Consider the following 72,089-nt stretch of genomic DNA (forward strand, 5'->3'; position numbering starts at 1 on the left):
GCAGAATACTATCCCACATATTTTGGGTAGTTACTCTTTTGTGAATAAAAATAAATGGCCTTAAATGCCAATAATCAGATATAAAAGGAAACGTTCCCCAAAGATCAGGAAACGCATAACTGACTAAATAATATCCCACGATTTTTGGGGATTTACATCAATAAATAAGGATCATATCCCATATCTACAACACTTGTAGATATTCAAGGTAATCATTGCGTATCTCCAAGGCTTCAGCATCTAAGGTTTCACGTCATTGTGCGAGCCACTGACACTTCCCGAGCTGACATTTCTTTCGAGATGGCATATCGAGCTCGAGATCCCTGCTCCGAAGTTGTTCCTGAAGATGAGGGGCTCACAGAGCTATCCTTCGAGATCGAGATCATTTCGAGGTCACCATATTCGAGGTCTGTACCATACTTTGCAGGCTCCGATTTACAATCGTAGAGCATACCCTAACCCTCACGAGACCATTTAATGCGAACTCAGCTTTCGAGGTCATATTTGCTACGGCTCGAAATCTGGGTATAACATTTTGCCCCCTCAAAAGTATTTGTTCGAATCCTAAGAGAAGGAAACTTTTGAACTACTCTTTTCGGGAACCATACCGTCACACTCTTAAAAACGGACACGTGCCAGATGGGTATTGCTCACTTTAGGTACTTTAGTACCTTGGGAACATGCCCACGATCGTTCGTCTGACAGCTTTTCGGCGCTATCTTATCATCGACTCCCCTCCATTCGATCTGTTGAGGATTTCAATCAACGCTCCTGATTAATTCAGTTTTCCCACCTATTTATACAAGACTCCCTCTTCGTCTTCTTCACATTTGCTCATCACAGACCAGAAAAAAGAAACACTCCCTAAACCTCTTACCACAGTTTATGCTCATTGCATGTTTTCCAGGCTGAAGAAACAAAAGAATCCTGGTTTGTACGAGTCAGTGAGTTCTTTCCTACAACCTCTTCTCCACTCGACGATTTCGCTGCACTCCCCATTACTGTGTAAGTACGCCATTTTTGTTGTTCCTTTTATACTGTGCTTGCTATGTATGTTAGTTTACGTTCTTAGCATGATGCGATAGGAGGGTTTGAACCGATAGGTTTTTAGGCTTTCTGGATTTTCACTCTGGAAGTTCGTCTCTGGTTTATATCCAGATTCAACGTTTGAATGTGGTTTCAACTTTCTGGGTTTTGAAAATTTTAGGCTATGTTTCTTGTACACCAAGTTTTCGGGTAAAAACCCTTATTCTTGACAATTACACGAAACCCGAAAAAGCCCTTTCCTGGCTAACCGCCACCTTTCTTTCCCTTGAACTTCGGGATTTTCAAAAAAATCATCCACGTTCTTTTTCTTCCCTATGGAACACGCGCTCTGACCCCTTAGTGAGGGTCTAAATTCTTAGTTTCTTGTCCTTAAATCTCCGAGCTCATTCTGTCGAGCTCGTGATCCTTGCATGCATGGCCCTCACCATTTTTTCTTTCTCGTTAGATGTCACAGAATCCGGAAAGACGGTGGGGGTCACTACGAGCAATTCCTTACGAGCCCAAATCTCCGAGCCCGGAATCGATCTTTGCCCAGAACCAGCGTCGGATTAAAGAATACGAGATCGCACGGGAGCAAGAAGACATTCGAGCCCACTATCGTCGCCAGATAGACGAGGTCATCGAAAAGAAGAGAAGGGTTCTCCGAGAAGCCATCTATCCGGAGCCGAACCCCGGACCTAGGCCAGTTCCCCTCGACCCCGCGTTAAAAGTCACGGTAGCATACCACCCGGGGGAACTCCAGTTTTCCCTAATGGCGGAGCCTTTGTCTTCGCAACCTAGGAGGGAGATGTTTGAAGCCGAATTCTACCAGAGCTCGGTTACCACCTCCGACCAGATAACTGACATCCTGGCCATTCATGGCCTTAGCTCGCTAGACACACTGAAGTGTCGAGCTCCGACAAGGCATGAACGGAGCTGCTTCGCTCCTGGGGGCCGCGATTCCAGTGTGAAATACGCGGCCTGGAGCTAGGAACACCTAAAGGCAGGAGCTTTGCTGCCCCTGAAGTCCTTTTTCAGGGACTTTATCGATTTCGTTGGGTTGGCTCCATTCCAACTCAACACCAATTCATACAGGGTGCTGTCTGCCCTGAGGTCCTTGTTTCACGAGCAGGGGTGGACAGGACCTTCACCCCAAGAGATTTTATATCTCTTTTGCTTGAAGAGTAATCCCTCCCGAGCTCGGGGAGGAGATGGTTTCTACTATCTTTCGAGCTACCCCAAAGAGACAAAAATCTTTGAAGACCTTCCGAACCATCCCCCTGACTTCAAGAGGGCTTTCTTCTGGACAGACGGTCTGTTCCCGTCTCGACATCGTTCGTTTAGGCGAATTCGTAAGTATTCTCGTTACTTTCTATTTTTGAGCTCGAATCTTTAGCCCTTGAATCCATGTTTAGTTGAAGTGTATCTTGCCTTTCAGCTAACTTTCAGCGTCCCACCCCCGACGAGACAATGAAGGAGCACAGAGAGAGCCTGCTCCGACTCCCTTATGGCAGGAGGTCTCTCTCATTTCTGCTACATGAGGACAAGCTTCGAGCTTGTGGCTTGTTGGGACAGGGCCAGTCAACCTCTGACTGGTCCAGTAAAAAATACGAACGCTGGGAGGAAGTGCCTCTGCCCACAGGCATCCTTCCTCCGAGGAGGGAAAAGAAAGCATCTCTCCCAATTCGCTCGAGAAGTCCGCGGTCGGGAAATGAGGCCAATGACGAAGCCTCGAGCTCAGACTCCGATGGAGGTAAAACCCTTCCTACTTCGCGAATGTGGTCCCCCACTTTATTAAAACACAGGCCCAATAGACTAGTCTCGTGCCCACAGGATAGATACCACTTCTACATATGGAGTTGGGTAGATGACTGTGTCCATAGGTTTGATAGTGGGCTCGGGAAATACGACACTATGTATACCACGGACGAGATGTGGAATGGGATAGCTGTGCAGTATGGGACCAATGACTATAGGGACCTTTCGAGGTTATCACCAACTTATAGGGAAGGCCCTCCCCCCGCCTCTTCTGAAGACGGGGGAATTTCATGGTCCCCAAGCTCAAGCTCGGGGGAAAGTTCCAGTTAGGTTTTTTCTTTCACCACTCTATATATAGTGTTGAAGTAACTTGTATTTCTTTTACTGACTCTGTGATGACTTGTGCAGGCAGCATGGACTCCGACCTCGACGCCCTCATCGACAATGCGGGTGCCAAGAGGAGCAAGCGCCCCAGGGCAAGGGGACTGACAACCAGTCAGCCTGGGAAAAGCTCCAAGAGATCTAGGAAGACGCCTCCTCCTCCCCCGCCGGCTTCGAGCTCTGCTGCTGCGTCGACTGGCCAGACCAACGTCCCCACGATGATACCACCTTCTCAGGCCGTCGTCTCTGTGGTGGCGCCGGCCTCGCAGACTGGTATCGCTGCCGTGGTCGAATCCCAACCTCCTGTGGCGGGTCAAATGCCTTCTGCCCAGCTCGTCAAAAGACCTTCTGCTTCCCGAGCTCAGAAGCTAACCATTTCCACCCATATGGATTCGTATGTGGTGGATAATGCCGCCGGTCCTCACGGGTCTACGCTGATCTCGGATGTAATGTCCCGGATTGGCCAGAGCTACGGCAATTTCGAGGCTCCTCAGTGGCAGTGTTTAACTGGCACTCGGGACCGCACTGTCCTGTACGAGAAGAGTATCGAGCACACTGCCGCGGTAAGTATCCTATATTCCCTTTGCTTACATTCATACCGTCCCGAGGCTAATGATGGTTTCTTCCTTTTTCTCAGGCTCTTACTTTCACTGCCCAGCTCAATTACGAGCTGAATAACGAGGTCCATTCGAGCAGGACCCTTGCTCAAGAGGAGAGGGACCTCCACCTTAGAGCGAATGATGACCTGAAGGCGGCGAACATTAAGCTCGAGGCAGTGGTTAAGGAGCATGAGGAAATGGCCAAGGAGCTTGGGAAGCTGAAAAATGAACTCGAGGAGCAAAAGAGAGATAACATCCAGCTTCGGGAGACCAATAAGAAGCTCGAGGAAGACAAGGCCGTCACCCTCGACCTCATGGAGGATATCGAAACCCGCCTTACGGCCGAGTTCAAAGAAAAGAAGGAAACGGCGGTCGACTCAGCCATGTACCAGATGTGGGCTTACAACGAAGAGCTGGACACCAGCTTTTTGGGTCCCCACGAGGCGCCGTTCCTTGAACGATGGAACGCTCGGCTCGAGAAGGAAGAGGCTGAACGGCTTGAGAAAGAGAAGGCTGAGCAGCTCGAGAAGGAAAAGGCTGCTCCGGGCACCGTTTCGGAGGAAGCTCAGGAGGATAGTCATGCTATTCGTCCAGAGGGGTCCGGTGCCACTGATGCTGAGAAGGCCAAGGAGACTCCTCTTCACTGAATCTGACCTCGGGGAGATCAGTTATCGGGGCTGCGTCCCCTTCTGTAATTATTGTAATTTATGCCCATGGGGCTGATACAATTTCTTTAACTATTCTTTTACATGCTTTACATTTCTTGGCTCGAAATATTTTGCACATTTTTATAATTGATGAACCGGTTATGTTTATTTATGCATACATAGTTTGGATTTAGGCTCGAAATTTGATGCATTCATGCATAGTTTATTCGAATTATCCGCTTCCGACCTCGTTACTTATCAAGGTCAGATATTACTTTAACCATGAACTCGAAAGTACTTATATGGTATGTAATATGAATGATTTGGTTATCTTTTTAGTCACTTTTGCTCATCCTTAGTATCTTAGCTCCGAGGTTATGAGTTCGAAACTATTTTTCTTTAAGATGTTCCAGCCTCGATCTTGACATATTTCGTGATGGGTTTAGGCTCCCATTTTTCATCGATCGATAATTTGGCTGGTTTGTTCCAAACCTGTTATGCTTGCACATCTGGTTAACTCCAAACGTTTTTGGTAGTTTGGTAATGTCCGAACTATCTAAGCCCGCGTACTTGGTTATTTCCAAATACTTAATGTTTTTTTTTTATAACTCGGTTGAGTCCGAACTATCTAAGCTCGCTCGGTTAAGTCCGATCTATCTAAGCTCGCGTATTTGGTTATATCCAAATACTTTTTTGTTTTTATTACTCGGTTAAGTCCGAACTATCTAAGCTCGCTCGGTTAAGTTCGATCTATCTAAGCTCGCGTATTTGGTTATATCCAAATACTTTTTTGTTTTTGATAACTCGGTTAAGTCCGAACTATCTAAGCTCGCGTATTTGGTTATATCCAAATACTTTTTATATTTTTTATTTTTTAAGCTGGAGGTATGTATACCAATGATGCCCCCTTAATATCCTATGAGTGTGACCATAGGTTATTAAATTAAGAGAGATTGCAAAAATAAAAATAAACTACATGCGAAACAAAGTATACATTTTATTTGATGAAATTCAAAAGCAAACTAACGTGGATAGAAAATCATGGTTACAGGCAACACTTTTCCTATACTATTGATAATAAGGTCTAAGGTGTTCGCCATTCCATGCTCGTGGTATGAGGCTCCCATCTAATCTTGCAAGTTTGTATACGCCAGGGCGGATGACTGATTCTATCTGGTATGGTCCTTCCCAGTTTGGTCCGAGTACTCCTGCTGCTGGATCTCGGGTTGCTAAGAATACTCGTCTCAAAATCAGGTCTCCCACTCCGAACTTTCGGTCTCGAACCCTCCTATTGAAATATCTCGTGGTCCATTGCTGGTAAGCAGCATTTTTCAGCTGAGCCTCTTCTCTTTTTTCTTCGATCAAGTCTAAGGTTTCTTCGAGCTGAGTATGATTGGTACTTTGGTCGTAAATCTGAGTTCGAATCGTTGGAATCTCGACCTCAATGGGCAACATTGCCTCGCAGCCGTATGCTAGAGAAAATGGGGTATGTCCAGTTGACGTCCGAGCTGTAGTTCTATATCCCCAAAGGACTTGGGGTAATTCCTCAGGCCACCGTCCCTTTGCTTCTTCCAACTTTTTCTTCAAGGAACTCTTGAGAGTTTTATTAACGGCTTCGACCTGTCCGTTCGCCTGAGGGTGAGCCACTGACGAAAAGCTCTTGATTATACCGTTCTTGTTACAAAAGTTGGTAAATAAGTCGCAGTCAAACTGAGTTCCGTTGTCAGACACAATCTTTCTTGGCACTCCATATCGGCATACGATGTTCTTTACCACGAAATCTAGGATCTTCTTTGAAGTTATGGTCGCTAGTGGTTCAGCCTCTGTCCATTTTGTGAAGTAATCAACTGCGACCACAGCATACTTTACTCCTCCTTTGCCAATTGGGAGTGAGCCTATGAGGTCGATGCCCCATACCGCAAAAGGCCATGGGGACGTCAACATGGTTAGTTCGGAAGGTGGAGCTCGGGGTATCGTGGCGAATCTCTGGCACTTGTCGCATTTTTTCACGAACTCGAAAGAATCCGTTTTAATGGTTGGCCAGAAATATCCTTGGCGTATAATTTTCTTGGATAGGCTATGCCCCCCGGTATGATCTCCGCAAAACCCTTCATGAACTTCTCTAATAATCTTCTTTGCCTCGGGGGGAGTCACGCATCTGAGCAATGGCATGGAATACCCTCTTCTGTATAGCCTTCCATCCAGGATGGTGTATCGAGGAAGTTGATACATTAGTTTCCGAGCCTGACTTCGATCTTTTGGAAGAATTCCATTTTCGAGGTATTCAACGATCGGGCTCATCCAGGTCGGTTCTGTCTCGATCATGCACACATCTTCCTTGTCTGACTCAGTAATGCTGGGTGCTGACAAATGTTCTATGGGTACAACATTCAGCTCCTCATTTTCAGTGGAAGTGGCGAGCCGAGCTAAGGCATCTGCATTTGAGTTTTGTTCTCGGGGAACCTGTTCGATTGCATAAAACTCAAAAAACTCCAATGCGTACTTTGCCTTCTCCAGATAAGCTGCCATTTTTGTGCCACGAGCCTGGTACTCTCCCAAGATTTGATTAACTACGAGCTGAGAGTCGCTGTAGCAATGTATAGCTCTGGCCTTGAGTTCCTTTGCTATTCGTAGTCCCGCCAGTAAAGCCTCGTATTCAGCTTCATTATTAGATGCTTTAAAGCCGAACCTTAATGCAGAGTGAAATTTGCTCCCTGCAGGAGTGATCAGAATAACTCCTGCCCCCGCTCCATTTTCATTTGACGACCCGTCGACGTAAAGTTTCCACAGCTCGTGGGCCGTGGTTGTTTCCTCGTCGTCGGTTGTACCGGTGCACTCCACTATAAAATCTGCCAACGCTTGTGCCTTGATGGTTGTTCTCGGATGGTAGGTGATCTCGAATTGTCCGAGCTCAACAGCCCACTTAAGGAGTCGACCAGATGCCTCTGGTTTGGACAAGACTTGCCTCAACGGTTGATCTGTCAGTACATGGATAGGATGTGCCTGAAAGTAAGGGCGGAGCTTTCGAGATGAGTGGATCAGACTGAGGGCGAGTTTCTCCATCAGTGGATACCTTGACTCTGCCCCCAGTAATCTTTTACTGATGTAGTAGACGGGTTTCTGTATTCTCTCTTCCTCTCGGACGAGCACCGCGCTTATCGCGTGTTCAGTTGTTGAGAGATATAAGAACAGTACTTCTCCCGTCTCAGGTTTCGATAGGATGGGTGGTTCGGCTAAGTGCCTTTTGAGCTCTTGAAAGGCTAGCTCGCACTCGTCTGTCCATTCGAACTTTTTACTTCCTTTCAATAAGTTGAAGAATGGGAGACCGCGGTCCGTTGACTTCGAAATGAACCTGCCCAGAGCTGCCATCCTGCCAGTCAAGCTTTGAACATCTTTATGCTTCCGAGGTGAAGGCATATCGATCAGGGCCTTTATTTTATCGGGATTAGCCTCGATTCCACGAGAGTTGACAATGAAACCCATAAATTTCCCTGAAGACACCCCAAAAGTGCACTTCTGAGGATTCAACTTCATGTTGTACTTTCTGAGCACGCCAAAGCACTCTTCGAGGTCATCAACATGGTTCTTGTTAAGTTGAGATTTTACAAGCATGTCGTCAACATAAACTTCCATGTTGTTCCCTATTTTCTCTGAGAACATCATGTTTACGAGCCGCTGGTACGTGGCTCCAGCATTCTTGAGTCCGAATGGCATGACATTGTAGTAGTAGAGCCCTTTATCCGTAATGAAGCTCGTATGCTCTTGGTCGGGGGCATGCATGGGAATCTGGTTATATCCAGAATAGGCATCCATGAACGACATCAGACCATGCCCCGCCGTGGCATCCACGAGCTGATCAATTCTCGGTAGGGGAAAACAGTCTTTCGGGCAGGCCTTGTTGAGGTCTAAGTAGTCAATGCACGTCCTCCATGTCCCATTGGGTTTCGGGACCAACACTGGATTGGCCACCCAATCAGGGTAAAAAGCGTCCCTTATAAAATTATTTGCTTTCAGCCTGTCCACCTCCTCCTTTAGTGCTTTCTTTCTGTCTTCATTCAGCTGCCTTCGCTTTTGCTGCTTCGGGGGAAAGCTTTTGTCTATATTCAATGCGTGGCTCGCTACATTAGGGCTTATTCCCACCATGTCAGAGTGGGACCACGCGAAGACATCCTGGTTTTTCTTCAGAAAGCAAATTAATTGCTATTTTGATTCGTCTAGGAGGTGTTTCCCGACCTTCACCTTTTTCGAGGGATCAGATTCATCGAGCTGAACCTCTTCGAGCTCCTCCAAAGGTTGGAGGTCAATCTTCTCTTCAATCCTTGGATCGATCTCCTCATCAATTTCTAAAACTGTCCCATCTTTATACTGTATGACAACAAGTGCTTGCGCGCTTGTTTGTTTCTTTCCCCTTAAGGAAATGCTGTAGCACTCCCTTCCTGCCAATTGATCTCCTTTCAATGTTCCGACCCCGCTTGGAGTTGGGAACTTAAGGGCTAGATGCCTTACAGATGAAACTGCCCCCAGCCCGACCAGGGCGGGTCTCCCGAGCAATACATTGTAGGCAGATGGTAACTCTACTACCACGAACTCCATCATCTTGGTCACCGAGACTGGATAATCTCCCAAGGTCACAGGGAGTTCAATGGACCCCATACAGGCGGTTCCTTCTCCAGAAAAGCCGTACAAAGTGGTTGCACAAGCCCTCAGGTCGCGAAGGGAGAGTCCCATTTTTTCTAGGGTTGCATTATAAAGAATGTTAACTGAGCTCCCATTGTCTATGAGAACTCGGCGCATTCTTTTGTTGGCAAGCTGTAGGGTGATGACGAGTGGATCATGATGAGGGAACTGGACGTGAGAGGCATCCTCCTCGGTGAAGGTTATAGGCTGAGTCTCAACCCTTTGGCTTTTTGGTGCCCTTGGTTCGGGTTCATATGGAGACCCGTCCCCTATTTTCAGCTCATTCACATATCGTTTTTGAGCATTTCTGCCCCCTCCTGCGAGATGAGGACCTCCCGAGATGGTTATTACGTCCTCTCCATCTATCGGCGGAGGCCTATCCTCATCCCGAGATCGGGAGTTATTATTCTGTGTTGCCGGAAGCGCGGCTACTCTCTGGCTGGCAGTAGCCTGTCCAGTATTCTGGTTTTTGACATACTGCCGGAAATAACCTCTCGAGATCAATCCTTCGATCTCGTCCTTCAGCTGTCGGCACTCATCAGTTGTGTGGCCGGTGTCCCTATGAAATCGACAATACTTGCTGGAGTCCCTCTTGGACTTTTGATTCCTCATAGGATCCGGACGCCTGAAGGGGACCTGGTTTTCATTAGCCAGGTATATGTTTTCCCGAGACTCGTTGAGCTCGGTATGCACTTTATATACGGAGAAATATCTTTCTCCTTTTTTCTTCTTTCCTCCATCAGCCTCGGGATTATTTCCCTCGCTTTTTTTTCTCTTGGAAGGATTCTCCGAGGTAGGCTGTGTAACTAGAGGGTCAACCGAGGTTGAGGCGGAGTTAATGTTTATCGTTGTAGTTTCGGTCTGCGAGGTCGCTTTGAGTGTTGACCTCGCTTCCTCTACATTGACAAATTTCTGCGCCCGTCTGTTAAACTCGGTTATCGACCTCACCGGTTTCCCTTGTATGTCATCCCAAAGGGCACTCCCGGGTAAAACACCAGCTCGGATGGCCATCAAGTGCCCGCTGTCATCCACGTCACGAGCTCGGGCGACCTCTAGATTAAATCTTGTCAGGTAGCTCTTTAGTGTTTCGCCTGGTTGTTGTCGGACGTTAGTCAAAGTGGATGCTTCGGGTTTGACTCCCACCATAGCCCGGAACTGCTTCTTGAAGTCTATAGACAATTGATCCCACGAATTTATAGAATGTCTCTTGTACTTCTCGAACCAACTCTTGGCAGGCCCGGCCAATGATGTCGGAAACAGCATACATCTGAGCTCGTAACCCACGTTGCTAGCTCTCATGATAGTGTTAAATGTACTCAGATGGCTGCATGGGTCGGTTTTTCCTTCAAACGCTGGGACGTGAGGAATCCGGAACCCTTGGGGGAACTGAGTGTTAGAAATATTGGGAGCAAACGGCTCGAGCTCCTCATCAGAGTCCTCATATCGACCGTTTCCTCGCTCATTCTTCAAAAGCCTAAAGGCTTTTTCGAGCTGATCGATCCTTTCTTGTACTGGGTCCTTAGGCGGTGTTTGGAATTGATAGTCATTAATCGCGATCCCAGGCTCGCGTCTCCGTGAGGGATCTCTACGCCCATTCAGATGATTCCTAAGATCCGGGTTTGTCTGATCTCCCTTTCCCCTGCTCTGATTCAGGTGATTGCGCAGGTCGGGATGGCTCTTGTGATTCCCAGTATTTTTACGACCCCGGTCGTGTTTACTGACAGACCTTGTTTCTCCGGACTCATCGCTAGTGAAACTCATCGATCGGTCATTTCGTGGTGGATCCTTTCTACGTCGCCTCGTCATTGCAGTGCGAGATCGGGACGTCTGACTTCTCTCGGATGGCGCGCCTTTCCGCCCCTGGAACGTCTCCCTGTCTCCTTGTCTCTCCCCTGTACGCCCTTGATCTTGATCTCGACCAGGTTGAGCGTTCCTGCGGGGAGGTGAAGGATATCTTATGGGAGACGGAGGAAACTGTATAGGTGACGGTGGTTGCCGTCCTTGCCTCGGCCTGGAAGGTCCAGAATTTGCCCGAGATGGGCCGGTTGCGTTTGGTGCGCTACCAGGAACTTGAGTCCGAGCCTCGATAGGAGCTCGGTTGTTCTCAATTCCTGCAGGCACTTCCACAGGTGGATTAGGCGGGACCCGAGCTCGGGTACTCCTCTGAGGCCTAGAAGGAGCAGATGGCTCTGTTGGTGCTGGAGGTTGCGCTGGCCTCCTTGTGTTAGCATTTTTTCGTGGACGCCCACGGGGCCTCCGGGGAGGAACGTGCACGTCCCTTGGAGGAGGGACTTGGTCTTCGTGCGGAGGTGGGGGCTGAGCCACCTGCGCCTCCGCGGCTATCCTAGTCAACTCCTCGTTACGTTTGTTGGCATCTGCCAGCAGTTGTTTCAGCTGCCGATTCTCCAATTCTACAATAGGGACATAACGCTCAGGGTTATAATACATGTCCTCATCCCTTGGTTGTGGAGGTGGTCCCCGGGAATCGGAGGATCCACTCCTTTCTTCAGCGTCTGGGTTCTCCATCGGTTGTTTTCCAGGACGCCTTGGGTAATTTTCTTCAGGAGTGTTCTGATTGTTTGTAGCCATGAATCTTTCTGGGATGGATGCTTGAGGCTCTCAATGAAAGCACCAAACTGTTGACGCCATTTTTCGTCAACAGATAAAAGAAGAGAGCACGTAAACAATTAAAGACAATGGCTAAAACAAACAAACGAATCAGACACACGGTTTTTACGTGGTTCAGCAGTTAAATCTGCCTAGTCCACGAGTCTCTGTTATTAATCTCAAGATTATCTCTGAACGATTCTTTAGCATGAATTCTCCAGAGTTTTCTCTCCAGAATCAGAAATTCGGTCCTTTACAATGGTGCATGACTTCTCTATTTATAGAGAAGGATGCAGAATACTATCCCACATATTTTGGGTAGTTACTCTTTTGTGAATAAAAATAAATGGCCTTAAATGCCAATAATCAGATATAAAAGGAAATGTTCCCCAAAGATCAGGAAACGCATAACTGACTAAATAATATCCCACGATTTTTGGGGATTTACATCAATAAATAAGGATCATATCCCATATCTACAACACTTGTAGATATTCAAGGTAATCATTGCGTATCTCCAAGGCTTCAGCATCTAAGGTTTCACGTCATTGTGCGAGCCACTGACACTTCCCGAGCTGACATTTCTTTCGAGATGGCATATCGAGCTCGAGATCCCTGCTCCGAAGTTGTTCCTGAAGATGAGGGGCTCACAGAGCTATCCTTCGAGATCGAGATCATTTCGAGGTCACCATATTCGAGGTCTGTACCATACTTTGCAGGCTCCGATTTACAATCGTAGAGCATACCCTAACCCTCACGAGACCATTTAATGCGAACTCAGCTTTCGAGGTCATATTTGCTACGGCTCGAAATCTGGGTATAACACTTTGCTAATGTTCTGGAAAGAACATAACACTACAATGTGTAAGTAGATCATATCGTAGATTGGCAAGTCAGTGTAAATCCTATGCACTGACTAATCTTAGGACTAACTTATTTTGAATATATAATCATATTTATATTCCACTGTGATTACGTCACTATAAATAAGATTAGCTATATGCTCGGGATTTAATAGAAGTTTATATTAAACAAATAATCATGAAAATAAAACATGTGAGCAAAGTGATTGACCAAGTCAAAAAATGATTTCTATTATTTTATTGATAATAAAATGAGATTACAAAGAATTTGGGTTTTAATTAGGGCATAAAACCCCAACAATTATATCATGCTATATTGTGTTTTCTTGCTGGGCCTTGGCTCATGGGTGGTATGTGGTGCAGGTAAAGGGAAAGAAAAGCTCACCCAGCCTTGAGTGGAGAGCTTAGGTGGTGTTGTGTACATATGCGGCCGCTTGACCACCACGACCAAGGAATTCTCAGAGGGACTAGGGGGTTTACCCTATTTTGCCGCTTAGGTCGGCGGGATTGTAAATTTGAAACAGTAATGACCATTTTGTACTGAGAACAGCTTGTAAATGTTTTGATTAGCTCTGTAGAGAAGTTTGTAATGAAAAATATCCTTTCCTTTTGTTGGTTTTTCACCTTAACCTGTTAATCACATTTAGAGCACGTTTTTAACCAAAGGACCCGGGTAACGGGTCAAATTTCCAGTTCACCGTAACTGTTCTGGGGTAACCAGGGCGTTACACTTATGGTATGTTTAAAGGACACCCCAAGTTGAAAATAGCTAGACCGAAGATCACCGTTCCAAACTTTGATTGGCGGCGCATGTCCACTGATATTGTCCCACAGTCTAGAACCAAGTAGACGTACTAAATTTAGATTTTCAATACTGTTCTCCTTTAATTTTCAATACACTCACAATAAAGATTTCTTGGTTTCAGCGGAGATTGCGGCGTATTCACCATCAAACACTTGGAGTTCATTCTTGGAGACATTCCCTTATCATATGCCATCGAGGACAACATTCAGTACTTCAAGGATAAATTATGCATTGACATTTTTTATGAGAATGTGGACCCTTGATGTTAGAACATTTATTTTGATTTCGATGGCACACAATAGTATATTTCTCCTTAGTATTGTATATAAAAAATGTCGTTTCGATTAACAAAGTCCATTAATACACAAATATAAAGAGTAACAAAGTCCATTAATACACAAATAAAAAGAGTAACAAAGTCCATCGATACACAAATAAAAAGAGTAACAAAGACCATTAGTACCCAAATAAAAAGTTTAACATTGATGCCATAAATTTCAAACACGAACTTTACAAGTTGCCCTATTATGGCCTAGACCTACACAAGTGCTGCACTTGCGTTGTACAACACATTTCTCTCCATTGGAAGGATGACGTTTCGTCTTAGGCCTACCTTGTTTCTTCTTTAGATGACCAACCGGGTTTTTCTGCGCAGGTGTTCTCACTTTTATTGTCATAATGTCATGTGGAAAATCCACTCTTCCTCGTTACCAGTAGGATATATAGATTCTGTGTAAGAGGACCTCCGTGTCTCAATTTTATAGTAATCTGAACACAACGAATAAAAGTTCACCCCTCGCTTAAGGGATCCAGATAGTGCATGAGCACATGGGATACCAATAATCTGAAACACGCCGCATGTGCATGTCTTATTCAGGAGGTCGACTTCACCATTCAACTCACCATCTAACACATGGAACTCATGCCTCCCTATTGCATAAGGAATCAAGAATCAATCTTTCTCAGCCATATCCACCAAATTTTTCTCATAGGTCGGTGCAAGAGTTGTAGTTGTCTTCTCGCTAGTTTCTCTCCTATCACAGAACTATGAATGTAGTGTGAAGCGAATAAATTCGACGAATGTAGTTATCAGAAAGATCCTAGCGTCCCGGGTCTTATTGTTGAAACTTTCAGCGTAATTGCTTGTCATTATATTATACCTAGTATCCAGGAAAACTAAAATTTAATAGTAACATACATTTAGAAGATTTCATAAATTAAAATACAATTCACAATGACATACCTATTTCCAGGAAAGTAAGCACGGGACCACTTATCAAAACTCATGCCTTCTAGGTATTGAGCAATGACTGGGTCTTTTGATTTGATTTTTTTGAAGTTAGCGTGGAACTCGGATTTCCTAAAAAGCATATGTCACATTATACATCAACACATGACAATGATCAGTCTTGAATTTAGCAACCACGTTCATACTAATGTGGTGGTAGCAAGCACCGTGATAGGCATCGGGGAAAATAGTTTCCAAGGCATGTGTAATACTTGCATGCCTGTCAGATACAAACGCCAGGTCCTTGACTTCCCCAATCACTTCCTTTAGCTTTGACATGAAATACTTCCAAGAATCATGATTCTCACTATCCACAATACCAAATGCAACTGGATATAGATGGTTATTTGCATCCAGCGCGACTGCACATAACATCTGCCCACCATATTTTGTCTTTAAAAAGGTACCGTCCACACATAACATAGGACAACATGTACGAAACCCTCTTCTACTACTCTGAGTGAGAAAAAGCAATATTTGAATCGATCTTCCTCAATGACAAAATCTGTCAATGTCCCGGGATTTTTCTGTTGAAGCATGAACAAGTACGATGGTAACTTCTGGTAGGATGCTTCTAGTGTCCCTCTAACATAAGAAAGAGCCTTCTCTCGGTATCTCCAAGCTTTTCCATATGACAACTCAATGCCATAATCATTCTTAATGTCATCTCTTATGTTGTTTGCCATGTACGCATTCGATCCAGTATGATATTTTTTCTTTATGCAATGACCAATAACCCAAGGTGCAGCTTGGCGATGGCCTTTATGTCGGAGGTCAATTGAGCAAGTGTGTTTGTTGGTGAAACGACTTATCTTGAACATATCAGATTTAGGAATTCTCTTCCCCCTCAATCTCCACCCACAATCAGGATCCTTGCAAGTGATATACCAAACTTCAGTACTTGACTTCTTCACCACAAACTCGAAGTTCTGCTTCATTGCATACAAGTGTGTCTTCGTCTTCAACTCTAACTTGTTCTCAAAACCTTTCCCAACTTCTATTACTCCACAACTCACCCCAGATAACGTGGGGATAACATAAGAGGGGCATGGGATATCTTCAGCAGTATACGCTGGAGAACTCCATCTATTTCCATCATCTTGTGTAGTTGGACGACTGCTCTCTGAGCCAGCAGTCCTCCGTCCTTGGCTTTCTTGACGACTTGGCAATGGTCGTACATTTAAATTATCTACTTGAGCCACATGTAGCATTGACAACTGATCCTCTGAGTTATCATTAGAACTATTGCACTGTAATGCCCCAAATTTCCTAATAGGGTTTAGGACCTTGATTAGGAGGTCGGGAGGGCCATAATTGATTTATTATGATATTTAATGATTATATGTATGTTCATGTGAATTATATTATTATATGATGGTGAATGCATGCATATGGGTTCATATTTTAATTGCAAGGGCATTTTGGTAATTTGGCCATTGGGGGCGTGATTGTGTAATTTTATGCATATGGGTGAATTATAATTTTACCACATTATATATGGATTGGTTCGAGCCATTCAACATGAGACGATCATGGGAATGTAAGTGTTCGGTCTAGTCATAACGGGTCTAAGTTCGGGGCTCGGGGTGAGTCTCGGGGTCACTTTGACAATTAGAACATTACCGGGAATTAAAGGGTAATGGGGTATGATTTATTGGCATTTGAGAATGTTGAGATTAGCGGGAATTGGAGAGCGTTAATTATAATTAACGGTATAGTTTGGAAATGACGAATTTACCCTTAGGAGGGCTTAGAAGCTTTTAAATTGGCCTAGGGGCATTATGGTCTTTTGACCTTAAGGATTTATATCAGCTTTTGGGGCTTAGAAAGTTGTGGAAACAGAACAGAAACAGAGTCTCATCCTCATCATTTTCTTCTCTCCCGTACATGTTCCTCCCTTCACTCCCCTTTGAATTTTGAGAGGCCAAATTGAGGAGTTAAGCTAGGAGATCAAAGGTGGGAGCTTAGGAACTTGATTCAGCCATGAAATGGGATTCAAAATCAAGTTTGAGGTAAGTTCCAGCCGTGAGTTTCATGGTATACCCTGTTTTTCTATTAAGTTTTCAGTTGAGGATTTTGATGTGTTAGTTGTGAATTAATGGAAGTTCTTGAGCTTGGAAACTTGGGTTTTGATGAGGGTGAGCTGTTGATGATGTTTAGAGGTTAAATTGGGTGTTAGGTTGGTGTTTTGGATTGGTTTGAGGGGCTGGTTCCAAGGGAAAAACGCAGGGGAGTTTGCTGGTGCGTTGCTGGTTTTTGGGCTGATCAGGGTAATGTGCCACAGCCTGGCTATGGCGTGCCGCGGCCTGAGTGTGCTTCTGCGTAAATTTAGGCTTCTGTCTGAGGGTGAGCCGCGGCATGGCTATGGTGAGTCGCGGCCCATCAAGGCAGATTTGGCCAAAAATGGGTTTTGACTTGGGGATGTTAGCTTAAGGCCTCGGGGTTGATCCTACTACCCGGTTAAGTGGGGATTGATGTCCCGGAGGCTAGATATTGGTTTGGGAACCTATGTTGGTCATTTTTATTAATGGTATCCTATATTTTTGGTTATGACTAGGTGACCGTTAAAGGACCAAAGGACTGATCGTTCTCAAAGGTCGTTTCTTTTATTAATTCTCGCTTTTACCCAAGGTAAGAAAACTGCACCCCATATGTGACATGCATGGCTATGATTGATGCATGTTGGATGTTTAAATGTAAACATTGATAGCATAATGAATGCTTGGCAATCTTGCCCATTTGCATATGGTTGTTATTAAGGCATGCTGGTTGGTTATATGTGATGCATGTGGTGCACGAGAAACATGTGATTAGGGCATGCCATGAATGATGAATATGAGATTGGTCAGAGCTTGAGTCTCTACGTTTGTGCGTGATTATAATTATGCTAGCAACTGTTTAGTAAGCATGTTGAATGCCCTATTCTTGGATAATTGGCATATGATACACATTGATAGCATTGCTTACCTGTGCATGGTACTGACTAATTAGTCAGATTTGGCAAAGGTGCTAGTATCAACTGTGAAGCTGTGACTCACTAGTCAGGTTCGGCAGTGGTACTGGGCACTGGTCACACAGGGTTGACTCACTAGTCAGAATTGGCAAAGGTGTTAGTATCAACTGTGAAGCTGTGACTCACTAGTCAGGTTCGGCAGTGGTACTGGGCACTAGTCACACAGGGTTGACTCACTAGTCAGAATTGGCAAAGGTGTTAGTATCAACTGTGAAGCCGTGACTCACTAGTCAGGTTCGGCAGTGGTACTGGGCACTAGTCACATTGCGCTAACTCACTAGACATGACAACCCTAGTGTGTAGTGCAAGCTATGTCGATTGGACCTAATCGACCCTCTGCATTGAATGACTCAAAGAGCATTAATGCAGGACCGACCTCAAGTTCGATAAATATAAACAAGCATTTATCTAGCCAAAGGCTAGTCATGTAGAGCCATTGCAGGAAATGGGCACTGGGCCCCTAGTGACTTGGTTGTCAGTCACTCAGTATGGTTTACCAGAACCTCAAGTGATATTCACTCATCTGATCAGAGCTATGAGCTCTGCATGATCATTTTGATCATCATATGCATGGCTTGGGCACTGAGGCCCCAGTGACTTGCTTGTTGGTCACTCAGCATGGTTTATCGGAACCTCTAGTGTTACGACACTCATCTGATTAGGATTGACTTGATAGTCCTCCAATCAGAAGGCCAGGATTTCTTATCCTGGATACCCCAGCATCTATTTGAATTCATTTGCATGCTGAATTGAGCTATGATTGCTAGGCATGCCAGATATGATTTGATATCATGATATGACTGTTTATGAGCGTATGAGTTTTCTTGCTGGGCTTCGGCTCACGGGTGCTTTGTGGTGCAGGAAAAAGGAAGCTGGACCATCCTTGAGTTGGAGAGCTTAGGTGATGACGTGTACATATACAGCTGCTCGACCAATACTTGGGTGAGGTTTGAAAGTGGAACTAGGGCTGAACCCTGTTTTGCCGCTTAGAACGGCCTGTTGTAAACACTTTCTTGTAATAAACTCTGAAATTATATTTTTGGGATCCCAATGTATACAGTAAACGTTCTAGTGAAACGTTATACCTTAATCAAAGTTTTTAACCCCTAAACCGCTAATCATACTTAGTTACACGTTTATGGCTAAACGACTCGGTTAGCGAGTTTAGCACTGTTTGCAATGTGCACTGTAGCGGTCCCTGGAGTTAGGGCGTTACATGCACCCCTCAACTCTTTCATCATCATCACCAAAAAGGGCAACTGGATCGTCATTGACATAAGGCTCATACTCATACCCATCATCATGCGGGAGATTTGTTGGGGGAAAAAAAGTTTCATTATGACTAGGACCTCCCATGCATACACTTGGCCCAGGAGCTTTTTGTGGAACAGCCGTGCATGATTGATTATGATTTTCCATATTAACACTCGCTCTAGGAGATGGATCAATAAGAGCAATGTTCTTTGCAATCGAACTAACACATAAAGGAACCCGATGTTTTAAGGACTTTGAATTTTCAAGAGTAAGAGCACTAACTCCTTCATCATCTGTGATTTCAATGGGATCTACGCTAAAATCATTGCATGTAAACGGCACTTCCAACTTTAAGTCAAACAATTACCTATCCACTTTCAACTTTGAATACAACTTCTCAAATAATTCTATGTAACCAACATCAATTGGTACATGTATTATAGTGTTCAGACCAGCTTTGAAATTCCATTTTTCTCCTTTCTGTTCCCAAACACTGTTGTAAGAAACAATTATATTAACTCTGGAACCTGCAAATTTACAAAAAAAAAAAAAAAGAAAATAATAAAAATAAAGTGTAATCTATGAAGAATCGATGGTAAATCGATGATGAATCGAGACCTATGAAAATCTGTATTGTAGTTCAAAATCGATGCCACATCGATACTAGCATCAAAATTAGATATTCGCCTCAGTATCGAAATGGCATCGATGTACCATCGAAATGCCATCGATACTGATGGTTGCCCTATGTATGCGATTCAATTTCGATGGTATATTGATGCCACATCGATGCCATATCGACGCTGAACCAAATAAACATATATGGCATCGATTCAACATCGATACACCATCGATATTACATCGATACTAACGTCGAAATTAGATATTCACCTCAGTATCGAAATGGCATCGATGTACCATCGAAATGCCATCGATGCTGATGGTTGTCCTATGTATGCGATTCAATTTCGATGGTATATCGATGCCACATTGATGCCATATCGACGCAACATATATGGCATCGATTCAACATCGATACACCATCGATATTACATCGAAAATATCATCTAATTTAGATGTTCGCCTCAGTATCGAAATGGCATCGATGTACCATCGATTTTGGAAATCCCAGATCCGAAGAACAGTTCAAAAATTGCAGAAAAAAATACAAACTCAACTGCGGAACAGTTCGAATCTAATATCTAACCATGGCATTTCATATTCATAAGTAGATTAATGAAATGATATTTACCCATGATTTTTTCTCTTAAAAAACGCCAAGAAACTTCCAATCCGTTCCACCTCCGAGCTGTGAAAAAATGGCTGTAAATGAGGGATGAGAGAAAGAGATAGAGAGAAAAAATGTGTGAAGTATTAAATTTGAGTGATGAGTGTATTTTTGTCCAAAATATAAGAGGGGACATATTATGAGGAGAATTTTTATGTTGGCATTTAAAAAAAATTAAATATGTTATGATGCATAAAGGGTAAAATTTCCCTTTAGAAACAACTTCTCAAATTAAGTAATTATCATATGAAACTAAAAATGCATAATGATCAAATTAAGTACCTATCTTAAATTCCTGTAAATAAAATAATTAAAGCTATGAAAATGCAGAATATCAACACTCAAAATTCTTCTTAATCATCTTCTTTCTTGAGGCAAAATTGTTTGGTCCAATTTATATGGACTTTCATTTGGTTATGCAGTACATAAAAAAAAAGTAAATAGAATGAACAAAAGAGTTGTATGCACCAACCTTAAACTACAATTGAAAGTCAATATTTAAGGTATAAAACAACATAATTTATGAAGAAACACACTGCATCGAAAGTTTTTATGACACTTATTTTTATTATCGTCATCTTCAACTGCATCTCACACGCATACAAAGTTCTTCAGACTCCATTCATACCAACCATTTGGGAAGGGGAACGATATTGTGTGCTTAGAGAAAACGGTTAGAGATAAGTGATATGAATTTGTTAAGCAAACTACTGAACAAAATCTTAGATACACAAAAGTTATCAATGGCAAACAATATCAGTAAATATAAATTGTGCAAGTGAAGTTTTGAGCCATGGCAGTTGGAACCATGACAAAATTGTTCTACAAAAAAATTCACTATGACCTGAATTGATTTTGCATCCCATATATAAAAACATTTATTATAATTAACTATCTAATTGAATTTAAATTCAAATTATATTTTATAGATTTTTTTTAAGTAAAAGCATAATAAAAAATTAGAAAATAGATAAAGTAGTTTGAAAAAATTTAACAATGTCACATCTTCTTCTTAAAACCTAGTTTTATATAAATATATAGAATTTAGACCCATAGATCAAATTAAATTTAAAGGCTAAGATTTTTAAAAACAAAAAACAAATCCTAAAACACTCAAAGAACCTGTTTGATATTGTGACTAAAAAATTGTTTTCTGCTTTTATAATAAGTAAGGGTGTTGACATTATTTCAATAGAATATTCTTTAAAAACAAAATTACAGAAAACATAATACTTTGAGAACACTAAAATGTTATTTTTATAATTTTCAAGTTTTATTTTTTTTAACTTTCTCTCACATTACTTTTTATATCATCATTTTTACTTATCATTTTCTCTCATATCACTTTCTTTCTCATCACTTTCTCTCTTATAACTTTTTCTCTCACAAGCTTTCTACTCATTTTCTACATTAAAAAGAACACACATTTATGTAGAAACTAATTAGTTAGCATATAGTATAACAAGTTGTCATATTTAGCAAATTATACTATTTAATATACTACATTCAACAGTAACTTTTAAATGAAAAAGTATAATCTATGTTTTAGTCACCCATATTGTTTACAAGCAAATAATAGATGTTTTTTGATTAACCAAGCAAAAAAGGAACTTAAAAGTTACTTTAGAATCTTAGCAAACAATACACATTTTTGGGAATCTTAGCAAGCAATACACTTATCGGTAACTCATAAGATTTACGCTAGAATTTTAGTTACTTTTTATTTTTATTAACTAAATAGAAAACAAAAAACTGACTTGTTTAAGACATTATATGTTAATTTTTACATGTATGATAAACACACTTTATAATAACTCATTAGTGTTTTAAAATAGATTTGAAGGTAACAAAAATGTATCATAAATAATAAGATACCATAATATAACCTAAAATTTAAGCTATGTTTTAAGAAGTAACTAATTAGTATCTTAAATTGTTTCAAAAACAACGGAAATGTAGTTTTAAAAAATCAGCCCTCAGAGTTTTCTTTCTTTTTGCATGCTGAGTTGGTAAATGCCCATTTTTTTTTTATAGAAATCAAGCCAACATTTTGTGGGAATTGTGCCTAATCTTGGGTATATTTTTTTTCTTAAAATCCGGTGTACATTATTTCTAAATTGAGGGTATTATTTTTATAATGGGCAGAGATTTTTGTAAATAAAAAAAGTGTAGATATTTTTATGAATAAAATACTTTTTTGGTTGCTGCATGTAATTATTCCTAAATTAAAGTTATTTTTGTAAGTATATATTTTCATAAATACACATGGATGATTAGATTGTAAGTATTAAAATAAATCTTATATTTATGATGCACTAAATATATCTATATTTTTTGGACAAGTTACCACTTATATTTTTATTATTTCCAAATACATCATATTACATCATAAAGAGAGAGAGCTGTTTTCTTTTTTCTACTTTAGTTTCTTATATTATATGACACAAAGTATATTTAAAAGATTAAAGTGATATCTTTACAAAATAGAAAGGCTAAAAAATGGTATAAATCCAATTCATGTCCAACAAAATATATTAGGCTAAAATCCGATCGTAAAAGTGAGAAAAAAACAATGCAGTGAAATTAAATGACATTGTAGTTACTCGGCCGAATTTTATTAGATTATAGACCGTCAAACCAAATTTCTATTGTTCATTTTGGGTTATTATATGTGGCCCGCTTTACCTATCAGGGGCTCTGCAAAACCCCAAATTAGGCGGCGTCGTCGGATACATCAAAGCCCAGAGCCACAGCCCCAGCCCCCGCACCTCACCAGCTCACCTCTCCTCCCCTTGTTTCTCCTCCACCTTCTCCCAACCCAATCAAAGCTCAAGACCCAAAACCGCGAACCCAAATCTCCTTCCTCAAAATTGCACCACTGGTATGTGAGAAAGTCTCACTTCGTATTCGTATTCCCTTTCCGCTTCACTTTTTGATTCATTTCTAAGCTCGAATCTTCAAATTTTCGTCCTATTAGGTTTGTTTCAATAATTCTTTTCTGGGTTTTGTTGCATTTATTGATTGGCTCTAAATTTTGTTGTTCCTTCGTTTTATATATTGATAAGTATCATCTTTTATCCCATGGGTCTCTTTCCCTAATAGGGTTTATGGGGTTTCTTAGTTTGTGTTGTTCTTTCCTTGGTTGTAACCATTATTGGTTTTTCTGTTTAAAGAATTGTGCTTTCGAGGTTTTTTGTTTGCTTAATATATTTGTCAAACGTTAACCCTCTTAAATTGAACGGTAATTTTAGGCTGATATCCTCTAAATTAATTTGGGGGCATCGGAATCGTTAATCTTTTCTTTCACTTCTCTCTCAAATAACCTTGATGTAAGAAAATTTAGTTGATAAATGGTCTGGTTGCAGTAGCAGTTGTTACGTCCCACTGGCCACTGTAGTTTCTCGTCTACGAAAATGAGGCAATAGGGAAAGCTAGTGAATTTTCTCTTTTGTCGTTTGTTAAGTGTTTTTTGAAGTCTTATTGGCAATTTGTTCATTTGAACATTGTTTATCGTCTTTTATTACTGGAGCAATCCTCCTAAGCTTAAGTTTATATTTGTTATCAGCTAGTATTTAAGTATGTTTTATTGAATCTTTCTTGGTTTCAGTTCTTTTTTATGCAGGTGACATAGGAGCAGTAGCAAGTGAGATATTGGATGATAAAAGCTGGGACGTGAAAAAGTCATGGCAGAAGGCACAGAAGTCGATGAGCGGGTGGATTTTGATGATGAAAATTACATGGAAGAGATGGATGATGAAGCTGAAGAGCAATTAGATGAAGATGGTAGTGATGGAGAAGATGAGGAAAATATGGAAGAGAATGCTGAAGACGCACATGATTCTATGAATGGAGCTAGTGAGAAAGAACAATCACCGGATGCCGAAAGAAGCCACATTACTGCTGAATCTGTGGAAGAAGGTGAAGATAAGCCTGTTTCTCCAATTGACGAAGAAGAACAAGAGAAGCGCGCTCAACTTCTTGCTCTTCCTCCTCATGGGTCTGAAGTTTTCATTGGTGGACTTCCTAGAGAAGTCACAGAGGAAGATCTGAGGGATTTATGTGATAATATAGGTGACATTCTTGAGGTAAAATATGATTTCTTGCCCTTGTGAATTCAATATTTTCTTTATGTTGGTATTGGTAATGATGGGGTTTTGATTTAGTTAGAATTTGATTCTATTTTTTAATTTTAATTTTTTGCAGGTAAGGTTGATGAAAGACAGGGAAACTGGTGAGAATAAAGGTTATGCCTTTGTAGCTTTTAAAACAAAAGAGGTTGCACAACAGGCCATTGAAGAGTTACACAGTAAAGAATTCAAGGTAGTCATGATGCCTCTTTCTCTTTAGACTTTTAGGTTTTTTCCCCATAAATATTCTGGGCTAAATTCTGCATTGTTTTGTAAGTGGTCTAGTTTGGTGGTAATTTTACTATTCATCTCTGCAGGGTAAAACATTAAGATGTTCGCTTTCTGAAACCAAACACAGATTATTTATTGGTAATGTTCCAAAGAGCTGGACAGAGGATGAGTTTCGAAAAGTTGTTGAGGAGGTTGGTCCAGGAGTTGAAAACATTGAACTAATAAAGGTAAACTCTTTCCATGTTCTTCTCTCTATTCTTTGTTTTACTTTCATATGAATTTACAGAGATTGGTGGTGATAAATACTAATTTTGTTTATTCATCTTTATTGCTTAATTACAGGATCCTCAAATTCCAAGCAGAAATCGTGGTTTTGCCTTTGTCTTGTATTATAATAATGCCTGTGCCGATTATTCAAGACAAAAGATGTCAAATTCTAACTTTAAGCTGGATGGAAATACTCCAACTGTTACCTGGGCCGACCCAAAGAGTACACCTGATCAGACAGCTGCGGCACAGGTGAAATTTGATTAAGATAACAGTGATGGAATTTTGAAAGTATTTGTAATTGCTACAATCTTTACAGGTTTAAAAATGTTCTGTGAATGAACAAGTCATCTTTTGTTAAGTTAGTAAATAGACCTCGTGGGGACTAGCCAAGCAGTATGCTAGAGTTTCTTGGCTCCCAAATGTTTAATGTGGTGCATGCTATGTATTTAATTATTTAACTTGCTTTTTGATTCTCAGGTGAAGGCTCTTTATGTGAAAAATATACCAGAGAATACTACCACTGAACAACTGAAGGAGCTGTTCCAGCGTCATGGGGAAGTGACAAAAGTGGTCATGCCACCTGGCAAAGGTGGGCAAGGCAAGCGGGATTTTGGTTTTGTCCATTATGCTGAAAGGTCGAGTGCTCTAAAGGCTGTCAAAGACTCAGAGAAATATGAAATTGATGGTACTTTCTCTGGTGATTCTGTTAGGTTCAAACTTAAAGATAATTTTGGCAGAACCTGTATATTACAAGTTACTCCTACTGGTTTTGGATTCAATACTAGGGGATTTGGACGCCTTTTGATTTACATAGATTTTAGCTTTATTTAATGAATTGATATTGAGAACAATTAATAGGAAATTGACCTTAAGGATTAAAGGTAAAATTCTTTGGTTTTACAAGTGAGCTGAAGGGTTTTATTGGGTTATCAAACTATGCTCTTGTTTTTTTCCTTGAATGTTTTTGGACGGGCATAGGATTTTCCAACATCTGAACTGAACCTCCTCCTTCCTTTGAAATAATTATTATACATTGAATTTACTTAATTCTGTTGAATCCGGTCTGGATTTGAATTGCAGGCCAAGCTCTAGAGGTTGTCCTTGCCAAACCTCAGACTGATAAAAAATCTGATGGATTTTATTCTTACAATACTCCACCACATGCAAATCATCTTCCCCACCCAGGCTATGGTGGTTTTCCTGGAAATCCATATGGTACTATAGGGTCTGGATATGGTGTTGCTGCTGCAGGATTTCAGCAGGTACCTTAAAAGTTATCTTGGCTTGTTTTTCTTTTGTTTTAACTCTTGAGTTTGGTCTTGGCTGGGTCCTTATTCTGATTTTTTTTAATTGGATTGGCGTACATGATAAACAGCCAATGATATATGGTCGTGGACCAATGCCAGCAGGAATGCAAATGGTACCGATGGTTCTTCCAGATGGTCGAATTGGCTATGTCCTGTAAGTTGTTACTCAATATTCATCATCAAGTCATTTTCCATCTCTTAAGAACGTTTCTCACAGTGTTGGGCTTGTGCAGTCAGCAGCCAGGTGTACAGATGCCCACTCCTCGGCCTAGACGAATGGATCGGAGCAATGGTCCAAGTGGACAGGCAGGAAGAGGAGGAGGCAGTGGTAGCGATGAAGGAACTCGTAGCAGGAGATACAGACCCTACTAGTGGTAGCTTACTATTTCAGCTTATCTTTGCCTTTTTTTTCTGTTATGTAAAAGAGATGTGTTGTGATTGGATGATGATCCCTTGAAACAAAATAACAATCCCACCCCCTTTGGTCCCTTTCCCAGAATTTAAAAAAAAAACAAAAAAAAAAGGGTCGTTAGGAGTAGGAAAAAAAAGAGGTATCACAAGTTAATGTTGGTGGTGTCTCAATGACAGGGACAGGCTAGGAAGTATGATTATATGTATTAACTTATCTGGTTGTAATGCTTTTTGTGTTAGCATTTTTTTATTGACACCCATCAGAGAAAAGCATTGATTCTTATTGCCTGTGCCACACAATGAGACAACTCGCATGTTATACTTCACCTCTCTTTTTTCGTTTGCTTTTTCCTTTTTCCTTTTCTTCTTCGTGGAGGCTTAAAAGGCCAAATATGTTGGATTTGTGAACCCAAAAATTGTTTGTAGCGGTAGTAGCAGGGAATGACATTGCCTGTGTTGGTGGCTTAAATGATCTTCCTTCTTTGGAGTAAGTAAACACTTTTAGTGTCTTCTTCCTTTAATTTTAAAAATTTTAGTCAAAGTTTTACGCTTTGGTAATTTAATTCGAGTATTTTTTTTCCTATCTTTCAATTAATTGAGTCTAACGTGTTAATTCTTTAATAAAACACTTAATTTCAAAAGTTGTAAGTTTTATTATTTTTTCAGAAAAATTGATAATGTATAGGAAAATATGGTTGTACTCTTCAAAAATTGAGTATTTTGTTCAACTTCAAACATTTAGTCTCAACTGGAATGTATAAATCTCGTAGAAACCAAACAATTTGCCAAATTCTCAAAGTTAAAAAGCCAATTTCTAATCGGTTTTTAATGCTATAGTTGTCGAGGTGAGTCTCATAGTGAATTATGTGTCGTTGAATTTATAATCGGATTCGCAAGTGGTGGTGTGCATTCAAATCTACACATAAAAATACCATATTTTAGGGAATCTCAAAGCAGTCCTCTTATCAAAAGTGAAAAGCTACTTGCTCCCTATTTGGCCAAAATTAAAAAACGTGATCGGAGTTTGGCTAATTAGGCCAATGAAAATATATCATTAGGACGAAGCACCAATACTCTTATCTAAATGGCTATGTTTTCGTTCCAATTACATGATACTTCTGGTCTGGTCTGGTCTGAGCCCACCACTCTTAAAGCAAAATATATAATAATGAAGAAAAATGTATTAAAGATGTGCCTAACACATATTTAAGTTGAGGAATGATAAGTATACTCAAAATATACACCTAAATATTACTCACAATATACAGTGATTTGGTAGTTTAACCTAGCCAATCACATTTATTAATATTTGAGTACATCTTTTGGGTGCACATATGAGGGTAATATATCAATAAAACAATATTTATACTTGCTCCTGTGTGCTTCCTTGTTGCCGATGTGTTACTTGTTTGTTATCTTTGTTGGGTCATTGCGTACCATTTACCTTGTTGTATGCTTTGTGTTATGTAGACGTTCCTAAGAATGACTTGCTTTGTACTTGCTCATACTTTGTTATTGCTCGTTGCATGTCCGAGATATGTATGTGGCTAACCACTGAGTTTGTTTGCCTGTAGGTGTGTGTTGTAGGCTGAGTTGCTAGCTTGTAGAGTCTGCAAGTGCCGCACGTTCCGTCTAACTGGAGTACCCAAATAGCCGGCCCGTGACAGTTGGTATCATTACCCTATTTAGCTATTTAGGTTTCCTAATTTTCTTCATCTCTTCTTTGTCTAATGAATGTGGCTACCTTATTCAACAAAACTCTACCGCTGACTTTAGCTCTCTACATCGTTAGTGTCGAACTCCAAAATTTTATTTATTTTTTACTTGATATTAATCAGAGCAAGTAAGGGTCATCTAAAATATTCTCAACAACCAAAACCAAACAATTAAAAAGTTTCAATGGCCAAATAAACCTACACAAACAAAACGATGCATGGTTGTTGAAGTTTGTAATATTATATTACATTATAGGGAACACAAATAGGTAATTCTTATTTACTTCGTCTCGTAAAGCTCCTGAAGACTCTTCTCCAACTCATCCAACTTGGGACCCCACTCAGTCTTGATGCACAAGGGTCGAACATTACTGTAATCTCCAGCAAGCTCTTCTTCCCTGTGACCGCTCACAGAGGATAACCCTTCTCTGCTCATAATCATCATCATCTTCTTCTTCTTACTCTTACTCTTACCACTCACCCTGTTCTTCTTGGCGGCTGCTTTCTGCATAGCCCAAAGCACATCCGACCCACTAATCTGCTTCCCATCTTCTTCCTTTTTCTCTTCTCTTTTGAGCATTGGGTTTGGATTTGGAATTGAAGCAGTACTGGTGGTGGTGATGGGTTTGGGATTGGACTGGAGAGCTGTGAGTATGGTACGGCCCAAGCCACCGACGTCGTTTTGGGGTGGCTGAGAATTGGCCGAGACGGCGCGAGGCGTTTTGGAATTGGGGTGGAGGAGATGGAGTTGTCCGGGTGGGGACACGTAGGGCAGTGCCCACATGGTAAGGTAATGGTTTCTGGTTGAGATTTGAGAGTGGGTTTTGGGGATTTTGGTGGCCACGCACACCTACACGCACACGCAACCAAATATGAACCGCCCAATGGGGCAAGACAAGTGGCCTAAAGGCCTTTGCTTTGCTTGGGTTTGGGTTTGGATTTGGGTTTGGGTTTGGGTTTGATTAAGATTGATCAGCTGATGATTTTAATGTGCTACACCCCCAATTTCCCCAAAATGTATTGCAATAATGACACCCACTATATTTTAATTTTATTTTATATTAGCAATGATTAGTCGTATTAACTCATGTTGTTATTTGAAGTCATGCACCAAATAATAATGACTACCTTCGTCTACTTTGAAGATATAAATGCCAAATGCTAACTTTTTTTTTTTAACTCTTTCTATCACTTTTTATTTTAGTATTTGACACTTGTGTTATAATATTTACTATAATAGATTTTATTTTTATTTTTATAAATAAAGGGTATAATAGAAGCTATATATCATGATTTTTAAGCTTTGAATTATATATTTTAGGGAAAAACTCCAGGGAAGTGGGTTGGTTTCAGATTACCAAATAAAATGGCAATTTTGACTAGGGAATATCCGACCTTCCTCTCAAATAAGTATATATATATATATAAATATTTATACTCCCGTTACTATTTTTGTAGTTTTTGAATCTCTAAATGTATGACTTTATTAAGACCGAGTCCAATAAATTTTAGTGTCCAACTACCATATGTAAGCACATGACCCTTTGAGGGGCATAAGTTCGAAAAAGCTTACACAAAAATGTCACCCTTTCTTTTCCTTTGACCATTCAAATCATGATGACTCCCAGGTTGGGTTTAAGACCTCTTTGATTTGCTGGCCTTGTTGTGTAGAGTGGTTGTGAGCAAAAGCTTATGTGTTGGTTTCATTGCTATTCATCTTAATATATTCATTCATACCCCACAAAATAAAATTAGTATGCAAACTTTTCGTTGGAATAGAATAAAAAAAATTGCCGACATTAAACCGTTTTACAGTAGTGCTAAAATAAATATCTAGAATGGTTTCAAAAATACCAGAAATGCTTGGAATATTAGCACAATTACCATAAAATTACTAACTTCGAATTTCTGCTCAATGTAAATGAGTCCTATAGTCAATTCTTTTACTATTAAATTTTAAACAAATAAAAAAATTGTGTTTCTATATGTTTCTGTATAATATATCTAATTGTCATAAAATCTATTTTTATTCGAGTATTATCAATTTTTGTAGTATTTTTTTCTTATTGATTTTTTTGACATATCTTATTCATTCTTCATTTCACTATATTCTGTTTAAAATTTATTATTTTTCATCCAAAAAAAAAATCGCATATAAAAACTAACAATGCTTCATCTTAGGGCATGCCTATTTTCTTGTAAGAAAATAATATAGGGTATTTTTTTGTATGGAAGAAAAGTTGAGAGAGATGACTTACTGCTTAGTTTATAGAATGATTATTAGGATTTTCTCTCTTTCTATTCTTTTTACTGTTCCTAAATTGTATATCTTTTTAACCTCTTTCTTATTAAACAAACCTATTATAAATATTAGGAAATTTGATAGTGGATGATAGTTTTAGCCCCTATCTGTAGATGCACTTTTGCTTACGATAATGTATATTATAATTATTGTAGGCACTTTATTAATTTTCAATTTTTTTTAATACTTTACAATGCGGAAAACTAGAGTTCAAAATTATTAGTTGCATACATATAAAAAAAATACATGTGCAATTGATTGTTTGAATCATATTTTAAGCATCATAAATTATTCAGAATTTCCCAAAAACTAGTGTGATGCTTGCTATAACTACAAAGTACAATGTTATATAGAAAACAATTGAGATATAATTTTTCTACATGTCAGAAACAGAAACACTCCTACCGATAGAGGCTAAACTGACACCCCTACTATAAAATTCTCCTATGAGTATATTCATATTTTCACTCTTTTTTCACAAAATATAATAAATCAAATAAAATAAAATCACAAATTTATACAATTTTTGCGCAAAATTTCCACGCCTCCCCCAACATTATTGTTATGCTAAGTTTTGAAGAAATGAAGACATTGTTGAGAAACTGTGAAGTTCAGTTAAAAATTAATTTCCTCAAGCATGTAGTGCTTTATAAATTGTATTAAGACAAAGTGGGACCGGTTTTGAATCAAGGTGAACTACGTTACTATGTACCTAGGCTACGTATAAGATCTTTCAATTTTTTAAATTTTAAATAAAAATTAATTACAATTATTTAACATGTTTTAAAATTAAAGCCCTTAAATTTAATTTTACTAAGGGTCATATAATATAACAAAATAAACAGATTGCATAACGTATTGCACTGGGTTGGAAGAAAATCTATAATGATGGATCTTCTCCACAAAATTTGCATAATTATAGCATTAATATATTAAATCTATAAGAAGGTTGTAGTTTAAATGGATCCAGCGATGCGAAGCTATCACTGCGTTTCTCCTAAAAAAACCTCACTACGTGGACATTTATTGATCAAATTAATTTTAATATTTTATCATATAAAGTAACAACTATGGATAAAATAATAATTGTATAAATTAAATTTTTTTTTAACAAAATAAATGAAAATGAAGAAGATTTTGATATCCTTTCAGGAGTTCTTCTCTCTATTTTTATACCAAATATTCCTTAGAGAAAACTTTCCGTTGCTTCGATCGTTTAGAATTGTAAGGAAACCAGGTGAGAGTTTTTAGCAGATGCCATAAACATACCAAATTGTTGGGTTTGGTTTTAGCTTAGCTAGCTTCTACATCTTATTTTGTCTTTCTTGCCTAATAAGTCTAATACTATGTTTGGTATGGAGGAGAGATAGGTGCATGGAGAGGGGGCTACATCTTATTTGTCTCTTTTGCCTCGTAAGCCCTATACTATGTTTGGTAGGGAGAAGAGACGGGTGCATGGAGAGGGATGGTGATGGAAGAAGTTGAATCACTTGTTTGGCAAGAGAGAAAAATGAAGAAAAATGAGAGATAGAGAGGCAGGGTGGAAGGATAACTAAAAGCATACTTATTTTTTTATGTTTGAATGATTATTATATAAAAAAAAATTTATTGAAAAGTTCTTTTTGAAGTGTTTGGATATCAGTAAAAAATAATCTTTTATAAGTAAATTAGGAATAATAACAATTATACTAATTTAGAAAGTATATTCTCAAAAATGATTTTTTTAAAAAAGTTAGAAATACTAGCTTTTATTTTTGGCAAGTGCTTAAGTCCCTCACCGGACTTAGTCCAACAAGTGGGACCCAAAAAAATTGTCAAGTGTCAAGCTATTGAATTATTTGGTGTTTTTATTATTACATGATTTTACTTGATGAGCCGGTGATGTAAACCGGTTGTAAAAAAAAATTGAATCATGGTCTGAAAAGTATGGGCAAAATAGTAATTTGCAGGTAAAAAAAGTCTACAGTGGAGGGCAATAAGGTAAAATTAGTATTGTGTTCAAACATATTTACGAAATTGGGAAAGTAATGTTTAAGGGTCACTTAGTAATTTTTAAAGGAGTAGTCATGAATAATGTTGCATGTAAAAGTAATGAATTTACAGTAACTCATCTGCATATAAGTAACATTTTGATGTCAGTAAGTAATATTAAATAGAGTGATTAGTAATAACATAATAGCTGAAAGTAAAAAAACCGAAAATAATTATTGTTTGTTTTTTTGTGAGTAACAAATGAATTGTCTTAGTGAATATCTCAGTTTTGTTTGACTTGTTTAATGGTTAGAAGAATGAATTACCATTGATTATGTAGCTTTAGGTTGTATAGTTAATTTATAATGAATTTTGGCCATTATATGGTATTTGGTATTTGGTATGTAAGATTTTCCCTTTGCATAAGTTATTTTATAATCTCCTGATGTGTAACACAATTAGAGTATAATAATAATAATACCACTAAACGTACCATATTTAAGTTATAATATTTGTATGGTTGCTCGATTAGGAGTCACTACTTCGTTAAAAAAAATGTGATTAAAATATTTCTATCATAAATGGAGACTAAAAATGTAATCTCATACAATATAAAAAGATGATCAATTGATGAATCATTCATACTATACTTTTGTAACTTCATTTGACTTGTACGGTGAAGTACATAGATTTAAATTGCAAACCACATTGGCGGCTTAGTTGACGAGGAAATTAATTATTTGTTATTGATTGCATGGAAGATGGAGTCAAGTAATTGGGATGTGTCGATTGTACGAATATGTGTTATAGTAGAACATCCACAATCACGGTTGTGTAATCTAAGCTTTGAATTTACAAAATTATAGTAGGACCCAATTAATTTTCCAATTGTCAAGTTTTGAACAATTGTCATCCCGCGTCAATTTTGTAGTAATGTAATGTGTCTATTTTATTTGGTATCATGAAAAAATAGCAAATTGATATTCGATTAGTGACAAATTTCACCTGTTGACCCTTAAAAGTTAACATTTTCGAGATTTTATTGGTACAATTATTTTTGTCTCTAATATAGCCATTTTATGCAAGATCGTGATGAACTATAAAATTGGTGTTCGAGTAGTGATAAAGTTACTGTTGGACCATAAAAAAAACTATTTAATATTTTAGTACTACGATTAATAATCTTGATCAACAAAAGGTAAAATAAATTTATTTATTTATTTTAGTGTTACTTAAATTAGTGGTATGATTATTAAATACATACATTATTTATTTTTATTCAAGATTATTTTTGGATGTAAACCTTATATTTAGAAATCATTAGCAAAATATATTTATTAAATATTTAAACGTAAGAAATTGTTTTTCTTTCCTAATTATCTAATTCAGTGCACACACTCCTAACTTATATTAAATAAATTTATGTATTTCAAATAATTACAAAATCATGAATTTAAGTACTATAGAAATATAGTAAAATTATATTATATCTTAACATATTCAATTAAAAATATAAACAAAGTTATTAAATACAAATTTGTCATACAAAAAATAAACAAAATAAAACAAGATATACATTTATGAAAAATAAAAAAATAAAAAATTTCTTGAACTCTAAATACGTAGCATAAGCAAATCAAGAAGAAACATATCAAATTTATTTTTTACAGATTTATACAAAAATATGTTATATATTTACATGTAACTACACTGCTTTTAAGTGTTTCTATAATTCTTTAGTACCCAACTTTAGATAGAAAACAATAAGTTGGTTAAATATTTGGGTAAGTCTAATATATATATATATATAGAGAGAGAGAGAGAGAGGTATAACAACTTTTGAAGAGAAAGTTACATTTTGGAAATAAAAGTAACAGGTAACAAGTTGCTAAGAGTAAAAAAGTATATTGATGTTTTTTCATACAAAAATATTCATCTCACCATTAAAAGAGAATCTTCAATTATCCAAGGGTTAATAATTTGTGATGAACTTAGTCCCTCAAAATGAAGTGAGGGACTAAAGAAGTGCCATTTATTTTTTACTCAAATATTTTCAAAAGTATTTATTTAAATTCTAAATGCTAAAAACAACTTAAAATATACTTAGCCCAAATCTCTCTCCTTACCTTAAAAATCCAATCCCTCTATTTTAGGAAGGATTGAAGAAAAAAGTAAAATAACATATATTAAATACCATAATATCCTTTAAAAAGTAATCAATATTTATATTAAAAAAAGATAATATTGTAATTTTATTAATTAATTTTCTCTTTTTCCTTCCAATTTCAATCATAATACCAAACAACGTAATGAATATCAATCATCTCCATCCATCGATTCTCCATTATTCCTAAACTCTCGATTTGTTCTACTCTCCTTCATTTCTACCAAACATAGAAGAATAAGACAATATAGAGAGAATTAGAGACTAGCCAAGCCACTTTTCTCCGACTTCTTCTATGTTATAGTTATATTTACCTTCTCTTTTCGGTATCACTTTCTAACAAACTCACAGGCTTCTTTGTTAGCTGGACAAGAAACAAGGAATGGAACAATTCAGTCCTTTTTTTGGATATTTTTAAAAGATTACTCCACATTAATGTCCAATCTCTAAAACAAACAATTCACTAGCTTTACAATTATGTTAATTAACCCAATATATATAAATATATATATATATATATATTAAAAGGGATGTTAACCCAGGTATTCTAGATGGTTAAAATAATAATCTAAAATTTAATGTAGGTTTATAGTTCCCAAAAAGATAATTTTTTTTATTACAATTATTTTCATAATATATGGTAGTCGAATAATTTGATTCCAATTCAATTGAACTCCATAAATAATGAGAAATGCTAAGGGACTAACACCATAAAGATGTGTTATTGGTGCAATCTAATATCAAGTCTTACATATTTGAATTTAATAAGTATTATGAGTTATCGCTAACCAACCATAAGGTGTCACTTCATGTGTGAAGTTGTGCATAACAAAACTCATAAATAATAAGTTGAGTTGAATCAAACGAGTATAGTATTAGGAAAATCTTATTATTATTTTTTTAATGAGATGACTGTGCAACAAGATACTTCATATATTTATATTTATATGATTTGTCTTTTGTGATCACTTGTGATATAAATAGTTAACAGTAATCATCTATTTTATATATAGGTTGGGCCACGTATGTAATAATTTTGAGAATCATTGAAAATAATCACCAGTAATAACAATCAAAGAGTAAATTAGGCTGAAGAATAAGTGGGGAAGTAGAGGTTAGAAGATGAGAAATTAATTTTAATAAATGCAAATTAACTATAGACTGTTTTTCTTATGAACACAGCCATTTGTATCCGCGATATTTGAAAACGAAGTTCCAAATAATAATTAAAGCCTCTCATTGGGGCCAATACATTAACCAAGCCATATAAATATATAACACTATAAAGTGAGGTAAATTTTTTTATATTAATTTTAATAAATTTAAATTAACTATAGATTATCTTTCTTATGACCCAATATTGTTTTTTTACAGTATTCATTATAATTTCGGATATTTGCAACTAAAGTATTAAAATTTTCACTTTAGTACCAAAAAAAATTTTGTAGTGAAAGTATCAAAATATTATTTTTTCTTGCATTTTGGTACCAACCGTTAAGTTTGACTTTTGACTAGTTAATAGCCACATGTCGACTAAAGATTGGTCCACGTTTTGGTACTTTCCCACCAAAATAAACAAAGTTTTGGTATTTAACACAAAGTTTACGTACTTTAAACACAAATTTCTCTTATTTAATTTTTAGAAGACAAAAGTAAGTTTAAGGATTTAATTTTATTTTTATTTTTAATACAGATTTATTTTCTATTTTAATTAAAATAGATTTCTATTACATTTTTTAATTTTAAAAATCAATTAGCATATAGTTTTTTTTTTATATTTTAAACTATATTTTAATTTAAAAATTATTCTAGGATTTGAAAAATGTAAAAACCAAAATAAAAATAAATGATTTTTTATTATGCTCAAAATGCGACATCCAACAATGCTGGTTGTAGTATAAATTAAAAATATATTTTTAAAATGAAAAAAAATATTTAAAATCTAGTTTAACTAAAATAAAAAAATAAATTAATAATATTAAATAAAAATTAATATTAAATCCTAAACTTATTTTTGTCTTCTAAAATAAATAAATAAAATGTGGCTAGAATATCCAAATTTTGTGTTTATTTACTGCTAAAATACTTAAATTTTGTGTAAACTTACAAATAAATACCAAAACTTTGTTATTTTGATGATAAAAGTACTAAAACTTTGACCAATTTTTAGTTGATATGTAACTATTTACTGATCAAAAGTTAGACTTAACGGTTGGTACCGAAATGAATATTTCGGTACTGGTCAAGAGTTTACTATATGAATATATTTATCATTTCTCCAATCACAATTTAATAAGGGACAAATCTTGGTTACAAGTCCCAATCAAGTTGCATGTTTACGAGGCTTCTGCCCATTAAATCCGATCAAGGATATTTATTCGAAGTGGAAAATTTGATTAAGACTTAACTATACCTCAATGAGTCAAAATAATTCCTCAACTAAAAAACAAGGTTATTTTAATTTTTTTTTTTTTTAAATTCTTACAAAAAAATATATATTTTCTTAAAATCTATGTTTTCTTCATCATACCCCAAATCTATAGGAAAATTTCATATACTATGCAAGTCAATATACTTTAATTAAAATTTATGCCCAAATTAACGCTCATATCAAAAGTACGACATTTTATAAAATTTAGACTATATTGTCATTTTCATAACCATCTCACCTCTTTCTCTCTCTCTCTCTCTCTCTCTCTCTAACTCTAACCCTCTCTCTACTAAGATCGATGGCACCACCATCATCTTCCCAAGGCGGAACAACACCACTTCCCCACGCTGGCACCACCATTAGCATCATCCTCACCATTGTCTTCGCCACAACCTACCATCACTGAAGTACCACAATGAAGCTCTTTCTTCATTTTTTATTTATTTTAATGATGAAAAATTCAATCCAAAACTTAAACCCAAGAAGAGATTGCCTTTAAGACACTAATATATGGATTTCGAACACTTATGTATAAGATTTTTTTGTTTTGTTTGCACTTTTTTCCAAATATAAGCCTCTAAAAGTTGCAGAAAAATAATGTCTAGCGGTGCATTTATGATGCTTAATGATGCATTTGCGATGGTGCCTTGAAAACAAGATTTTGACAAAAAAAAAAAACGATGCTTAACAATGCCTACGCGATGTTTAACAATGCATTTACGATGCATATGTGATGCATTTGCGATGATGCCTTGAAAACATGGTTTTAGGCCAAAAATGATGCCCAACGATGTTTGTCAATGCAGTTGCCATGGTTCCTTGAAAACATGGTTTTTAGGCCAAAAATGATGTATAATGTTGCATATGCAATGGTGCCTTGAAAACATGGGTTTTAGGCCAAAAACTATGCCTAACGATGCATACACAATGCAGTTGCGATGGTATCTTGAAAACATGGTTTTTGGAAGGAAAAATGATGTCTAACGATGCATATGCGATATAGTTGCGATGATGGCTTGAAAACATGATTTTTAGCTCAAAAACAATGCCTAACGATGTATACACAATGGTGTCTTGAAAACATGGTTTTTAGGAAAAAAAAAAATCAAAGCGTAGCGATGCATATGCGATGATTGATTGAAAACATATAAATTTTAGGCCAAAAAATGATGCTTATTGATGTCTAACGATGCATTTGTGATGCATTCATGAAATCTTAATTTTTGGCAAAAAAAAAAAAAAAACTTACCAAAATAGGTCGAAGCCACCGCTGATTTGGAGAGTTTTCAAGCAAAAAATGTAATTGCAGTTTTTAGGGCAAATGGGCTATCGGGGGCGAAGGCCTTAATTAAATCTAGGCGTTAGCATCAGTGCCTACTGACAGTAATGGAAGGTTTGCGTCGATGGGGCACTGACGCAAACACACATTTTACTTAGGCGTTTGCGTCACTGCCCCACTAACACAAACACACATTTTACTTAGGCGTTGGCTAGTCCAAGTGCAACTCCTAATGTGAGTTATCCAAATGAATTACGAATGCAACCACATGCAACCTAAAGCAACACATGGCTAGTCCAAGTGCAACCCACTGTAACTCCTAATGTGAGTTGTCCATATGAATTACGAATGCAACCTAAAGCAACACATAGCTAGTCCAAGTTTAACTCCTAATGTGAGTTATCCAAATAAATTACGAATGCAACCACATGCAACCTAAAGCAACACATGGCTAGTCCAAGTGCAACCCACTGCAACTCCTAATGTGAGTTATCCATATGAATTACGAATGCAACCACATGCAAACTAAAGCAACACATGGCTAGTCCAAGTGCAACTCCTAATGTGAGTTATCTTAATGAATTACGAATGCAACCACATGCAATCTAAAGCAACATATGGCTAGTCCAAGTGCAACCCACTGCAACTCACTGCAACTCCTAATGTGAGTTATCCATATGAATTACGAATGCAACCACATGAAACCTAAAGCAACACATGACTAGTCCAAGTGCAACCCACTGCAACTCCTAATGTGAGTTATCCAAATGAATTACGAATGCAACCACATGCAACCTAAAGCAACACATGGCTAGTCCAAGTGCAACCCACTGCAACTCCTAATGTGAGTTATCCATATGAATTATGAATGCAACCTAAAGCAACACATGGCTAGTCCAAGTGCAACTCCTAATGTGAGTTATCCAAATGAATTACGAATGCAACCTAAAGCAACACATGGCTAGTCCAAGTGCAACCCACTGCAACTCCTAATGTGAGTTATCCATATGAATTATGAATGCAATCACATGCAACCTAAAGCAACACATGGCTAGTCCAAGTGCAACTCCTAATGTGAGTTATCCAAATGAATTACGAATGCAACCACATGCAACCTAAAGCAACACATGGCTAGTCCAAGTGCAACCCACTGCAACTCCTAATGTGAGTTATCCATATGAATTACGAATGCAACCTAAAGCAACACATGGCTAGTCTAAGTGCAACTCATAATGTGAGTTATCCAAATGAATTACGAATGCAACCACATGCAACCTAAAGCAACACATGGCTAGTCCAACAACTAAAAAAAACTCATACAAATTTTAAGCAACGTAATATAAAACTAACACAATATAAAAAATCTTATTTGCAACTAAAGCAACGTAAAATAATATTAGCTAATGTTTATTATTTTATGGTTTTATATTTTTAATATTTTAGCTAACTAGATGAAATAATATTCAAGATATACTAAATTATAACAAAATGATGTTTGTATAAATTTAAGCTTATATTTGAATGCTAATGTCAAATAAATCTGGAATGATTCACGTAGTTGTAGCACACAGTACCAAAAACTATATGTGAATCATATAAATATATATATATTATATATATATATATACATAATGATAAGATCTGATATGTATGTCATGAAGTTTCTTAATGGAGAGAAAGAGAGAATATTTACATGTATATTATTTAATGAATAGTGACAGACTAATGAGATTTTTTGTGGCTTGACATTGTAATTTTCTCTGATGAATTGTCTAGTGCAAACCGTAATTTTAGAAAAAAAAACTTTAAGTTATATATTTATGTTGACGCCGTTTTTCGTCAACAGTGAAAGAAGAGCACGAAAACAATAATCAGTAATGGCCAATAAAAATACGATAATACAAACGAGATTTTTACGTGGTTCAGCAGTTAAATCTACCTAGTCTACGAGTCTTTGTTATTAAACTTGAGATGATCTCTGAAAATTCTCCAAGGATGAATTCTCCAGAGTTTTCCCTCAAGATCACAAAAATTCGGTCATTTACAATGGTGTATGACCTCTCTATTTATAGAGAAGATTTCAGAATACTATCCCACATACTTTGAGAAGTTATTCTGTATATGCAAATAAATTAAATAGCATTAAATGCTTGCAATCCGATATACAAGGAAACGTCCCCTGAAGATCAGAGAGCGTATAACTGAACAAATAATATCCCTTGATTGTAGGGGATTTATAGTAATCAATGTAGACCGCGTCTCTTATAGATGACTCATTAGGATATTCAAAGTTATTATCATGTATCACCAAGGCCCTATTTACCCAGGTTTCTTATTGACTTTCGAGCTATAGCATCTTCCCGATGCCACATGACTTCGAGCTCATACGCGCGTCAGGCTCAGAGCCTTGATCCGAGGCCATCCCGAGAACAGATGTACTTCAGGGCCTATCTTTCGAGCTTGTGAAGATTTCGAGGCTATCATCTTCGAAGTCGTCTATGCTTCGCAGGCTCGATGCTTAGATTTCGGACATATTCCAGACTTTACGAGTTCATTCATTATGAATCCAGCTTTTGAGGTCACAGTTCTCATGGCTCGAAATCTGGGTGTAACAATTTATAAAATAAATTTTTAATTACCGTATAAATGAAATAAAATTATTTGATAAATGTATTAATGAAAGTATCCCTAAAATATATATTTATATCTTAAAGAATCGTAATTAAATATATTAAGGCTATTTATTCATAATAAAAAATATATATTTCTATCAAAATATGTGGAAAAATATAATTTTAAATTAATTTATATATCATATTAGTATTAAAACAAACAACAAAGTACTACAATGTTATTAATTAAAATAATAAAGTGTACAATTGGTATTAAGACAAACAACAAGGTATCAAAATGATATTAATTAAAAAATAGGGTACTAAATTAGTACTAAGACAAACTACGAGATACCGAAATGGTTGAATGTATAATAGCTTAAGAGCAATTCTAATGGTGGCTACCCATGGGTTTCCTAAAATGTCAAAGTCTTCCCAAAATATACCTTTTTTTTTATTTTATCTCTTATCCACATCACTTTTGTCAACATTTTCCATAAAAATATTCCAATGCTTAGTCACTATAAAAGTAGCGAGTTCTAAAAGAGTTTTTACGACTCGCGTGGTACGAGTCATTTATTTAAGAGCCTTAAAAACTGAGATTTTTTAGGACTAAAAATGTTTTAGGGCTCGCAGAATTGACGCAAGCCCTAAAAGAATGGTCGGAATAAGTGGCGGCGCCACCACTCCATGGTGCCCATTGGGTCTGATTCTTTAGTGGGTTTTGAAGCCCAGGATGCAAGAAATATGGTGGTGGTGGTGGTTCATCTTGTGGTGGCTTGAGGTGGTCGGAAAGTGGTCAAAAAGTTTGGGAAAACCCAAAATCGTTGAAACTTCGACAAGCCGTTTGAGGGCCTTAGGCCACGCGTGAGGGGCTAAGCTTCGGGGGTTGAGGGTTGAGGGGGGCGACGTGTGACAACGGGCAGCGACGGCAAGGCAGCCGTTTGGCCTTGGCAGAGACGAGCTAGAGAGAGAGGGAAGGAGCTTCGGGAGAGAGAGAGTCGAGGAAAGAGAGATAGTGATCTGAGTGATTTTTGTGTTTTTTTTTTTTATATCATTGAGTGATTGGAGGGAATTTGTGATTTTTTAAAATTCAAACTTTTAGGACACACATAAGATTTTAGGGCTTGCATCGCGTGTCCTAAAAATATTCTTTAAGGACTTGCAATGAGTGTTCTAAAAAGTCCATGAGGTGTTTGTTAAAAAAAATCAAACTTTTAGGACACACGTAGTTTTTAGGGCTCGCTCCGTGAGCTCTAAAAGAAATTCTAGTCCTAAAAAGTCCAACAGCTATTTTTAGGGCTTCCATCTAGGTGAGTGCCCTAAAAAAAGTGTTATAAAAGCTTGTTTTTGTAGTGATGTATTATTATTTAATATATTATTTTGTAATTATAAATATTATTACACTAAATTTTTTAAATTCATATATTAATATAAATAAATATTACATGAAATTTAAGTTAGACGGAATTTAAAAGTAGCTCATAAAATGACATAATCATAATTCATTAATCTAAATTAATTAAAAAAAATACTAATTAGAATGATTTCCAAAATTTGGAAATGGTAAGAGAACATGAGATAATTTTGAGAATTTGAAATTTTTTGGATAAATTGAGAATATTGAAAATTTGGATTTTAAAGATTAGTAGATGGAGAATTTTGAAAATTTTGATTGAATTGAGAATATTAAAAATTTGGATTTTGAGGGTTAATATATGGAGAATGAATGAATTTTGAAAAACTTAAAGGGTTATGTATAAAAATATGATTGTTAAATTTGAACATTATATATAATTTTATATATATAAAAAAAATATTGTTATCTGACAGAGACAACCTTCAATATTAATATTGCGTATGTGCTCTCCAGTGGTAATGCAACATTGTCTCTTATAATATAGAATATTAAAGTTGTTTTAAGGTGTCTAATACGAAATCCGATATTAATCAGCTACGTGAACACATGGTTCCGGACCAATATCCTCAACAAAATTCACCCATTCTTCTTCTATTAGCATTAACAACTCTAAGCCAACGATGTGATGAAATGTGGTCCTGGATGGCTGTAACAAGTAATAACCATCCCATCAGTGCCACAAATTCCCAACTATTTGGAAGCTCCACAAAACTGTCCCTGATTAATTAATCATTATTATTTGACTAAAATACATTTTATTCATTTTACTTTCTTTAAGAATAGTAGTATTTTAAGTGATATATAACTAACTATGAATTGAAATGATATATAACTAATTATGAATTGAAATTTGTGTGATCCAATATTAAAACTAAAAATCAAGTATTTATATTGTTTGTGTAATTTTAGGAGTAATACTCAAAACCAGCGTTCATTCAAAAACAAATACCATCGCATAAAATAATCAGATAATAAAATAAGGCCTTATTAGGATAGGTAGAATACTGTACATATGTATATATATATATATATCTATCGGAAATTTTCTATAAGGTTTCACTTTAAGCCCTACTAGTGGGGCTCTCAGTGTTCACAACTCGTGAACAGTTTTCAGCACGATTATTTTTTATGACTGTGTATATTGTAGCTCTTAGAATATCCTGCAAATTTTCAGAAAATTCCGAATAGTTTACAGCACCGAAAACTAGGTTCAAACATGTTGTTGCACGCATGACTAATTTTTTTTATGCGCGTGGAAAACAACATGCTTGAACCTAGTTTTCGGTACTGTAAATTATTCAGAATTTTCTGAAAATTTGCAGGATGCTCTATATAGTTACAATATACACGGTTATAAAAAAAAATCGCGTCGAAAACTATTCACGGATTGAAAAACACTGAAAATCTTACCGGTAAGACTTAAAGTGAAGGCCCCATTAAAAAATTCTTATACATATAAAGCTCAAATTGCAAACCTATCTCAATCCTGATATAAGAAGATTGTGTTAAGCATTTATTGAAAAATAACAACACATCAAAAGACAATAACAAATAGTATAACACCAGAAATAATACAATTGAATTATTTTTCGATTTTTCAGATAACCTTCCAACTTCTTTTGAATTATTTTTCTCTTTTTTAGCGTTATTATCATATTTATCAAAAGTACACTTCAGCATACATTAATAACAATAATATATATATATGAGCTGCAATTGATGATACAAACATATATAATAGTTTATTTATTTCTTAATTCTTATATATTATGGTGCTTCTCACATGTCTATTTTTTTCTTTCCCCACTTCCATGTTAATTAATTAATTCTTTTAAATATATATATTTTACAACCATATTATAGTTATTAGGTGATAAAATATAATACATCTTGAAACACGTTATTAGCACATCTAGTACATAATTAGTATACAATGGATTTTTTTTAAAGGCTTTTGAACAACTAGAGCAAGAATAGTTATAGCCACATTTATATAGTATGGCTGAGGATGTTGTATATAAATATATACTGTATATATATATATTCATGTGACTTCAACTCTAATATTTATATATAGTAACCGTTTCTGATGGAATTTTGAGGAAAGAAAATATGTGAAGTAATATGAGAGTAGTGACAAATTGGCACAAAATAAATAAAAATGAAAATACATTGTGATATATATATATATATAGTCTAGCAAAGACAAAGTAATAGATCCATTAATTGTAAAATAGTAATTTACGGATTCTAAACAAACGGCCACTAAATTAAATAGTAATATTTCACTCCTGGGTATCCCTGGACCACTTACGTTTGGCCACGTGGACATCCCTAACCAGTAACCACTTTAACAGGGTACCGGTCAATCGAGTCACTCCAGGGATTCCCAGTACTTTGTCCACCGGGAATGGCCCTGAGGGCCTTCCAAACCGCACTGTTACACTTAAAACCCGACCCGAAAGCGATTTGCCAGACCCGATCACCCCTTGAGACCCGACCCTTTGCCTCAGTGTAGGCCAGCTCGTACCAGAGCGAGCTACTCGACGTGTTCCCGAACCGGTGGAGTGTCATCCTCGATGGTTCCATGTGCCAGTCACTGAGTTGCATGTTCTTTTGCAACTCGTCCAGTACGGCCCTCCCGCCGGCGTGAATGCAGAAATGCTCGAAAGCCAGCTTGAAATCCGGTATGTAAGGCTTCACCTTGGAGTTAAATAGCTTTTTCCTGATCAGGGTCATGAAGAAAAGGAATTGTTCGGTGAAGGGCAGAACCAGAGGACCCAGAGTGGTGATGTTCGTCTTCAACGCCTCTCCGGCTACCGCCATGAGCTCACGCGCCAGCGAAACCCCGACATATCCTTTTTCGTCTTCCCTCTGGAAAACGCAGTTGTAGTTCCTGTCGTCGGCTCCTTTGTGGGTCCGCACCGTGTGGGACAGAACGTACTTGGACCGGGCACTGTCCCGGGACTTGTTCGAGAGGAGAACGGCCGCGCCGCCCATTCGGAAAATACAGTTGCAGAGGAGCATCGAACGGTCGTTACCAAAGTACCAGTTGAGGGTAATGTTCTCGGTGCTGACCACTACGGCGTAAGTATTTGGGTTCGCTCTAAGCAAGTCTTTAGCAAGGTCAACAGATATTAAGCCGGCACTACAGCCCATTCCGCCGAGATTGTAGCTCTTAATGTCCGTGCGGAGCTTGTAGTGGTTGACAATCATGGCGGACAAAGACGGTGTTGGGTTGAACAAACTGCAATTGACTATTAGTATTCCGATGTCTCTGGGTTTGACCCCTGTTTTGGCGAAGAGCGCATCCAAGGCGCCGAACATGACGGTCTCCGCCTCGAACCGGGCTTCTTCCATGTTGAGATTAGGTGGGCTAGACGTAATTCCACGAGGAAAGTAAGTCTCGTCGCCGAGGCCGGACCGGGTCGAGATTCTCTTCTGGTAATGGAGCGTTTCATCAGTGAAAGAACCGCTCTCTTCCGACCTCTTCAAGAACGTCTCAGTTGACATTTTGTGCTCATCGCCCGGTTTGTAACACGCGAAGTCCACTAAGTAAACAGGTCTGGTCCGCCTGGTCAAGTATAGAGCCAGTAGGAAGAGCAGCACGGCCGAACCGGCCAGTCTGGTCGCGGCGTCGATGCTTTCGAGCCGAACCGCTTGATTGGTCCATATCTCAGGAATTCGGTCTAGATTTAGACCGGTGATTTGAATGATTAAAGAAATTACGAGAGGAATAACAAAAAGGGACATGAGAATAGTGGCTGCGTTGCATGAGTAGCCATAACCAAGTCTGACGTACTTCAGTTTGACAGACTTTAAAAAATCCGGCAACCGTCGCCGGATTCTAATGACGGCCGACGACGAGTCTGTAAAATCCATCTCCGCCGTCAATCTCTCCTTATCCATGTCTATGCTATTATCCATTCTTACTTTTTCTTCTTTCCAACCCAATGAGCTGTTATTGTACAATAATATTGTGTGTTTAAATTTATAAAGAGAAATAAAAGAAGGTACTTTTCCAGTGTATAAGAAGCTCAACTATAAATACCCAACAAAAGCTGAAAATGAAAGCAAAGCCCTACACGTTTAAGAATAGTTTGGATTAGGAAGGTCTCTGAGAGAGAGAGAAATAGAGTTGGAAGCTTAGCTAGCTAAACCGTAGGAATGGTGAAGCTATATATAAATATATATGTATATATATTATAAACTTGAATGAAAAGCTGGAATATATATATAGAGAGAAGAGTTTTGTAATTAATGGCGAGTAGTTCCAAGAAGTATAGATAGCTCAACCACCATCAGAATGGTTGTGTTGTGGGCACAGATCATAATCACAACTCAACACACACCTATATATTTCGACTCAAGAATTTTTAGCCTAAAAATGTTTGTTATGTTGTGGTTGATAGATAAGTAGCCCTTTGCCTTGGGGTAAATGACTTATAATTACTGGCCCAATTAGTAGGATTTCTTTTCTTTCTAGAATACTTAATTTGGAATGGGAGTCTTTTTATCTTAAATTATTTATTTTTCACAATAATAATAATAATAAGAGAATAATATACCACCCAACATAAATTTACTTTTTTGTTTTTTAAAGTAATTATTCAAGTTAATTTTGTTAGTACATAACATATAGACTGGAAACTAAGAGAGAAGGGAGTTTTAAGGAATTAAATGTCAGAAATGGCCGGTGGGTGCAGGTGACTAGCCAGAAAGTAAGAATAAATGAATAGTCAAAGAAGGTAACCGCTAACCATCCAAATCCAAAACTCGTATAAAAAATACTGGTTAAAAGTATGACTTTTGGCCACGTTATATATCAATGTTATGGAGCTTAGAAATTTTATTAACAAAACAATATAAATATTAATATATTTATATATTTAATAGAAATTTGCTACCAAAAATATCACAATTTTAGCTGAACTAGATTAACTAATATATGCACAGCTAATGTTATGCATAACTTGTTTCCAGGCTAGGAGCCATTCCACAAGAGAAAGTCTCTCACGCATCATATTGACTTGCCACTATCAAGAAATCTCAATTAATTGTCATATGAATGCATTTACATCATATATATAAATATATTTAATTTTTAATTTTTAATTTTTGTATTTTCATGGTGGTGTGAACTTAGCCAAAAGCTTTCGTGAGCAGTGTATATAAAATTTACTCCAGTTTTGATATAGGTTTCTTGTCATTATCTATTTATTAAGTTTGAACCTTATAATTTTAATTGAGACTGATCATAACTACATCTCTAGAAGCTAGCAATATAATCAATCAGATATTAATTGATTAATTATGTACTATCACTAAGGCACATTATTTTTTTTCTTTTTAATTTTACTTGTAGATTAATTTCCCTAAAAAAAAAACTTATAGTGCTAAATTTGGATCAAAAAGTGAACAAATGTTTATTTGTCCTAATTTTTTCAATTGTGCGCCGTGATGCATATGAAACAAATTAATTTAAAAGTGAACAAAATTATTTAATTTTTACTGAAAATAATTATAAAATAATAAATAAATTAAAAAACTTTCAATTAATATAAAAAACATTAATTAGAGTAAAAAAGGTAAATAAAAATGTAACATTTTTATAACATAATTAGAGCTATATATTTTTTTTAATTTAGCAACACACTATTTTTATAGCTTAAAGATGCCCTAGCAGCTTCTTTATAATTACTTTAGCTATATATAACTAGTAAACAGGCCCAAACAAAGTGCAATCTTTATAAATTTTTTAAATTATATATTTAAAGAAATTTATGTTCTTTTAATGATGGTTAAACAATAAATTCGCATCAAATCTCAAGCCTAATATTCTTTTTTTCTAATTCTTCTAAGAATAATATGAGGAATTAATGTAGTATTAAAATTTCATTCTTTTTTCTCTCTTTTATCTTATATGATTAGTAAAAAAAATTTATCATAATACATCATAAATAAATTAATATTATAGTATTTTAAGAGCTTCTTTTTCCAACGAACTCAATATCAACCGCACCACATAATTAAATACATGTGAGATTAATATTATCAAATTAACCTTATAAAAAACACCTACACTCGTTTACTAAACTATTTGAGATTTTTACAAACAAAAAAACTTATTAAAGACCTATATTATCTAATATATTATTTTGATAAAATTATAACTAAAATAAATAATAATAAATTACATTAAAGCTTAGGATGTCATATCATCACTGGCTAGCCTAATTTTATATAAATATATAGATGCTATAAACTAAGAGACTCTCTAATTAATGTAAGATAAAGTTTTCAATATGACATTTATTATGATAATTATATAATTATTCCCCTTAAAAAAAATAAAGTTATATATATGGATTTGGCACATCTCCTCCAATAATTTATTGCATTTTTTTTCATTTATTTGTAATATAAAAATAAAAGTAGTAACGTAAGACTGAATCAGTGAGATAATAACAATTGTGATGTTAAAATATGGTGAACTTTTAGGATCAAATATATATCACTGTCATAATCAAGATTTAATTGTCGCTGTAATTGACATCGCTAATTAATAATAAATCTCAGATGCATGTGATCTTTAAAACAAAAAAAAAAATCATTATGATAATTTTATTAGACTAAAAAGTTTGTGACTAGACACAAACAACAAACAGTATCGTTATATGGACAAAAAAAAAAACAGTATCATTATATGAGAAGAATATAACTAAAATTGTATTTTAATGATAATTTATTATTAAATATTATATTTTAATCGCAAAATATTTTTATTTGTGATTAAAAGTGATATTTAGCTATAATAAATTTATGTTGCGACTTATAAATAATAATTAAATGGTATATAAGTTTGCACTGTGAATAGCTAATTATTATTTACTCAGAAGTACATTATATATATATACTTGCGCAATTTTTTTCTAACGATTAAAAAATATATATTTAAATATTTTTGAGAGATTGTGTATAAGAAATTCTTTTCACTTTACTTGTACAACATGTTCCTCATATGGTCTCATATGGATGCGTAAGGATCTCTTGACTGTAATTTTTTTTCATGATAATGTTTATTATATAGCGAGCCTCCGGCAGGTTTTCGATAAATTTTGAATAATTAAATTGCCTAAAATAAAATTCAAACTATTTGTTGTACATGTGCTTTTATTTAATATTAGTATTATTTTATACGCTTTGCATTGTTTTTTGTTTATTATTTAAATATTTAAGATTTTTATATTTTTAGGTTAGAAAATTTAAAAATCATGACCTTTTGCATAATTATTTTTATTAATTTAATTAATAATATTCTTAATCAAATTAATATCACGTGTATGCATGTTGATATTTTTAATTGTTAAGATATTTTGGTTTTAAATTTGAAATATCAAAATAATATAAACATCAAATTATATATGATTCATTTATTATTATAATTATGAAAAAAATTAGTTATTTCTAAATATTTTATTTAAATATTAATAAAAAATATGTTTATTTTAAATTTGAAATGTCAAAATAATAAAAAGATAAATACAAATGGAAAATTTTGAAATAAATGTCAATTATATATGATTATTTATTATTATATTCATTAAGAAAATTAGTGATTTATAAATAAATTAAGATATTTTAAAATTTGAATTTGAAATATGAAACAATAAAAAGATTATTATGAATTGGAAAATCTTCAAGATAAATGTGAGTTTATATATGGTTGATTTATTATAATAATTATTAGAAATTTAGTTATTATAATAAATATTAAAAAAAAGTTTTGGAAGAGGCATTGCCGCTATTGATGATTTTAGATATATTTTTTTAATTATTTAATAATCATAAATAAAATAAAAAATATAGAAAAATTGGAAATAGATTAGAGATTTTGACTTGAATTCTTCTTTTATTTAAAAAAAACATGTGACATTTTCCAATTTTGACATTGTCATTTAAAATATATCTGACGATGAACTTTATAGGTATTATTTATGTTTTTTCCAGATAAAATTGTTTCAATTGGCTTATCACATTATTTTTTATTCATTTTAAATAGTAATAGTAATTCAATAAAATATAAATATATTAAAAATCGCAATAGCTTCCACACCATTGGAGATGGTGGAAAATCTTTCAATTAATGATGCTACAAAATCTATTTGAAGATTTATCGATTAACTTATACTTACTAATTTGTTGAAACTTTGATGTCTCTTTTTCCCAACCACTTCCAACAATCACAATATCACTCACACAACATAAATATCCGATAATATCTAAAACATGATAGAAAAATAAGATGAAGATGTTAGAATATCAAGATCAATAATTTAAAATAAAAAATTTAAAGATTAACAAATATTAATAATTGAATAAATACTCAAACTTTACATTAACAAACATTAATAATTGAATAAATATCCGATGACCCGAGATGATTATAGGATTGGAGATATGAATTGAATAAATTCATTGAAAATTGAAATTGAAAAAATTGTAGGGAAGAAGAGAAAAAAAGAAAGAAATTAGAGTAGAGGAAAATATGATATTAATAGAGAATGTTTAGAATATATATAGATTTACAAAGACATATTTATCTATATTTAAATATTAATATTTTATAAATATCTCATGTAAATTTAAAAAAATTATATTTATTATTATTATAATTTATAAAATGAATAAAAAAAATTAGATTAAATGAGAAAATAGATAAAGTGGTTTAAAAAGTTTTTAGAGTACCACATCATTTCCTTTGTGCTCTCCTTTATATATAGAAGATATATAGATTAGATACAAACAACTTGCTATTTACATTTGGTTAGTTTTATTTATAAGATTTATAAAATTTGTATCATTGTCATATAAATTTTAAATAAATAAACAATATTATATATAAAAGAATGATATAAACATATTAAATGAAAAATTAAACCAAAACATTATTTATGATTTTTTTAAATATATATAATATAATAATTTTTTTAATAAAAATTAAGATTATGTATTATATATTATTATAATGATATTTTATAATATTTAAATTTATATTGATATAAGTATTAAATATCTAGTATTGTATTAGATATTTTATAATATTTGAATTCATATTAATATAATTAGTAAAAAATTAAGATTATATATTATCATAATAATATTTAAATTTTATTAATATAATTATTAAATATCTAGTCTTGTATTATATAGTATTATAATAATGATATTTTATAATATTTTGAAATCAAATTTGAATTTATATTAATATAATTGATAAATATCAATTTTTAAAATAATTTTAAAGATATATTTCGTTAAATATTTAGAATATTTTGTTAGAGTTAACAAAAAAAATTATTAAAACAAAAAAAATTGTAAAATTATAATTTGATACAAGAAGAACTTTAGAATAAAGAATAATGATGTGATAAGAGATAATGCATTAATAAGTTTTATACAAAGAAAACAAATTCATACAAGTATAACCTTTTTTAAAAATGATAAACGTGTTGGTTATTAATTTGCATATTTACACTTGTTTTTTTTTAAATTAAAGGGAAAATAGCAGTTTGACCTCTTTGTTTAGTCCAAATATTCGATTGATCCTTGTTGATGCCGTTTTTCGTCAACAGATAAAAGAAGAGAGCACGTAAACAATTAAAGACAATGGCCAAAATAAACAAACGAATCAAACACACGGTTTTTTACGTGGTTCAGCAGTTAAATCTGCCTAGTCCACGAGTCTCTGTTATTAATCTCAAGATTATCTCTGAACAATTCTTTAGCATGAATTCTACAGAGTTTTCTCTCAAGGATCAGAATTTCGGTCATTTACAATGGTGCATGGCTTCTCTATTTATAGAGAATGATGCAGAATACTATCCCACATATTTTGGGTAGTTACTCTTTTGTGAATAAAAATAAATGGCTTTAAATGCCAATAATCAGATATAAAAGGAAACGTCCCCCAAAGATCGGGGGGCGCATAACTGAATAAATAATATCCCACAATTCTTGGGGATTTACATCAATTAATGAGGGTTACATCTCATGTTTACAATACTTGTAGATATTCAAGGTGGTTATAACGTATCTTCAAGGCTCCAGCATTTCAGGTTTCATGTCATTGTGCGAGCCACTGACATCTCCCGAGCTAACGTTGCTTTCGAGATGGGATATCGAGCTCAAGACCCATGCTCCGAAGTTCCTGAAGATGAAGGTGTTCTCGGAACTACCTTTCGAGATCGAGATCATTTCGAGATCACCGCATTCGAGATCATATATCATACTTTGCAGGCTCGACTTACAATCCTAGATCACTCTAATCCTCACGAGACCATTTGTTGCGAACTCAGCTTTCGATGTCATATTTACTATGGCTCGAAATCTGGGTATAACATCTTGCCCCCTCAAAAGTATTTGTTCGAATCCTAAGAGAAGGAAACTTTTGAACTACTCTTTCTGGGAACCATACCGTCACACTCTTGAAAATGGACACGTGCCAGATGGGTATTGCTCACTTTAGGTACTTGAGTACCTTGGGAACACGCCCACGATCGCTCGTCTGACAACTTTTCGGCGCCATCTTGTCACCGATCCCCATCCATTCGATCTGTTGAGGATTTTAATCAACGCTCCTGATTAATTTAGTTTTCCCACCTATATATACAAGACCCCCTCTTCGTCTTCTTCACATTTGTTCATCACAAGCCCGAAAAAAAAAAACACTCCCTAAAACTTCTTATCACAGTTTTCACTCAGTGCATGTTTTCTCGGCCGAAGAAACAAAAGAATCCTGGTTTGTTCGAGTCAGTGAGTTCTTTCTTGCAACCTCTTCTCCACTCGACGATTTCGCTGCAATCACCATCACTGTGTAAGTATGCCATTTTGTTTTTAGCTTCTTTTTTTCTTTTTTTTTTTCATCCACGTCGTACTTGTTGCATATGCTAGTTTGCGTTATTAGAATGATACGATAGGAGGTTTTGAATCGATAGGCTTTTATGTTTTCTGGATGTTCGCCTCTGGTTTTATACCCAGTTTTGTCCTTTGAATGAAGTTTCAACTTTCGGGGTTTTGAAAATTTTAGGCCATGTTTCTTGTACAATAAGTTTTCGGGTAAAAAACCCTCGTTCTTGACAATTACACGAAACCCAAAAATGCCCTTTCCTGGCTAACCGCCACCTTTCTTTTCCTTGAATTTCGGGATTTTCAAAAAATCATCCACGCTCTTTTTCTTTCCTGTGGAACACGCGCTCTGACTCTTTAGTGAGGGTCTTAATACTTAGTTTCTTGTCCTTAGATCTCCGAGCTCATCCCATCGAGCTCGTGATTCTTGCATGCATGGCCCTCACCATTTTTTCTTTCTCGTTAGATGTCACAGAATCCGGAAAGACGGTGGGGGTCATTACGAGCAATCCCTTACGAGCCCAAATCTCCGAGCCCGGAATCGATCTTTGCCCGGAACCAACGTCGGATAAAAGAATACGAGCTTGCGCGCGAGCAGGAGGACATTCGAGCCCACTATCGTCGTCAGATAGACGAGGTCATCGAAAAGAAGAGAAGAGTTCTTCGGGAGGCCATCTATCCGGAGCCCAACCCAGGACCTAGGCCAATCCCCCTCGACCCTGCGTTAAAAGTCACGGTTGCATATCATCCGAGGGAACTCCAATTTTCCTTAATGGCGGAGCCTTCGTCTTCGCAGCCTAGGAGGGAGATGTTCGAAGCTGAGTTCTACCAGAGCTCGGTTACCACCACCGACCAAATAACTGACATCTTGGCTCTCCATGACCTTAGTTCGTTAGACACCCTGAAGTGTCGAGCTCCGGCTAGTCACGAACGGAGCTGTTTCGCCCCTGGGGGCCGCGATGCCAGTGTGAAATACGCGGCCTGGAGCCAGGAACATATAAAGGCGGGAGCTCTGCTGCCTTTGAAGTCCTTTTTCAGAGACTTCATTGATTTCGTTGGGTTGGCTCCATTCCAACTCAACACCAATTCGTACAGGGTGCTGTCTGCCCTGAGGTCCTTGTATCACGAGCTGCAGTGGAAAGGACCCTCACCTCAAGAGATTTTATATCTCTTTTGTTTGAAAAGTAACCCCTCCCGAGCTCGGGGAGGGGATGGTTTTTACTATCTCTCGAGCTACCCTAAGGAGACAAAGATTTTTGAAGATCTTCCAAACCACCCTCCTGACTCCAAGAAGGCTTTTTTCTGGACAGACGGTCTGTCCCCGTCTCGACATCGTTCTTTCAGGCGGATTCATAAGTACTCTTGTTACTATTTTTTTTTTTGAGCTTGGAGTTTTAGCCCTTAAGACCATACTTAGCTGAAATGTGCTTCGCCTTTCAGCTAATTTTCAGCGTCCCTCCCCCTCCAAGACAATGAGGGAACACAGGGAGGCCTTGCTCGGACTTCCTTATGGCAGGAGGTCTCTCTCATATCTTCTTCATGAGGACCAGCTCCGAGCCTGTGGGTTGTTGGGAGAAGGTCAGTCAACCTCTGACTGGTCTAATAAAAAATACGAACGTTGGGAGGAGGTGCCACAGCCCACAAACACCCTTCTTCCGAGGAGAGAAAAGAGGGCACCTCTCCCAGTTCGCTTGAGGAGTCCGCGATCTGGGAACGAAGCCAATGACGAAGCCTCGAGCTCGGACTCAGATGAAGGTAAAACCCTTCCTACTTCGAGAATGTGGTCCCCCACTTTGCTAAAACACAGGCCCAATAGACTAGTCTCGTGCCCACAGGATAGATACCACTTCTACATATGGAGTTGGGTAGATGACTGTGTCCATAGGTTTGATAGTGGCCTCGGAAAATACGACACTATGTACACCACGGACGAGGTGTGGAATGGGATAGCTGTGCAGTATGGGACCAATGATTATAGGGACCTTTCGAGGTTATCGCCAACTTATAGGGAAGGCACTCCCCCCGCCTCTTCTGAAGACGGGGGAATTTCATGGTCCCCAAGCTCAAGCTCGGGGGAAAGTTCCAGTTAGGTTTTTTCTACCACCACTCTATACGTGATACTAAAGTAACTTGTACACCTCTTTTACTGACTCACTGTGTTGACTTGTGCAGGCGATATGGACTCCGACCTCGACGCCCTTATCGACAATGCGGGTGCCAAGAGGAGCAAACGCCCCAGGGCAGGGGGACTGAAAACCAGCCAGCCTGGGAAAGGCTCCAAGAGATCTAGGAAAACGCCTCCTCCTCCCCCGCCGGTTTCGAGCTCTGCTGCTGCGTCGACTGGCCAGACTAACGCCCCCACGACGATGCCATCCTCGCAGGCCGTCGTCTCTGCGGTGGCACCGGCCTCGCAGGCTGGTATCCCTGCCGTGGCCGAATCCCAACCTCTTGTGGCGGGTCAAACGTCTTCTGCTCAGCTCGCCAAGAGACCTTCTGCCTCTCGAGCTCAGAAGCTAACCATCTCCACCCATATGGACTCGTATGTGGTGGATAACGCTGCCGGACCTCATGGATCTACGCTGATTTCGGATGTCATGTCCCTGATCGGCCAGATCTACGGCAGTTTCGAGGCTCCTCAGTGGCAGTGCCTAACTGGCACCCGAGACCGCACTGTCCTGTACGAGAAGAGTATCGAGCACACTGCCGCGGTAAGTTCCTTCTATATTCCTTTTGCTTACATTCATACTGTCTCGAGGCTAATGGTGGTTTCTTCCTTTTTTCAGGCTCTTGCTTTCACTGCCCAGCTCAATTACGAGCTGAACAACGAGATCCATTCGAGCAGGACTCATGCCCAAGAGGAGAGGGACCTCCACCTTAGAGCGAATGATGATCTTAAGGCGGCGAATACTAAGCTCGAGGCAGTGGTTAAGAAGCGTGAGGAAATGGCCAAGGAGCTCGGAAAGCTGAAAACTGAACTCGAGGAGCAAAAGAAAGATAACATCCAGCTTTGGGAGACCAATAAGAAGCTCGAGGAAGACAAGACCGCCACCTTCGACCTTATAGAGGATGTCAAAGCTCGCCTTACTGCCGAGTACAAAGAAAAGAAGGAAACAGCGGTCGACTCAGCCATGTACCGGATGTGGGCTTATAACGAAGAGCTGGACACCAGCTTTTTGGGTCCCCACGAGGCGTCGTTCCTTGAACGATGGAATGCTCGGCTCGAGAAGGAAGAGGCTGAACGGCGTGAGAAAGAGAAGGCTGAGCAGCTCGAGAAGGAAAAGGCTGCTCCGGGTACCGTTTCGGAGGAAGCTCAGGAGGATAGTCATGCTATTCGTCCTGAGGGGTCCGGTGCCACTGATGCTGAGAAGGCCAAGGAGACTCCTCTTCACTGAATCTAACCTCGGGGAGATCAGTTATCGGGGCTGCGTCCCCTTATGTAATTATTGTAATTTATGCCCATGGGGCTGATACAATTTCTTTAACTAATTCTTTTACATGCTTTACATTTCTTGGCTCGAAATATTTTGCACATTTTTATAATTGATGAACCGGTTATGTTTATTTATGCATACAAACATAGTTTGGATTTAGGCTCGAAATTCGATGCATTCATGCATAGTTTATTCGAATTATCCGTTTCCGACCTCGTTACTTATCAAGGTCGGATATTACTTTAACCATGAACTCGAAAGTACTTATATGGTATGTAATATGAATGATTTGGTTATCTTTTTAGTCACTTTTCCTCATCCTTAGTATCTTAGCTCCGAGGTTATGAGTTCGAAACTATTTTTCTTTAAGATGTTCCAGCCTCGATCTCGACATATTTCGTGATGGGTTTAGGCTTCCATTTATCATCGATCGATAATTTGGCTGGTTTGTTCCAAACCTGTTAAGCTTGCACATCTGGTTAACTCCAAACGTTTTAGGTTTTTGGTAGTTCGGTTATATCCGAACTATCTAAGCCCGCGTATTTGGTTATATCCAAATACTTCGTATGTTTTTGATAACTCGGTTAAGTCCGAACTATCTAAGCTTGCTCGGTTAAGTCCGAACTATTTAAGCTCGCTCGGTTAAGTCCGAACTATTTAAGCTCGCGTATTTGGTTATATCCAAATACTTTATGTTTTATTAATTATTTTTTTTATTTTTTAAGCTGGTGGTATGTATACCAATGATGCCCCCTTAATATCCTATGAGTGTGACCATAGGTTATTAAATTAAGAGAGATTGCAAAAATAAAAATAAATTACATGCGAAACAAAGTAGACATGTTATTTGATGAAATTCAAAAACAAACTAACATAGATAGAAAATCATGGTTACAGGCAACACTTTTCCTATACTATTGATAATAAGGTCTAAGGTGTTCGCCATTCCATGCTCGTGGTATGAGGCTCCCATCTAATCTCGCAAGTTTGTATGACAACGAGTGCTTGAGCGCTCGTTTGTTTCTTTCCCCTCAAGGAAATGCTGTAGCACTCCCTTCCTGCCAATTGATCTCCTTTCAATGTTCCGACCCCGCTCGGAGTTGGGAACTTAAGGGCTAGATGCCTTACATATGAAACTGCCCCCAGCCCGACCAGGGCGGGTCTCCCGAGCAATACATTGTAGGCAGATGGTAACTCTACTACCACGAACTCCATCATCTTGGTCACTGAGACTGGATAGTCTCCCAAGGTCACAGGGAGTTCAATGGACCCCATACAGGCGATTCCTTCTCCAGAAAAGCCGTACAAAGTGGTTGCACAAGCCTTCAGGTCGCGAAGGGAGAGTCCCATTTTCTCTAGTGTTGCTTTATAAAGAATGTTAACTGAGCTCCCATTGTCTATGAGAACTCGGCGCACTCTTTTGTTGGCAAGCTGTAGGGTGATGAAAAGTGGATCATGATGAGGGAACTGGACATGGGAGGCATCTTCCTCGGTGAAGGTTATAGGCTGAGTTTCAACCCTTTGGCTTTTTGGTGCCCTTGGTTCGGGTTCATAAGGAGACCCATCCCCTGTCTTCAGCTCATTCACATATCGCTTTTGAGCATTTCTACCCCCTCCTGCGAGATGAGGACCTCCCGAGATGGTTATTACGTCCTCTCCATCTATCGGCGGAGGCCTGTCTTCTTCCCGAGATCGGGAGTTATTATTCTGTGCTGCTGGAAGCGCGGCTACTCTCTGGCTGGCAGTAGTCTGTCCAGTACTCTGGTTTTTGACATACTGCCGGAAATAACCTCTCCAGATCAACCCTTTGATCTCGTCCTTCAGCTGTCGGCACTCATCAGTTGTGTGTCCGGTCCCTATGAAACCGGCAATACTTACTGGAATCCCTCTTGGACTTTTGATTCCTCATAGGGTCCGGACGCCTGAAGGGGACCTGGTTTTCATTAGCCAGGTATATATTTTCCCGAGACTCGTTGAGCTCGGTGTGTACTTTATATATGGAGTAATACCTTTCTCCTTTCTTTTTCTTTCCCCCTTCAGCCTCGGGGTTATTTCCCTCGCTCTTTTTCCTCTTAGAGGGATTCTCTGAGGTAAGCTGTGAAGTTACTGGATCAGCCGAGGTTGAGGCGGAGTTAATGTTTATCGTTGTAGTTTCGGTTTGCGAGGTTGCTTTTAGCGTTGACCTCGCCTCCTCTACATTGACAAATCTCTGCGCCCGCTTGTTAAACTCGGTTATCGACCTCACCGGTTTCCCTTGCATGTCATCCCAAAGGGCACTTCCAGGCAACACACCAGCTCGGATAGCCATTAAGTGTCCACTGTCGTCCACATCCCGTGCCCGGGCGACCTCTAGATTAAATCTTGTCAGGTAGCTTTTCAGTGTTTCACCCGGCTGTTGCCGGACGTTAGTCAAAGTGGACGCCTCTGGTCTGACTCCCATCATAGCTCGGAACTGCTTCTTGAAGTCTCTAGACAATTGATCCCACGAAGTTATCGAGTGTCTCTTGTACTTCTCGAACCAACTCTTGGCAGGTCCGGCCAATGATGTCGGAAACAACATGCACCTGAGCTCGTAACCTACGTTACTGGCTCTCATAATAGTGTTGAATGTACTTAGGTGGCTACATGGGTCGGTTTTTCCTTCAAACGCTGGGACGTGAGGAATCCGGAACCCTTGAGGAAACTGAGTGTTAGAAATATTGGGAGCAAACGGCTCGAGCTCCTCATCAGAGTCCTCGTACCGACCACTCCCTCGTTCATTCTTCAAAAGCCTAAAGGCTTTTTCGAGCTGATCAATCCTTTCTTGGACTGGGTCCTTAGGTGGTGCCTGGAATTGATAGTCATTAATCGCGATCCCAGGCTCGCGTCTCCGTGAGGGATCTCTACGCCCATTCAGATGATTCCTTAGATCCGGATTTGTCTGATCTCCTTTCCCCCTGCTCTGATTCAGATGATTTCGCAGGTTAGGATGACTCTTGTGATTTCCAGTATTTTTACGACCCCGGTCGTGTTTACTGACGGACCTAGTTTCTCCGGACTCATCACTGGTGAAACTCATTGATCGGTCATTTCGTGGTGGATCCTTTCTACGTCGCCTTGTCTCCGCAATGCGAGATCGGGACGTCTGACTTCTCTCAGATGGCGCGCCTCTCCGCTCCTGGAACGTCTCCCTGTTTCCTTGTCTTTCCCCTGTACGCCCTTGATCCTGATCTCGACCAGGTTGAGCGTTTCTGCGGGGAGGTGAAGGATATCTTATGGGAGACGGAGGGAACCGTATAGGTGACGGTGGTTGTCGTCCTTGCCTCGGCCTAGAGGGTCCAGAATTTGCCCGAGATGGGCCAGTTGCATTCGGTGCACTACCAGGAACCTGAGTCCGAGCCTCGGCAGGAGCTCGGTTGTTCTCAGTTCCTGCAGGCACTTCCACAGGTGGATTAGGCGGGACCCGAGCTCGGGTACTCCTCTGAGGCCTAGAAGGAGCAGATGGCTCTGCTGGTGCTGGAGGTTGTGCCGGCCTCCTTGTGGCAGCATTTTTTCGTGGACGTCCACGGGGCCTCCGGGGAGGAACGTGCACGTCCCTTGGAGGAGGGACTTGGTCTTCGCGCGGAGGCGGGGGCTGAGCCACCTACGCCTCTGCGGCTATCCTAGTCAACTCCTCGTTACGTTTGTTGGCTTATGCCAACAACTGTTTCAGCTGCCGATTCTCCAATTCTACAATAGGGACATAACGTTCAGGGTTATAGTACATGTCCTCATCCCTTGGTTGTGGAGGTGGTCCCCGGGAATCAGAGGACCCACTCCTTTCATCAGCGTCCGGGTTCTCCATTGGCTGTTTTCCAGGACGCCTTGGGTAATTTTCTTCAGGAGTGTTCTGATTGTTTGCAGCCATGAATCTCTCAGGGATGGATGCTTGAGGCTCTCAATGAAAGCACCAAACTGTTGACGCCATTTTTCGTCAACAGATAAAAGAAGAGAGCACGTAAACAATTAAAGACAATGGCCAAAAGAAACAAATGAATCAAACACACGGTTTTTTACGTGGTTCAGCAGTTAAATCTGCCTAGTCCACGAGTCTCTGTTATTAATCTCAAGATTATCTCTGAACAATTCTTTAGCATGAATTCTACAGAGTTTTCTCTCAAGGATCAGAATTTCGGTCCTTTACAATGGTGCATGGCTTCTCTATTTATAGAGAAGGATGCAGAATACTATCCCACATATTTTGGGTAGTTACTCTTTTGTGAATAAAAATAAATGGCTTTAAATGCCAATAATCAGATATAAAAGGAAACGTCCCCCAAAGATCGGGGGGCGCATAACTGAATAAATAATATCCCACAATTCTTGGGGATTTACATCAATTAATGAGGGTTACATCTCATGTTTACAACACTTGTAGATATTCAAGGTGGTTATAACGTATCTTCAAGGCTCCAGCATTTCAGGTTTCATGTCATTGTGCGAGCCACTGACATCTCCCGAGCTAACGTTGCTTTCGAGATGGGATATCGAGCTCAAGATCCATGCTCCGAAGTTCCTGAAGATAAAGGTGTTCTCGGAACTACCTTTCGAGATCGAGATCATTTCGAGATCACCGCATTCGAGATCATATATCATACTTTGCAGGCTCGACTTACAATCCTAGATCACTCTAATCCTCACGAGACCATTTGTTGCGAACTCAGCTTTCGAGGTCATATTTACTATGGCTCGAAATCTGGGTATAACAATCCTTATATTTTGTTAAATGACAAATTAGACCTTGTGTTTTGTAAAATAGAACAAAATAATACCTTGAGCCTGATTTCGGTCAAATAATTTTTCAATATGACTAAAATACCTCTGTATTTTTATTAATTATTAAATACTAAATTATATTAAATTAGTTTTAAAGGTTAAAAATTTAAAATATATATTTAATTTTAAAAAAATAAAAAACAAAAGTTAAACAACATTAAAATAAAAAAATTAAAACAAAAAAAAATTAAAATCAAAACTTTACAATCTATCCTAATATCCAAAGATATCATCCACACAGAATTAAAATTTCTTCCACTTTCTTTGTTTATCATCTTCATCACTATCAACCCTAAATACCATCAATACAAATCAAACCCGCAACCCTAATTAACACCTAAAGCCTCACCATTAAACACCATATCTCAAAAGATTAAAACAAATATCATTCCACACATCTAACTATGTTTTAAAATATAACAAAATTAACTAAATACAAATCTGAAATTATTACAAAAAAAAAAAAACAAGGTTCACCATCCCCAACCACAAACGGCGACCCAACTTGGATCTTTCCCTCTCGCCTTCCCCAGTAATGACTTGCACTCACCAGATGAACGCTGCTGGGATGCTACACCAAAACGAACGCTACCGTAACACCCTCCCTCAGATCTTTCCCTTCCTAGCCACAACGTCAGATCTCGCACTCACCAAAACAAACAACGACCCAAGATCCACAAACGAATACCCTCATATCTTCGCCCTCCCAAGCCATGAATGGTGACTTAGGATCCACGAAACTCTAGCTAACCACCACATTGATGGAAATCAGTGATGTGAAGAAGAAGAAGCAGAGAAATAGTTCTCATACTCGCTACACTGCCCCAAACCATATTCCTTAGATCAACATTACAGAAGATGAACATGGAAAATAGAAGAGAGAGGAGATGAAAACGACAAGAAAGAGAAAGAGAAGAGAGAGGAAATGAACACGACAAGAAAGAGAAAGAGAAGAGAGAGGAATGGAGGAGAAATAGTAAGGTTTTTTTTTATTGTTTTATTTTATTTATTGTATTTTCTTTTCCATTTATCTTTAATTATTTGTTAATTCAAATATATATAAAACTTAGGGGTATTTTAGTCATATTGAAAAATAATAAAATTGAGCCAAGGGTATCATTTTGTTCCATTTTTACAAAATATAGGGTCTATTTTACCATTTAACAAAACCTAGGGGCCGATCAAATATTCGGACAAAACACAAGAGTGAAACTAGTATTTTTCCTTAATAAAAATACATTTAACGTGGACTTTTTTTTTAATGATCTTCATTCATCAATATTTTAGTAAACCTAATTAAACGATTAATCACAATCGAGTTGAAATACAATAATTATATATTTCACCAAAATAGAATCTACTACGTCCAAAGAGTGAAAAAGTGAATTGATCAAAGGGGAAAACAAATTGAATGTTACGACATTCAAAAAAGGAAAAGAAATGAGATCAAGAAATTGATAGTTTGATAGGTCCATCGCTACCATTGGACCAATATATTAATAGGAAATTGGCACACGAAAACTCATTCAGATATGCCCAAAAATAATGTTTGTCTTCTCTAAATCACAAGCTTCAACCTTTTAAATTTCAGCCTCAAGTTGAAGTATGAGACTGCTTCAGCCAAAGTTGAGTATTCAATATCGATCGTCACTCTTACATAATAATAAAACAAGAAAACAATCACTTATAAATATAATATTAATTTGAGTGGTTTGGTTAAATTCTCACATTTGAATTGTAAGAAATTTAGGTCATACCACGGATTTTGTCATTTCTCTCACTTGATAAAAAACAACTGATTTTGTCTCTTATTTCACCGGATATTCTAGTTTTGTATATTCTTTTAGGGGTGTTTGGTATGAGATTTCGGCGTGTAGGAGTAAAGTTAGAGGAAGTTTAGATTAAACTCAAGTGTTTAAAGAGGTTAAGATTACCATCAAATCAAACTAAAAAATAAGACTCACTTGAAAACACAAACTCCTAAATTATTAAAAATAAATTTACCAAACATGATTAGATTTGACATTCCTCACAATTATTCACCAAATATCGAATATCATAGTTAACTTAAAATAAATCTAATAACACTTTAATGGTTTTGTCCTCTTTAATTTTATTTTTTATTATATATATTATTAAGGAACGATTATAGTGAATTCACTAAAAAGACAAGACGACACTAGTGTATTATTTTTATGTTCTTAGCACAAATTTATAATTTATAGTTTTTTTATAGGGATATTTGCGGCGAAAATACTTAAGTTTTGCAAATTATGACACTTAAATACCTAACTCTTTTTTTTTGAGCTAAAATACTTTTTGTTACACTTTCTTGGCACACGTTGGTACCTCACCGTTATTTAACAGGTCAGCGCCTATATGGCAATTTCTGATTGGTCCACGTTATTAATAATTGAATTTCTATTTAAAAATTCATTTAAATATTTAAAAATTAAATAAAACTCTCTAAAAATCTAATAAAAAATTAAAATTTTATTTAAAAATCATATTTTTAATTAAATTAAAATTAAAAATTATTATTCAAAATACCTAAAACTAAAAATCTAATTAAAATAAATACACTTTTGTTCTATCTCTCTCCCGATTCTTCATCTTCACTGTTCTTCCTCTTCTTCTTTTTTTTTCTGGGTTGCTAGGTTGGAGAAGATGGATTCAAGGCTGGGATTGCCTGGACCAAAGGAGGACAAAGAGCACAGATTTGGGTCTGCTTGGATGGAGCTCAGCAGTCGGCATCTAGGCTGGAGAAGATGGATGTGCGATGCCGACGGGGCTAGCTTTGACGGAACTCCGACCACCCTTGAGCATGGCGACTCCAGAACCTCTGTCAAACCCATATTTTATTCGTCACCTAGCCTCCCCCACCGACGACATTGCCCGATCTACACGAAGACCATGTTCCAACCTCCTCCACTTACGCAGATCTGCACTCCACCTGCGGAAAGGGAAAAAAAACAAGAAGAACAAGATGAAGAGGGGAAGAGGAATGAGATGTAACAAAAATAAGTTTGCCTCTATTTTCTCCAAGCCAACACCCAAGAAAAAAAATGAAGAAGATGAAGAATTGGGAGGGAGAGAGATAAAAATTACTATTGTTTTTAAGAAAGAATTTCATTTATATTAGTATTTAGTTTAAGTTAAAATTTCCAATCAGCTTTTAATTTATTTAATTTTGTTTTAAGATTTCATTTAATTTATATATATTATTTTTTAAATTGATTTTTAAAATTTTAATTATATAAAAATGAATTTTTAATATATTTTCTAATTTTTAAATAAAAATTATTTATTTGGACCAATCAGAAGCTGCCATGTAGGCGCTGACCTGTTAGATAACGGCGAGGTCCAACGGGTGCCAAGAAAGTGTAATGGAAAGTATTTTAGCCGCAAAAAAAAAAAAAGTTAGTCATTTAAGTGTCATAATTTGCAAAACTTAAGTATTTTCGCCGAAAATATCCATTTTTTATATAACAATGTACATTATTGTTATTTAGATCATTCTATAAATTTTTTAAAAATTCTACTTGTGCTTAATTTTTTTTATACGCGAGTAAAATAAATTATTTGAATTCTCTTTTCAATACAGTAAATTATTTAGAATTTTTAAAAAATTAAATAGTTATGATGGTTTTGTAATTTTTTTTTGGAGCGGTTTTGTAAAATTTTGAAGTCAATATATATAATGGTAATGTGTGTTAAAAATATATATAGAATGGTAATGGCCAGCCAATCTATAAAGAACTACATATAAAAATTAATTAAAAAAAGATTGAGAGGGGGCAGTCCGTAAATTAACACCATTACAAATTGTAATTAATTTTTAAAGAAGAATGTTATGGATCTTATATTTTTTGTCTTAAATTTAATACCATCTTAATTATGTTAGCTGTAATAAATTTTAATAGCCTCAAATTGATCACATACCATACGTAAGGTAGTGAAAACATGTTTGTCTGTACAAGATCAGCTACTTAATTAATGAAAAAAAAGTTAATTTTAATGTCTTTAACTAAATATTTAATTATTTAAATAAAATAGATCTCTATTAACCTTTATAATGACTATTAATTAGTTTATACTATATAATAAACACCTACTTATCTTGTATACCAAAGCTGATTTAGGATATACAATTTGATCAATTTTCAGTTTCTTAAGTCAGATAAATGTTTGTTCAAGCAGAGTAACGATAGAAAATCTTCATGTGCCTTTGCTGAGTACAACGTTGGCTATTTATAGTGTTAGAAAGGAGGACTGTAGAGCAAATTGAGGAATTTGATTGGTTGTAGAGTGACCAACTTTCCCGCCTTTTGTCATCTGCTCCCCTTGAATGATTAAAACATAAAAGCTTTTAATTTTTATCCTACTTCCGCTAGAAGATCTCACCACTTTTTTTTGTGGAAGCTATGTTACTTTATACATTGAATTTTCTACTTATAAAACACACCGCATTGGGCTATTTCTTCAAGGAAATGGTTGGTTGGGCTGTACAATGGCTTTGGGCCTGATCTTATATGGTATATTCGGTCTCAGGCCCCATGCGGTATTTTTTGGGTTCCAACAATAGGGGTTGTTGGAAATATATAAATAGAGGAGATGATTACAATCAAAATGACACAAAATACACATAATATTAACAAACAATATTACATAAGTGAGAAGAGATTACATAACTTATGAAAATTATCATAAAAGTAAAAGGTAGAAGATGAAGATCTCAAGAGCAACACAAGGCTTAAACAAAGTTCAAAACATTTATCCTAAAAGTTATTCCCTTCCTCGTAAGAACACTTTGGGGATACTCTTTAGAAATACTTCTAAGGATTTATCAAGCCTTCTCTCATACTCATCATAGCGTTCTAAATATAAGCATGTCATCACAAGTATTCTAAACTATGTAGTGTGTTTTTTCACATTCACAGCACATTACATCCAAGTGAGCAAGATGATTTCTATTATTATAGTTCTCATCCACCATTTGATTTTCTAATTTCACCAAACTCCCTTGAGAGTTAGAAATATGCACACAACAACTATAAAATATTATAGCTAATGAAAATCAAATTCAAGATGTGTAACTCCTTTTACACATCAATTGTTGAATATTTGTGAGAGTTACAAAACTTATGATCATCATTTCTTAAGAATTGTAACTCCACTCTATATGTTACAAAACTTATTATTATGAGGGAATTTACTCATTTGATACCCTATGTTTTTGCAAAGTATCATTTTGGTACCCTCTGTTTTCAATAATGCTCATATGGTACCCTGTATTTTAAAATTATACATATTTGATACCCTAAATTATATATATGCTCATCCTCGTCACTGCCAGCTGGAGGACAGGCGTCGTATTCTGTGTACATCACGCTCCATTAGTCTCTTGTGTAATGGAAGAGATAGGGGTCCTGCATATCTGTAGGGTCAGCATATGGGTTTTGTGAATCTTCAAAGTAATCATTTTTCCGCAAAACTACCCCTTCAGTATCGGTCAATTTGTACAGAGACGGATAATTTTGTTCTAATGTTTCTTCGATTTTGGTGGCAGTGTCTGCATTATCTCTTTTAGCTTTTTGACTGCTACAGTTTGCTCTTGTGACCATGGTGGAGTTTGCTTTTTAAGCATGTCGCTGAGTGGTCTTGTCATTTCCGAAAGTCGCGGGACAAAATCCCGTAAATAGTTTACAATTCTTAGGAACTGTTGAATTTGGACCTTTGTGAAGTCCTTTTCGGGAAACTTTAACAACTCTTGTGCTATGTGTGGTTGGGCTTCATATTGGTCTTTAATAAGCTTCATCCCCAAAAAGTCAATTTGGGCTTGTCCAATGATCATCTTTTTTTCGGATAGCAGGACCCCATGAGCTTCTGTGAGAGAAATGAACTGGGCCAGAAGATTTTGATGGGCTTGTTCATCCTGTGAGAAGAGCAATGTGTCATCAATGTAGATTAAGGCCTTGTCTAGAATAGGGTCATAGATCTTAGTCATGGCCTTTTGGAACAGTGATGGAGTTGTTTTGAGACCAAAGGGAAGGACAGTCCACTGATAGTGGTGGTTTGGAATGCAGAAAGTCATTTTGGGCCTGTCTTCTTCTTTAATACCTAACTGCCAAAATCCTGCCTTGAGGTCAAATTTTGAAAATATTTGGGCCTTTGACAATCTTGCAAATAGGGAATTTTTATTTGGTCGGGGGAATTTATCATCTGCCAAAAATTCATTCGGAGGCTTATAATTGATGACCAGCCTCTGTTTTTCTCGGGCATGTTCTGATCTCTTGTTGAAGTAGAAAGCATGGCATGCCCATGAAGAGGTGGTTGGTTCGATTAGTCCTTGTTGCTGTAGTTCTTTGTATTCCTCAGTTGCCATTTTCTGATGCTCTGGGTTCATGCCTGGGTGGCTTTCCTTGGTAGGGTTAACATCTTCATTGAGCTTAAATGGTAAATTGATGAAGAACTGATGATTTTTCCAAAGAGGGTGTTCACATTTCTGGAGGAATTCAGCATGACTTGTGGCACAAGAATTTTCTATGAGCCTTTGTCTGACTTTGGAGAATGGATCAGGAGGCATGAGAAAATAGTTTGGTATAGATTCCCACGGAGCAAAATGTTGTTTGTAACCAAGGCCACCAGGAAGGATTCTCAAACCCTTTTTCTTAGTGTAGACATCAAAACTAATAATTAGATATTTCCCTAGTAATTTTGAACCAATTACTCTATGAATGATAGAGCATCCTGGGAAGAACTGTAATTTGATTGGTTTACTGATGAGTTATGTACAGAAGATGCTTCCATTTGCAGCGTGGAAGAATTGCTTTTCTTTCCTTCAGTATTCTGGAGGGAGAACATCAGGGTTCATCATGGTGTATGATGCTCCTGTGTCGAAGAAGGCTGCTACTTTGACTGGCCGAGCATACTTTGGAGAGAGAATCTGCATGGAAATGATTGGCGATGGTTGTATTGTATTGATTGCTGCCATGTGGTATAATTCATCTGGGGCCTTCTGTTGTTCGAATGCACAGAGGGATTCTGGATTGATCTCATCATCAGAAGAGAAGATGGATTCTAGATCATTCTCTTCGAGAGATATGCCCGTTGTTTGTTGAATGTGGGAGATCAGTTTGGCGGTTTTCCCTTTGGGGCATTGTTTGGCATAATGTCCCTTTTCACCACAGATGAAACATCTGTCAGACTTTTTTCTGAAAGAGTGTTTCCTCCTTAGAAACTTGAAGGAGCGGCGTCCTTTTTCTTTTGAAGATTTAAAGGTCCTAAAGGTTTTAAACCTTTTGCTGTGTTTCCTTTTTTCTGGAAGACAGGAACATGCTGATTCTGACTGGCATTTGATTCGTAGTTCCTTTTGGCTGCAAACCTTTCCAAGCTTCTTGGATTGTTTCATGAATTCTTGGATAAATTTGTGCTGAGAGTACATCTTTTCCAATGCCTTTAGAACTAGTTGATAGATTTCTCCAATCGTAGCATCAGCTAAGGTTCTTCCTGTTCCTGAGAGAAGTTTGAAGGTTTCTTCTCCTAGTGGTTCTGGTATGGAAGAGAGGAACGCCTGCTTTAGATTTATGTCATCAATTCCACCTATTTGGTAGAATCGTCGAGTCATCTTTTTATAATGCTTTTCCAAATCTCTCTTATCCATTGAACAACATTTTAGTTTAAAGAATTCTGCGCGAAGTCTTTCAGTGACTTGAGCATCTTGTTCGCAGAACTCAATATACAGATAGGTCAGGGCATTGGTGACAGATGGAAGTTGTAAAAACGTCATTTGTCTGTAATCGCCCAGACTTGTCCACCAGTCTTGTAGGGTGCCTGTAAAACGGGAAACAAAGCTGAGGAGAATCGTTCCTGTCTGTGCTTCCGGTCTTTGTGATTCTAGGCTGAGCCAAGCCTGAAACTCCTGGAACCTTTCGCGCCATTTTGATGGAGGGAGGTCATCTAAAGTAAAAGTTTGAAAATTTGAACCTCTACTTTTCCGTTTTTGGGGAACATGTGGTGTTGTTGATTCATTTCCACTTTCGTCTTTGCTTGTGATAATTGGTTCGGTCTGTGAGTTTGATTCAGCTAGTTGCACCATCAGATGTGGAAATGCTTCATCGTCATCGCTGGACAAAGTTTTACTAGATAAGCTCTCGAGGTCACTCAATATGGAATCATCAGAAGTTGAGCTTATTTCTTCAGACCGGTCACCCGAATAATTGTCTGAACTAGTCGAAGAACTTTGATCGTCTGAGTTCGTTTCATTATCTGCGATGTGGAGAGTGCTTGTATGGCGAATCATTTGTGACAAAGGGTTTGTGGCTGGGTGAACCATAAGTTGCTTGAGTTCATCTGTCGTTTGGCTTGGTGATTCTTTCTTCTTCCCCTTTTTTATCTTCTGTTGTTGGTTTTCATCAAGCATGAGCCTTAGTCTTACAACAGAGTCTTCTTGTACAGATCCAGTAATAGGAAAATGCTGAGAGGTTTTCGGTATTGTAACAAACTGCCAGGGGACTGGCGTCGTAGTTATCCCGAACGGGGACAAAGTTCCCAAATAGCTAGTTGAAGGTGCCTTTGTCGGTTCTTGTTGACAGAACCGATTCTTGAGGGATTCATATTGGGTTTTGAGGCTCTTCATCTCAACTTCTTTTGCTAGGAATACTGGCATCGGAACTGAGTTTGCTTTGATGATAGCTAGAAGCTCTTCATGAGTCGGTTGGATCTCTGCAGTGAGTTTGTCAATGACAGTATTCTGAGATTTTTTTACTGCCGTCTCTATTATGGTATTCTGTAACTCAACTTGTGTTTAAGACCTTGTTTTGGGCAATCATATTTTCTGATTGCCAATTGAGAACTTCTTCGGCTGGAGATATCTTTTTTAGAGTCCCGTCTGCATTCCTGGTTGTAGAGTTTTGAACCTTTGGTTGGTGAGAGACTGTACCTTGGTCATCTTGCTTGTCAAATTTCTTGAGTGGAGGAAAATCTGACTCATAATCAGTAGTAGTCATCATACATACTTGTGGAATTTGTTGTAACTGATTTTGAGCAGGAAAAACTTCTCCATGATGTTGCATCCATTTTGCTGCCTTTTTGTAGCATGGAAAAATGTTCTGTTGGGAAGCCGAAAGTGGAGGCTCTTGGGAGCCTATGGGAGGAAGCTCAATTTCCCATCCAGTTGGTTCTGGAGGAGAGTCAGGTAAGCCTTTGGGAGTAGAATATTTGACTATATAGTCAAACTTTCCAGAGGGTTGGCCTAACAATCCTATTTCCTTTTCTCCTTGATTTAGCTGCTACTTAAGTCGTTTTCCTGAGCTCGGACGTTGCTTTGGCTTTGGGAGGTCTTCTTCCACTTTTAGGCAACTTTTGCAGTCGCAAACATCCCAATACTTATGTCCATCCATAGATTCGAAAGCATAAATAGGGCTGTCTTGAGAATCGAAGGATTGGATTTCCACATTAGCTGGTGTAACGGATGTCATCATATACTGGGTGGTAAAGCAACTGGGAGCCTTGGTTTGAGTTCTGTCAAAGATTATTTCGACAGAGTCATCTTCTCGTTTATGATAAGATGGTTTAGTAAGAATCTGGACAACTTTTTGAGGTTGATGGAGCATCTCATAATTTGTTATCCATGAACTAGGCAAAATCTTCATAAGATCATCTGTAGAGATTTGCCTTGGAATATGAGTGCATGTTGGAACTTGGGTAAAGTCTATTGTGACCAGTAATGCTTCGTCAGCTGTTGGCAAGGAAAGATTCAGAGCGTGGTCTTGGAGTCTGTATGCCATCTGGTAGTGAAGAGTAGCTCTAATGGAGGTGAGATCTTGGTCAATTCCAGAAAGTTGGACATCTACTTTAAAAGCATCAATCAAACGGTTGTCCTTGAGAGACATATTAAAGTTAGGAAATAGTGTAGTTATTACTGTTCCTGCGTTTAATGTAGTTTCTATGGTGACGATGCTTGCATGTTGGTATTTCCTCATTCAGGTGTCGAGCAGACCCATTCGACAACCGATTGGAAGGCCCTTTCGGTCATGAAGGGAAATAGCTAAGCGAATGGCACCAAAGTGTATATGAGTAAATCCTTGTGCAATCTACTTGGGAATAAATTCGGGAGGGATTTGTAACATGACGAATTGGACCTTAGGAGTAGGTCTTAATTGACACTTGCTGAATTTAGAGGCTTGGATATATTCTTTTGGGGCTTTATAGGATGGTTTGATGAGTGCTTTAATGGAACGGGTAAAAGGAGTAATGGATTTTGAGAATATTTAGTATGTGTTGATCAAAGGAAGGTTGTTATTGGCAATCTTGTTTTCTTCAGGAACATATAATAGTTCGTAAAGAAAGTCAAGTTTATTGGCTGTGGACTTACGGAAAGATGGGGAAGGAGTAAGTGACAAGATAGGCAAAATACGACGCCTGTCCTCTGTTTTCAAATATATACAATTTTAAAATACAAGGTATCATATGAGCATTATTGAAAACAGAGGGTACCAAAATGATACTT

The 72,089-nt window shown here is 37.3% G+C and overlaps 3 protein-coding genes across 4 annotated transcripts; 1 reads left to right on the plus strand and 2 right to left on the minus strand.

The window, feature by feature from the left end:
- Positions 1–22,883: 22,883 nt before the first annotated feature.
- Positions 22,884–26,878, plus strand: LOC133797428 (heterogeneous nuclear ribonucleoprotein Q). Of its 2 annotated transcripts, none has more exons than XM_062235323.1 (9): positions 22,884–23,087; positions 23,814–24,291; positions 24,410–24,526; positions 24,651–24,791; positions 24,907–25,083; positions 25,312–25,519; positions 25,915–26,096; positions 26,210–26,295; positions 26,375–26,878. In XM_062235323.1, the coding sequence occupies exons 2-9, from the start codon at positions 23,890–23,892 to the stop codon at positions 26,511–26,513; spliced, it is 1,452 nt and encodes a 483-aa protein (XP_062091307.1). In that variant the 5' UTR covers positions 22,884–23,087; positions 23,814–23,889; the 3' UTR covers positions 26,514–26,878. The 2 variants fall into 2 exon arrangements, with proteins under 2 accessions (XP_062091307.1, XP_062091306.1); XM_062235322.1 differs by having other exon boundaries at positions 22,885–23,183.
- A 1,534-nt stretch (positions 26,879–28,412) lies between these two features.
- On the minus strand, positions 28,413–29,124 carry LOC133797429 (uncharacterized). The gene has a single exon (XM_062235324.1). It carries the CDS (start codon positions 29,049–29,051, stop codon positions 28,548–28,550), a length of 504 nt encoding a protein of 167 aa, XP_062091308.1. The 5' UTR covers positions 29,052–29,124; the 3' UTR covers positions 28,413–28,547.
- Positions 29,125–44,600: 15,476 nt separating this feature from the next.
- Positions 44,601–46,639, minus strand: LOC133797430 (3-ketoacyl-CoA synthase 1). The gene has a single exon (XM_062235325.1). The coding sequence runs from the start codon at positions 46,371–46,373 to the stop codon at positions 44,781–44,783; it is 1,593 nt and encodes a 530-aa protein (XP_062091309.1). The 5' UTR covers positions 46,374–46,639; the 3' UTR covers positions 44,601–44,780.
- Positions 46,640–72,089: the final 25,450 nt, after the last annotated feature.

Source organism: Humulus lupulus, chromosome 8, assembly GCF_963169125.1.
Source record: "Humulus lupulus chromosome 8, drHumLupu1.1, whole genome shotgun sequence".
Classification (NCBI taxonomy): Eukaryota; Viridiplantae; Streptophyta; class Magnoliopsida; order Rosales; family Cannabaceae; genus Humulus; species Humulus lupulus.

Bases quoted from the DNA above. Each gene is read 5' to 3' on its own strand.
- LOC133797428 (XM_062235323.1), top strand. From the start codon at position 23,890: ATGGCAGAAGGCACAGAAGTCGATGAGCGGGTGGATTTTGATGATGAA. The intron at 25,084-25,311 runs GTGAAATTTGAT...TTTGATTCTCAG, and splicing joins ATCAGACAGCTGCGGCACAG to GTGAAGGCTCTTTATGTGAA. The intron at 26,097-26,209 runs GTACCTTAAAAG...CATGATAAACAG, and splicing joins CTGCTGCAGGATTTCAGCAG to CCAATGATATATGGTCGTGG.
- LOC133797429 (XM_062235324.1), bottom strand. From the start codon at position 29,051: ATGTGGGCACTGCCCTACGTGTCCCCACCCGGACAACTCCATCTCCTC.
- LOC133797430 (XM_062235325.1), bottom strand. From the start codon at position 46,373: ATGGATAATAGCATAGACATGGATAAGGAGAGATTGACGGCGGAGATG.